Raw genomic sequence first — 67,683 nt, forward strand, 5'->3', positions numbered from 1 at the left:
TAGGGTAGGCATACTAAGAGCCAAATGGCTTACTGAACTAGAAGATAAAGAGGATTTAGGAATCCTAACTAGGTTTAAAGAATGATATATAAAGGGCTATTATAATGTAGTAATAAGAAGATACTTCCTTACAGACAAGCCGTATATACTTTAGCAGCTATACTAAAAGTGGTATAGGTAAAGGTATAATAATAAGTAGGAAGATTTCTATATATAGTTAGATAAAAGAGTTATTTAGAACTACCTAATTATAGAAAAGGCTATAACGCATATTAAAGGAGCCTTAATTATAACATTAAAGGATTTAGAGGAATAATTAGAGGATTAGAGAAGTAAGAGACGTATCTTAGTACCTATAAATAAAGTTATAGCGTTTAGATTAATACGATAAAGGTTTAAACTTAAAGATAAAAACGAGTTAAGAGTTAATCCAAAGCACCCGGTATACTATACGTTATTATAGATCGCGTATATGGACGATATATACGAGATATATAAGAATCTAAAGGAAAATAATCGGAAATACCCTATAAGGATGTACTGGATAATAAATAAGTAATAGTATAGAAATACTAAATATATGCATAGATAGCATCTAGCAGAGGTTTAAAAGGAAGGAAATTTAATACTTTAGCTAGGAAGATTCCTTATAGAAGAATACTTAGACGGACAATAGTAGTGGGAATACCTAAAAAATACGTATCTATGGTATATTGAAGATAAGAAGCGAACTAGGTATTAGCTAAAAAGTAAGCCAAGTATAATAGGATTAAGTAGCTAATAGTTAGGAAAAGTAGAGGCTTATAGGACTAGAGGAAGCTAGTAGTAAAGCCTTAGACCCTTAAAGGAATTTAAGAACGGCACTTAAATTTATAAGTTAAATGGTAAGATTAGTAGTTTAAAGCGCTAATAGATAATGGAGTAATAAAAAACTATATTTTACTAGCAGTAGTTAAGAGAATAGGACTACCTTATAGATAGAAAGAGGAGCCTTACCTATTAGTAATAATTTTAGGAGATCTAATAGCCTATAAAGGAGGTATTATTAATCTTAAAATAGGACCTATTTAGATAACTATTAAAGGAAGACGAATTAAGATGTCTTTTAATATCCTATTATTAGGAATGGATAAGGCAGTATTAAGGATGCCTTAGTTATAGAAATATAATCTAAGGATTAATTAAATTATAGGTTAGGTTAATATTAAAGATACTTAACGCCGTAAGATACAATAATAAGCTAAGTTGGTATAGTACTAAGTTGGAGTAATATATAAAGAGATACTATAAGTATAGTAAGAAGCTATAGTTACTAGAAAGTAAGAAGCTGTTAGAGTATATAGCTTAGGACTATAAGATAGAATTAAAACTAGGAATAAGTCTAAGGTTTTTTCCAATCTATAAGCTTACTAAAGAAGAAGGTAGAGTACTAAAAGAGTTTATCTAGGAAAACCTATAAAAAGGATATATTAGACCATTGTAGTTATTAGTAGGATATCTAGTACTATTCGTACTAAAGAAGAATAGTAAACTAAGGCTATGTATTAACTATAGATAGTTAAATAGCATTATTAGAAAGGATAGGTATCCTTTACCCTTAATTAGCGAAATCTAAGATAGAATAGGTAATACGCAAATCTTTACAAAGATAGATCTAAGATAGGCGTACTATTAGATTAGAATTAAGGAAGGTAATAAATAAAAGGCAGTCTTTAGGTTAAAAAAAGGACTATATAAACTATTAGTTATATAATTTAGGCTTATAAATGCACTAGTAACATTTTAGAAGCGTATTAATAATATATTAAGAGAACACTTAGATAAATTTGTTATGGTATACCTTAATATTATTATTATCTACTTAATAATTAAGGAAGAATACGGGGAATATATTAAATAGGTTTTAAAGAGACTATAAGAAGAATAGATGCTAGTAGCAATTAAGAAATGCGAGTTCTTTACTAGGAAGACTAATTTTGTTAGATTTATTATTAAATTAGGCCAACTTAATATAGATCTAAAGAAGATTAAGGCTATAGCGAATTAGTAAGAACTAGAGAACGTTATATAGTTAAAATTATTTTTAGGGTTTTATAATTACTATAGAAGGTTTATAGCGTAGTGGTTAAAAGATATTAAGCTATTTACGCAATTAATAAAGAAAGAAAAACTATGGGTATAGGGAGAGGAATAGAAGGAACTCTTTAAGAAAGTTAAGGAGTTGTTTACCTAGGAGCCAGTTTTTAAGATTTATTAACTAGGTTTAGAGACGGTTATAGAAATAGATATATTAGACTATATACTAGGGGTATGCTTTATATAGAGATATTAAAATTAATAGCACCCAATGGCATACTATAGTAGGAAGATAACACCACTAGAGTTAAACTATAATATCTATAATAAGGAGTTGCTAGGTATAGTTACAGTATTAAAGAAATAGAGAGCATTCTTATAAGGTACGGAAAAACTATTTATAGTTAAGATAGATTATAAGAACCTAATAGGATTCCTAATAATAAAGGAACTTAACTAAAGATAGGTTAGATAGGCAAAGATGCTTATAGAATACTATTTTAAGATTTAGTATACTAAAGGTATAGACAATACGCGAGCAGATACTCTAAGTTAAAAAGCTAAACTATAGAACGATGAAAAGCTATTAGGGGCTTTACTACGAAAAGATATAGACGGATTAATTAGGTATAACTATCTAAAAATTATAGCAACCTAAGAAGAGTTAGATAGAGTCTACGAGACACCAAAAAGCTTTTAGGTATAGAGAATTCTAGAAGTATAGCTAGAAGATCTATAAACGGATATATATAAGAATTGAGAAGTAAAGTATATCCTAAGAAGTATAGCAGAGTAGTTTATAGAGGACTTCTATAAGGGATTAACTTAGGGATATAATAGAGCTATAGGCTTAGTGTTAAGACTTTAGGAGGAGTATATTATTAACGGAATCTAGGGCTTAGCGTAAAAAGTTATAAAGAAATATCTAGATTGCTAAAGAAATAAACTAATAAGGTATAAGCTATATAGAGGGCTATAACCTATTAAAATACCAGAGAGACTATAGGAGGTTATATTATAGGACTTTATTATTAAGTTGCTAAAATTAAGAGATCCTATTACCGGATAAGATTATAATGTAATCTTAGTAATAGTGGATAAGCTTATAAAGTAGGGATACTTTATAGTATATACGGAAGAAATCTTAGCGGAAGATATCGCTAGAATTTATATTAAAGAAGTATTTATAAGATATAGAGTACTAAGCAAGATTATATTAGATAGGGATTTAAGATTCATAGTAGTATTTTAGGAGGTATTTTTAGCGGAGTAAGGAGTTAGAGTAGTAACTTCTACCGCATATTATCTATAGACAGACGGTTAAATAGAAAGATTAAATTAGACGCTAGAGTAGTATTTAAGGCACTATATTAATTACGTATAGAACAATTAGGTATCGCTATTACTAGTTATATAGTTTGTATATAATATAATACCTTAAGAAGAAATAGGCATATTACTATTTAAGGTAAATTATAGATATAAGCTAAGGATATTATTATTACTATAGTAAGTAAAGAGAATAAGTAGTATAGCTAAAGAAAGGATAAAGACGTTGATAAATCTTTATATAAACCTTATAAAATTAGTAAAGAAAGTATAAGAGAGAATAAAAAAGTACTATAATGCTAAGAGATCTAAGGGACTAGATCTTAAGGAGGGAGATAAAGTATAGCTACTATATAAAAATTTTAAGAGTTGACGACTAAGTAAAAAGTTAAACTATATTAGACTAGGACCTTTTAAAATTACATAAAGGATTTTACTAGTTACGTTTAAGTTAAACCTACTAGCTAGAATAAAGATCTACCCTATATAGCACATTATAATACTAAAGCTAGTATATGGGAATGTTAAGCCACTAGTTTATAAAGTAGACACGTATAGAGGATAGGAAGAAGACAAATAGTAAGTTTTAAGGATTATTGGTTATAAGGACATTAACGATAAAATATGGTATAAGGTTAAGTAAATAGGCTACACTAAAACTACCTAGGAGCTACTAGAAAATTTAAAGAATGCTATAGGAAAGGTATAGGAGTATTAGAAGAGATTAGGTTAGGCAGTATTAAAAAAAAAGAATTACTAAAAAATAAGTTACCTAAGGGGGACCTAGGAAGAGTAGTTGCTAAACTACTTAAATTTATTTCCTTCTTTATTAGAAAAAAATCCGTTTTTTTATTACTAAGTTTCTATAAACCTTGTTTTATAAGTTTCTACTTTTTAAATTAAACCTTTTTATAGATTTTTTTAAGACGAATTAACTAAGCGAATGTAGTGAGACGGGAATTAAGGGCTCTTTGCTAAGCTTTAGCAGCCTTATATTCCGTATTATAAAAACGGCATAGTTCCGCCAGAGTAATAGATAGTTTATTATTTAGCTATATAGCAGCAGATTAAACACAAGACCCTAAGATAAATTAATTAGGGAACTAGATAACTATTAAAAGTAATAAATTATATATATTTAGTATTAGAGATGGAGCAAATGTTATAAGATAAACGAATATTCGCTTTAGTGTACTCTAAGTAAGAGGACGGTTGTTATAAAGATGGGTTTACTAACGCAATATAAACTAACCCCTCTTTTAAATAGCGAGAATATAGAGACGGTATAATCTTACCAAGGGATAATATCGCAGTGATAGTGCGAATACGACAAACGGTTAAAGAAGAAGAAATTGCTTTAGGTATAATGAGCAATAATATTAACTAAATTAATTAGACGGATATTATACCTCTAGTAAATAACTTAGAGATATTTTAAATCTTTAAGGACGAAGATAAAGAGGAGGGAGATAGTATTACGGACGCTTTAAGTACAATGTTATAACTACTAGGAGAGGAGTTAAAAGAAGCTAGTTGGTTAATTTAAGCACGGTCTAGGATGGAGCCGGTAGAGCTATATGATAAGGAATAGTAACTAAGGTCACGTAGGGTGATCTATATAATCTATAGGATCTATATAATCCGCAATAGATTAAATAGAGCACACGTATATTATATATAAGAAGGATTTTATAGGAGTACGGTTGTGTATTTAAGGACCCTTAGTCCCTACCTAGATAGTTTCCTCCTTGTAGTGATTCTTAGAATACAATTAGAGTTAATCTATTAGGCAACCACTCTACTAGTTATTATTACTTGTTAACTTTAACTTGCTTTACCTATACACCTAGCCTAATAACAAGCCTATCGTAGTTCTTGCTATAAGGTTCCGTTATAGTAAGGACAGAATATATATAGAAGATAAGACTTTTACTAAAGCCTATACGGGTAATAAGAAGAGTATCGCCTTTTTTAAATATAAGCTGACGTAGAGTACGCACCTGCTTATTACGTGGCTTAAAGTCTTTAAGCTATAGATAGGTTTAAAGAAGAATTCGCTAAAGGTAAAGGTTAACAACTTTATACTAGAATGGTATATTCTCTATACGCCTTACCTACTAAATAACTAATAGTAACTCTTCTATACTTAGTTTCCGAATTAACTGGAGAGTCTCTAAAATAGAACTATAATTGGCTAACGTTTATAATATAGGCGGCTCTACTACCCTACCCTAAGCTCTATACTACTAACCCTAATAGTCTGTATTCTAACTGCCTATTTTCTTCTTCTTTAATTTAGACCCGAACCTCGCTATCTAATTGGCCTAGGAGTTTATAGGAGTTTGTAGGAGTTTGTAGGAGTGTCTAATAGAGTATATCTAGCCAAGAACGCGTTACTAATGTTATATTAGTATAGTAAAGTCAGATAAGCTATTTGTAATAGGGTATAAAAGGTACCTTAGGAAGTTTAAGGGTGAATAGAGGTGTAATAGTGGAGTACGGTTGCCGTATTAATGGGGGTGGTTAAGTAAATACGGGTTTAAAAACGCGTCTTTAAACTTTAAAGCTGTACTTCGCCCCCTAATATGTTAGTTAGCTAGTTTAATTAATTAGAATATATTAGTAGGAGAGGTTATAATGTAAATATATCGCGAACTGTAGTAATAGCTGCTAAATTGGCCCTAGTATAGCTATTTAAATTTGACACGCGTTGGAGATGGTATATAAGTTACACTAAATACGCGCCTATAATCTCTTAGACGCTTTGTAGAGGAATTTGGGGGGGTGTAGGGGGGCTAGGGGTAGCGCGAGATTCTATTAGCTTAGGAGTTTGTAAGAGTTAGTCTAAACCGCTAATTAGCTTAGGAGTTTGTACAAGTTTGTAGAGTGGGGCTGTAGCTTTAGAGTGGGGCTATGTAGCGCCACAAATTCTTCGGAGAAGCGGCTGAGGCCACCTAAGATAAGGCGGAGTAAAAACTGGCCGAAATTAGCACGTGCGTCAACACCAAAAATCTACTGTTTATTGACCCGAGGTACGAGTGGTCTATATTTTCGGATTAGGTGTCCTGGAATTTAAACTCCCGCCAAGCTAGCTTCTAATTAGTTAGAAAGCCAGCTTCTTATTAATTAGAAAAAAAGTTGCGGGTAGTAAGTTATAGCAGAATCTATGTGACGAATATTAAAATATTATAAACATCAAAATATCTTAGTATTACACCTTCCTTTTTATTAATATCTCTATTAATACCACTATATATATTATATATATGGCAGATCCTACTATAATTAAGTGTAGTAAGTGCTATATCTATAAGCCCCACCTTAACTTTATTAAAGACGGCCCTTTAAAGAAGATTTTAAAGCTGTGCTAGTTATATTAGTTAAAGGCGCGTCTTTTCTATATATTACTTCTACTTCTACTTACTTTTCTAGGCCTCTAAATATAGTTTAAATAAGCGGAGAGCTCTTATAGAGTTAGGTTCTACTACTAAGAATTGTCCTATAAGGCGCTAGTAAACTACTCTACCTAAAAACGATACTAAGAATACCTTCCTGCCTCGCGGCCAGAACAGTTAAGATACCCCTAAAATGGCTTAATAACGGAAGATAATTAGGGTAATATAACGGGAGTACCGTATTCTTAATCGGCGGGGTAAAGCTTATTCGCCTACTCCTCCGCTATATACTATAGATAAAGCTCTATATAGTAGAATAGGCACTTTAGATGGCCTAAATGCGTCCTTACTAGAACTAGCTTCTATACCTACTCTACCTCTAATACCTACTTTACTACTAATACCACCTTCCTTACGGCAAGCTCCCTTATAGTAAGCTCTAACTACGGCCACACTACTACCTATTTTAGCTATTAATTAAAAGCGAATTAAGAAGTTTAGGAGTATACTATAGGCTAAATATATAAAGACGTGCAGTTGTTATAAAGAGCGGTAGTTCTAAATAGGCCTAGCTATAAAGGGTAACAATATAGGTATATATAAAGCCTATATTAAGGACGCCGATAGCCTTAAAGATCTAACCCTTTCTCCCCTATTTAGTAAAAGTAACGGGCTTAATCTAGGGCCTATTCCTGGCTTCCTACCTATACTTACTGCGGTAAAGGAGCTTCTAATTACGCGTGTATACGTTTATCTATAAGTCGTGCGTGTACGCGGCTAGTAATATTGCTATACTAGCCACGTCTGCTACTTTGGCTAGAATATACTAAAGACTTAGAGGTAGCTACTACGGCTACCTTCTAAACTTAATATACTGGTTATAAGGCCTACAGTAGTAGAGGGTAGTAAATACCTAAGTTAGTAGTTTACCAAACGGTATACTATAAGGCACTCTACTATAGTATAATAGCTTTACTTTCTAAAGGTTAATCATCCTAATTATTGTAACGTTAAAATATATAGCACTTAGCTTACCAGCTTACCTAAAAATAGCTCTATATTAGATTAGCTACCTTATATTAATAAGTCGGATTCTAATTCTAGTAGCCTAATAGCTTACCCTACTACTCCTATATAATATCCTCCTGCTATTAATCCTTTACCTACTAAGCTTAGCAGTAATATACTAAACGGCGAATTTAATAATAATATACTAGATACTTTAGTTCCTAATCTAGTGCCTAACCTTAATAAATTAGAGCTTTTAGGTCGCAAGGTTTAACACTAATAAGACCTATAAGCGGGCCTAGAGGTTCCTACTATATAATAGACACCTCTCTCTAAGCGATTAGCTAGTTTTATTATATATAGCGCCTTTCCTACTCTATTTCCTTATAGTAAAGCCGATTTTAATATACCATAAAGCCGTATAGTTACCCTAGCTGTATATACTAAGCATATGCTTAAGTATTAAGACGGTTAATTTGGCCGCCACCCCTTATTTCGCTACTATGTATTTAATCGGATTATAAGAAAATAAGCCCTTAATACTACCCGCTTCCTTTACAGCTAATTAAATAAAAATAGTCTATCTTTAGATAAGCTTAGTAATCTTATAAATGGCAATAAGGGTGGCTAGTTACTAAATAAGATTATACGGTATATACGGAACCTTAAGGGCACTAGACCTTACTAGAGGCAGAAGAGAAATAAGCTTATAGCTTATACTAAGAATATTAAGAACAGGTCTCTATTCTTTATACTTAGCGCTACTAATCTATATTAGTATAATCTATACTCTTATATGCCTCTATTTAACGAATATAAGGCTACTAATAAGGCTTAACGCTACCGGATTACTTCTTAAAATCTTAATAATAATCCGCATATTGCTGCTTACTAGCTATATCGCCGCTTTAATCTGTTTAGGAAGCACGTGCTTATAGGTCTATTTAATAGCACTAACTTTTGGTTCTAATATAAGTGGCAGGTATAAGGTAGCGGCTATATATATAGCTTCTTATATAGTTTAATAGCCCTAAGGCTAGATCTATTAGCTAGTAAATTAAAGGCGGCTTTTACTAAGTACTGGGCTACTTTTATATCTATAATAAATCCTAATTAATATAGGCCTCCCAATCTCTAATATCCTTCTACTCTTAGCTATAAAGAACAGCTTAACAGCAGTAAGCTTCTTACTACCTACCTTAATCGATTTTAACGGCACCGCAATTACACTAAATCTTACTACTTAAGATTAAAGAAAGGCTCTACTAGAGCAAAGGAGTGCCGCTTCTATTTTCCACGCTCTCTTTATAATAAGGCCGCTGTATTAAAGGATTAAAATCCATATTACTAGACATTCTATCTATAGCGTAACAATAAGCTTCTTAATAGTTATAATACAGCCATAATATTAGCATGGATGGCGAATATTAATACGTTACCCGCTATAAGCGTATTAGTAATAGTTAACTATATAGGCAAATATTGCAGCAAGGAAGAGAAGAAGTTAACTTCCTACTAGGAGCTACTCTAATTAGTATAGCCGCACGCTAACAGCCTTTATGCCTTTAGTTCGGTAGTGGCAAGGTTTATAAATAAGCTTATTACCGAACGCGATTAGTTAGCGCAGAAGGTATACTATCTACTTCTCAATATTCCCCTTTATAAAGGCTCTAGAAATATAGTAACTTTAGATTACTGCTAGGAGGACAATTAAAGCGCTACGTATAAGCTTAATAGTGGGTAACTAAGAGGGTATAGACTATCTAACTATAAGAAATATAAGCGCCGCCCAGATGGGGTAGAGGACGTTACTTTCCTCAATTTTCTACTCCATTTTAATTACTCTACTTATAAGCGTTAACTAAGAGTAAGGCCTTAAGTTATATCGTACTTTCCGCGATATAAAGGCAATCCTTCCTATCTATAGTATCCTAAGTTCTGCCGTATAAAGCTTATTCTTTATTATCCGTAGAGGGAGTATAAGGAAGTGGCTACTTATACTAATAGATTTAGGGCCCCTAATTATATGGCTTCCTATTAGGCTTGCGTTAACTCTTATTAGCACCCACCTAACTACTTCTATAATTAGAAACTAGAGGAAGGTTATAAAACTACTAATAATATTAATAAGTTTAAGGGCGATTTCGTAGATAACTTAGAGCTATACTAGTCCTTTAAGGCCCTATATGCCCGCGTTTAAAATACTAATAAAGTTAAAATTAAGGATCCTAACAGGCTTAATAATAAAGAGCTTAATTATAACTATAACTAGAGTATATATTAGGGTACGTACTCACAGCTTAATAAGAGGACTTATTAGTAGGAAGTATAACTATAGCCTCTACTATAGAGCCGCCTATCCTAAACAGTAACTCCGTCCTCCTTATAACTAGGCTAGCGTTATATCTATAATATTATAGTTAATTACTATAGGCAGATCTAAGTGGGCCTTGGCCTCTTTCTACTACGGATTAATATTAATAAAGAGGCAGGAACTGGCAAATCACATCTTATTACTATCCTCTCTACTACGCTCTATAATATAGTAAGGGCTAATAGCAAGCCAATACTATTAGCTTAAGCGGCCCCTACTAGGGTAGCTACCTTTAATATTAACGGCAGAACTATATATAATCTATTAAGGTTACTAGTAAATCGCCCGTTTAAGGACTTGCCTACTACTAGTCTTACGCCTCTATAATAGGCTTTTAAGGATATTTACTATCTCGTCCTTAACGAGAAATCTATAATCGGGCAAGTATATCTAGCTTAGATCAATCGCCGCCTCCATTAAATCTACCCTATATATAACAATAACTACTTTAAAGGCTTAAACATCTTACTAGTAGGCGATTTCTATTAGCTTCCCCCTATAAATTAGGCGGCCTTATATAGTAATCTACCCGCTAGGCCGTTAAAGCTTACTAGCTACGGAAAAGAAGCCTATAAGGTAATTAACCAAACTACTATTCTAGATTAAGTTATGCGGTAGGGCGGTAATAACGCTAAAAGCTCTACATTTAGGACTGCCCTTATAGAGCTACGTAGTAATTCTATAAGTAAATTAACCTAGAAGCTTCTTTTAACTAGGTATAAGTAGGGCCTATCCACTAATAAGGTTGCGGGCTTTAATAACGCAATTCGGCTATATAGCACACGCGCTGCTATAGGTAAGTATAACACTACTTAGCTTCGCAACCTTTTACAGCCAGTAGTAGCTATTAAGTTAGTTAATACTAGTATAGGTATACGGAAAGTCACTCCTAATTAGTGCGATACTATAGAGAATCTAGCCCTATATATTGGCGTGAAAGTAATACTAATATAGAATATCTAGATTAAACTAGGCTTAGTAAATAGTACTACTAGTATAGTTAAAGATGTCGTATAGAAGGGACACGCGGATATTAAAAAGGATCAGCCTCAGTTACTACTAATTATAGTAGATAGGTATAACGGACCTGCCCTATTCACTCGGCAGGATAGTAAGAAAGTTATCCCTATATTTTCCGTGCTTTATAAGTAGGAGGGTATAAGAGGCTCTTACTTACGGCGTTAATTTCTAATTACTCTGGCTTTTGCTCTTACTATATATAAAAGCTAGGGCCTAATACTTAATCGGGTGGTTCTAAATATTAAGGAAAAGGATAAAATAGCTGGGCTAACCTATATAGCAATCTTATGAGTTAAGAAGCTTTTAGGGCTTATATTTAAACGTAGGTTTAATATAAAACAATTTTAGTTATCTATAAGTAAGACTAAAGAGGTATAATAAGAAGATTTTGTATAGAGGCAGTAGCAACTACTTATAAACAACTTTTCCTAATTAGGAAATTATATATTAGCTCGGAGGTAAGCGGAGAATATAGTATTTATCTTAGTTTTTTAACTTTTAAATAGCTTAACCGCGAAATCCAATTTTCTAAATTTTAACCCCCTTATCCGTCCTACCTTCTTACCGCCTTTAAAGCTATTAGATATATATATAATGGTATATAGGGAGAATTAGTAGTACTACCAGATCAATATTACTGCTGTCTATAACGTTAATTAATTTTTAGAATTTTTTAATTTTTTTTAAAGGGCGGAAATGTCGCTTATATAAGAAGTTATATAACCTCTAAGAATACTTAGGACGGTATATTAGCAGCTATAACTTCTCTACACTATAGTTAAGATTTTATATATACTGCACCTAGAGCTATTTATAATAACTATTACCTATAAATCTACCAATTTATAAATCAAAAATTAGACGTAGTTAAAGCTATTAGTAGGGGTTATTAATCGCGCTCCCCATAACAAAATTTTAGATTTTAGTGATCTAAACTAATAAATTAAATTAAAAGTTTAGAATGTCTAAATAAGGTTCTGCTAAGACGCTAGCTAGACCCTAACCTAAACCCTTCCTAACCTGTTAAATTCTAAAAATAACAACCTCTACTAAATTAAAAATCAACCTTATCCTTAATAAGCCATCTAATTGGATTTAATAGTTCTTTATTATCTAAGATATAGCTAAAACTAATAAGGTATAGCAGTATATTAACCTATTTAAGAAGAAAGATAATCTTCTAAAGCTAGAACTACTAAGTCGGCCTATACTAAGGGACATACTACCTATGGCTATATTAATAGCAAAGCTAAACCCAAACTAGCTTACTACCTATAATTAGCTCTACGCCAAATATAAGGACGATCTACGCGTACACTAGAAGTAAAAATAGGCTATAAACAATATTAACAACTATATCATTTGCACTATATCAGTAGCCTACCTTTTACTTATTAATAGCCTTAGTAGTCGGTTACATTAAATATTTAAGGCATCTCTACTACTATAGTAGCTACTATAGTAATAGAGACACCCTATATTTTAGTAAGTAATTAAGCCCATCTTATACAAGAATCTTATACTATTAGTACTTACCAAATCACATGCTTATAGGGCCTCCTCCCGTCTATAAATACTCCCTCTTCTATACCTTTCTCTCTTTTTCTTTCTTCTTCCTTATAAGAGCTAGAGGTGCTCTAATACCCCTCCCTAGTCCCTGCTAAGGGATTTATTGGTTAATATAGTAATATAGACAGTATTAGACGATAAGACAGGTAAAAGAGGAGATAGGAAGGATAGAGGGGTGTCCGGTAGGTATTAGTCGAGTAATATTAATGTCTATATTATAGCTGCCTAATCTCCTATACTTATAGGCCTCCTCCTATCTATAAATACTCCCTCCTCTATACCTTCCTTTCTTCTTTTCTTCTTCCTTATAAGAGCTAGAGGTGCTCTAATACCCCTTCCTAGTCCCTACTAAGGGATCTATTAGTTAACGTAGTGATATAGATAGCATTTAATAAGGAGACGGGTAAGAGAGGAGATAGAAAGGATAGAGGGGCGTCCAGTAGGTGTTAGTTGAGTAATATTAATATCTATATTATGGCTGCCTAATCTCCTATTCGTAGGCCTCCTCCCGTCTATAAATACTCCCTTCTCTATACCTTCCTCTTTTCTTTTCTTCTTCCTTATAAGAGCTAGAGGTACTCTAATACTCCTCCCTAGTCCCCACTAAGGGATTTATTAGTTAATGTGGTAATATAGATAGCATCTAATAAGGAGATAGGTAAGAGAGGAGACAGGAGGGACGGAGGGGCGTCTGGTAGGTATTAGTTGAGTAACGTTAATATCTATATTATGGCTGCCTAATCTCCCATTTATAGGCCTCCTCCCGTCTATAAATACTCCCTCCTCTATACCTTCCTCTCTTCTTCTTTCTTCTTCCTTATAAGAGCTAGAGGCGCTCTAATACCTCTCCCTAGTCTCTATTAAGGGATCTATTAGTTAATATAGCGATATAGATAGTATTAGATAAGGAGACAGGAAGGATAGAGGAACCTCCGGTAGGTGTCAGTCGAGTAACATTAACGGCAGTTTTCGTTACCTAAAAATTGCGTTATATGACGACATTTAGGAACGCAAATATGTACCCCCGTCCTATACTTACACCACTACTAAATATTCTAGATTTTATACTCGGAGCTGTTTATAATAGGCATTCCTAAAAGATCTGCTAGTTTAAAGCTCTATAATTAAACATTATTAACGTTTTATATAGGGGTCGTTAATTAAGCTCCCGGGACACAATTTTTAAAGTTTAACACTATATTAATATTACGACCTTCTTATAGTAGCTAAGCCACCCCTAATCTCCTCTCCCTCCTCCCCCCTCCTATTACTTGGCGCCGAGCTATTATATCGTCGCTAAGCTATTACGTTATTATACGTCTAAACTAGGTAGGCAATAACGTGGTTACTTAATTATATTAGACGTCTCTATATATAGTTATATCTCTTCCTATATACGTATTTAATCGAGTTAGGGTAGTAGACTTACTTTAATTCCAGCTATATAGCGATTTAGTTATTAGGCATTAAAAATATTTAGTATATAAAGCTTTAAATTATAATTATAATCTACTATATTAGATCCTACGTAAATAGCTCTATATTAAAGCTCTATAGTCTAAATATATACTAAATTCGTGACTAATATAATCCTTAAGCCTAGCTTAAGTAGGGCGCCTTAGTTACTACAGTAGATCCTTACCTAGTAGTAACTAAGGCGCCTTAATCTTACTACTACTTCTAAATTAAATAAAAGCTCTATATAGGGGGGTCCTAGGGGGTCTCCCCCTAGAAAACCTTATCTCTATATATATTAATTAAAGTCTATATAATAAAGCTCTAAAATTAATTAGCTTATTACTTATAAACTCAGGTCAAAATTTATATTAGGGGATTAACGTTCCGCATATTATGTAAATAAACCAACCTATTTATTAATTCAAGAGCTTAAATGGCCCGTATTCGATCCCGCAAGACTTATATACGTTATTTTATACCTCCTCCGGATCTTACATGTATAGAAGGCCAAATTAAGACCCTATAGCGGTGTAGATGTAAGGGATATTATTGCGGACACCTCGGGTTGCCCTCAGGACAACCCCCGGACGCCCCTCGGATGGTCGCCGGTCACGTGCTGGAGGCACATGCTTGTAGTATATAGTCTCCACGATCTCAGAGGCTTTACCTCCTTAAGGATTCGTCTCTCTTACCAATCTATCCTGTTCCACAATCGTGCCTTATAGCCCCCTGTCTACAAAGCCCCCTCACAGTAGAGTACTCTACGTAAAGCTTTACTCTTAAGAGCTCGGCATCCTAATCCCTTAGTCTCTTATTTATAAAGTTACTAGTGTTATAGGGCGTATTTAAAGCCAAATCCTCTCTTTAGAAGAGATATAAACGCGCCATAATTAAAAGGATAAGGGTCTAAATCTATAAGGAAAGAAGAGGTTAATTACATGGTTAGAAACAGCCGCAATTGCTAGCTATCTTAATAATGATTTAATTCCCCTTGATAACAAAGGAAAGCCTTAGTTAGATATTATATAAGAAGCTAGCGCTCCGTAATAGGGCTCACTCTTTATTAAGATAAAGACTTTACTTATAACTTAAGAGTAATATATTCCTAGATAAAGAACTATAGCCTCTTAACCACTATGGGGCTAGGAAATTCTCCTAATTTCTTAATTATTAAGTCTTAAGCTTAAGGGTTAAAGAGGAAGTTCTATTTAAGGCGTTATACGACAGAGATAGCTACGCTAGCTCGATTTATATGTATATTTAAGGAGGAGCTAGACGAAAAGAAGGTTTAGAAGTAGTATAAGTGGTATATAAAGCGGTTTCATAAATGTAGACAATTAGACGGTTAAATGACGAGGTATTAGATCTAATATATGTGGTGTTCTGACTCTTGATTTTTGGGGGTTGCGCACGTGCCAAATGGGCCGGTTTTATCGTACCCGAAGAGGACATAGCCCGCCCAGGTATCCCTTGACACGGCAGGGTCCTTTGCCAAGGTCGCTTATATTCGCGACTAGATTCAATTGGGTATTTATATTAACCTAGCTTTTCCAATTGGCCGATTCTTATCGATAACCTAAGGACCAAAATTGCCGTGTCAAGGGACAATAGATCCGTCCAGCTATCTGGTTCTGGTTCGTATTGTGTATAGAGTAAGGCGTTAGTGTTGATATCATAGACGTAGTGAGTCTGTAGATATATTCTGCCGTTAAATTATTCAGGGTAGTCAGCGAGCGATAAGCCAAACTTCTTAATTAGGAAGGTGCAAATACTTCAGTTAGCGATCTCTGTGCTTTAGTTAATCGTTATTAAATTTTTATTCTATCCAATGTTCGAATTTCATTAGATAAAGCGTAATTATAATACTCTTGCTAACTTTTGGCCTACAATAAATACGATTTAAAGCTTGATTTAGTAAGAGTAAAGTTATCATTTCAAATTATAGTAACATTTAAGTTATATTTTAGACGACTAGTATCTCCCGGTGGGGTGGTGACAAGGAAGAAACGTTCTCTCTCGAACAATTTAGTATGCGGAACTCCACGTCGAGGAGTTGTCACAGCACGTCCCAAAGACAGAGCTAGGCATGCCTTGATCAGTCATTAACGAGACAGCTTGGTTCGGAGTTAGTGTCGTGACTCAGGTAGCTTCCATTTTCACTAATACCCTTAGGTTAAAATGGCTAAAGCCGCCCAGAGAAGAGTCTTAAATACTGGCAGGTTGTAATGGGTAAATCCCTGAGATATCCTATAGAGCCCTTAATGCTGAAAAACTCAGACAAGCACATCAGGACCCTCGAAAATCATGACATGGGCTAAACCACTGTTAACAGGTGTTCTACCTCCACAGCAGGAAATACAGCAATATTTCGACTTACCACAACCCTTCCTCTCCTCTCTCTCATCTCCGCTACCTTTCTCCGATCTTGCTCGAACTTCCTCCTCAACTCTCCTTCTCTCTCCTTCCTCTTCTCCCTGACCTGAAACCTATAAAAATCTTCCTTGGCGCCCCTCTTCTTTTTCCTCTCTTCCAGTTTCTCCTTCGCTGCTTCCGCCTCCTCAAGTCTAGCCGGCCCAGTCCGGCCCCCACGGACCACAGTTATGAAGCCATCTTCATCGGGGACAGCGCGCTGGCGGGCCCGCAGTCGGTTCCGCGCAGTTTCAGCACGGGTGAACGCAGAGAGGTAGGCATTTATTGATTTCTGGAGGATTGGCTTGGGAGGGAATGCTAGGGTGTGATGGGTCTGATATCCTGTACAACATAATTTCCTAGTCAGCAATCTCAAAATAGCTACCCAAACCTCATTATTTTCCACTGCTTTAGATATGGCGCAACACTACTCTGCGCTCCAAAATAGCTAGTATAATAGTGTGGCTGAAAAACACTCACTTTTCTCACCCAACCGTTGCCGACATTCCCAAAGAATCTCCGTTGGTTTTTTCACCACCCTCTCAATCTCTCTCATAGCCCCTTTCGCACTCGCACGATCTACGAATACGACTACCGCCGAGCTCCCGCTGCTCCTGATCTCTTCTTCCCACGTCTGTGGTAACCTAGTCTCCTCATCCTCAATCACACCCTCCGCCGCCACCTCGTCTCTCTTCCTCTTCTTGCTTTTCGGGGCCCGCGCTATTGCACCATCCTCCTCCTTGCCCTGGCCCAACTGCTGATTCCTGGTCTGGTAGGAATGTATCGAGCTTTCGAAGTCGACACGCTCAACTCGTCCACCGCTAAGCTGCTTCGTAAATAAGCTCCTAATTTCCTCTTCGGATGCATCGATCGGTATATTTGCTATAAATAGACTCCGTTCGCTGTCTGGATCTGGAAGTTTAGGAACGTGTGGGCGGATGTAGATATAATGTTTCGACTGAGTTGGGAAGGCAGGCAGTGCAGGGATGGTGAGGGGGAGGATAGTGTAATCGGCGACCTTGTGGGGCACGGGAGCCGGCCGGGTTTTAAGTTTTGAAGCCATCGCGAGAACGGTATGTTGCTGTAGATATCGTAGGAGTCGAAGAATCTGGTAGAAATTTAGGCGCGGGCGGTGGCAGAACTCTCTGAGTGTTGAGACGCGGCGGCTTGAGACCGGACATATTTAACCGATTATACGTATTTCAAGAATTCACATATCAACAGTTCGTGTTGAACAACTGTGCGAAAGTCGGGTTTCTGAAGATTCTAAATCCAAACACACATAATATCTACTCCAGAATGGAACCAATAGTTAAACGAATAGTCATGCAAGCGTACTAGAAATAAACCCGCTTTTTAACATGGATGAATAACAATAAACGTGATATCATAAACAAGAGAGTACTAAAATACTCGCTTCCTAAATAATAGTCGCCAATCCCTCCCATGAAACACCATACCAAACGCAGCTTTCAGCGTATATTGCTAAAAATCGTAAGACCGTGAATGTAGAAAAGGTCGTAGGGTACAAAGATGTTTTGAGAATTCGACTTCCATAGTACTAATTGAATCCGCCAGGTATACGCTTGGTGGGTGATTCAGGCATTGAATGGTACCCATCATTCTCTTCTGACTTGACTGCCATTTCTTTGTCGGCAATCCGGTTGGCTTCGGTGTCAATTTTAAGATGGAACCTCTCGCTCAAGCCTTCTAGTCCTTCAGCCGACGATATGGAGTCTTGCGAACGTACTGAGGAGTGATCACCAGGAAGCGATGATGGAGAAGGCCGGTCGGAGGATGAGAAAGAGGTGCCTGTAGCCTGGTCCCGGCCCATGTACTCGTTTGAGGTATCGGCGTTAATAATCAAAGGCTTCTTCCTATCACGGATTGGATTGCGCGGTGGAAGCTTAGGTGGGGTGGGTTTTACGACGGTGACAAGGCGTGCACGGGAAATGAATTGAGGTGCGGTGGCTTGGTGAATTGTCTGCACCACAGGCTCTTCCGTAGCATCAACATCATCATCAACGTCTTCGGATGTAGAGGGTTTGTCTTTGATACTTTCAGTTATGTCATCTGTACTTTTATTCTCCGGGATCTCTGACATCCTGGCATTGCCGTTCGTCTCAAGTGATCTTGGTGTTTGAGATGTGGGAGAATCAAAATCCGTTTGTGTCGACATATCCGTAGTCTGAACGCCGCGATCCATTGTGCTCATCGTGCTAGTCCGCCAGCTGCTTCTCCGGCTAACACTTCTGCTGTCTGAGCCCATCTCTACACTTCTTCTAAAATGGCCGTATATCGGACTGCTAGGCTTTGGGTTGAACTCAAATTGCTCGCTCGTTGGGCGTTTGTGTGTGCCAGCCTCACGAATCTCGAACCCTTCCTTTTCCAAGGCGAGTACCCCAAAAGGATCCGGGTCTTCTACATCTGGAATCCCAAAGGTTTTTCCGTCTTCCTCTATCTCGAAGTCACCCGGGGTCGGTCCATCTACCAAGAACGATTGGTTTACGTCCTGGTCTCCTTGTGCAGCCTTGATAGTTTCCATCAAGGTTCTGATTTCGTAAGGTGGGTGCCGTACTTTCCCGGCAAGTATATCGGCAACGCCAATACGTTCATTGTAGAACCTCTCATTCTCGTCCGTCCGCTCGATGACGATTGAGCCGTCGATTTGAACACCAGCATAAAAACCCCGTGACTTGAGATATGTGAATACTGGTGCTTGTCTTTTGTGAACTTCCGTCTCTAGCACGCCACCAATGCCGACAGGTCCGGCGACTGCGCTGATCTCTCCGCCCAAAGTACAGCGAACTTTGGAAAACGCATCCAAGGCCTTCTGGGTGTTTATAACAACAACACAATCGTAGATGTCGACTCCGACAAGGAAACCTAAGCCAGCTGTATGCAGTAAAATTCCAGAAGGTGGCGACCAGGACCCGTCTTCTTTCCGCCCTACAAGGATGCCGCTACCGCCGGCGCCCGAAACCCAAAGGCCAGTGCGCATTGTTGTGAAGATCGCGAGACCTTTGGCATTTTTTATGACCTAGTTTTGCTGTCAGTTGCTGTACACCCCTATTTAAATCCGTAAAATGATAGAGACAAACCTCCGGAGGTATCTTCTTCAGTACTTTCTGTTTCTGCTTGGGTCCATCGGCGGTCTGGTGAACCTCTTCTTGGTAAAAGCCATCCTCTGGGCCAGCGTTAGCAGGCTCCGAGGCACTCGGAGGCGACAAACTTACTACAGAAGCTTCGTAGAATCCGCGCCGCCTTGTCGGATTCTTTATCCAGGGTTGTCGGCCAGAACGCCTCAGATCCAAGTTTGTTAGAGAGCTTGTTAACAGGCGCGCCGAGTTTGTCTGCCCATCCCCAAACCTTGTCGAAGCCCGCTTTCCCACCCGTCTTCGTCTTCTGCCATATAGCTTGCGTTGCCGGCATCGTCCGCTAGAGTTTAGCTGTGCGGGGAAGGTCGAAAGATTATGGAGAGAGGATTCGTTTTGAATCAAAACGAAGATTAGACATTAGAGAGAGTAGTCTTATTAACTCGTTCTCCTTAGTGTCGCGGAGACGGGTGGATGAGAAAAGAAATGCGAGATTCGGACTGCAAAAGCGCAGAGGCGCAGGGCTCTGGAAGACGGCGGCACAGTTTCTGTCGGACTACCAGGCTACCTACGTCAGCCCATGGTCAGTCAGCAGCTGAACGCTGCGTAGCTGTACCTTAATCAACTAATTAACAGACCCCTGGTCAATCCTGCAGGTACTCCAACCTCGACAATTAATTGTGATATGTATTAGATATGCATCTTGCCTCTCCATCGGGGTCGTCAGAGATACGGACTTTCGAGGAGTCCCCTGCTGATTCGCCTTGTTCTTAACGGCGCAAGCGACGACGGCGCTTTCCTGCATGGAAAGTTTGCATAAAGCAAAAAATCTAGGGGCTAGTTCCATGTTCTTCGGTGAATGGCAGGTATCTTGAGCAACCCCTGAGTCAAGGTGGAACAGGAGAAAGTAGAAGATGATTTAGGGTATGTAGAGGTATCTCATGCGACGCATTCGGAATAGGAGATTTGGAATGCGGAGAGAGAGAAGCATCCCTCAATCCAACTATTCCCACCATTCGAAAGCATCGAGGTCCGTGCTTGAATATCACGTGTAATCTGCTCCGTAGTAGACATGAGCCGGCACCGCTCCGAACGAAAATGCCCAATGTTTTCGGTCACCAGCTTCGCGTAGCTTTCATCGTGAGCATCCATGAGCGCGCCAGTGTCTTCAACGATCTCCACCAGCCCCATCCATCACATCAAGTGGGGCTTTACAACTATTAAATCCACTCTTAATTAATTACGCGATTCACTTCCCGCCTGATTGTCGCTTCTCCATTCTATCCTTCCGCCGCTAATAGGCATGCAACAATAAATTTCTCTACCTTCTCCACCACCTACACCAACTTATTACTACCCTCCAGCTATGGTTTACCGCGTCCCAGACTCCTCTACCCCTCCCTCCACACCAGATTCTCGCCGTGTGAGCAGGAATAATCCCTCAACAACTCCTGCGGGCCCTCCCCCTTCCAGATTCATTCCCTCATCCACCCCTGCTGGTCCGCCGCCGTCCTCTTTTTTCGGAAGCTCTCAGCTCCATACAAGCTATGGCATTTCTTCTAAGAAGCCATCCTTTCAACCATCTCACATAAATAGCTCACCACCCAAGCCATTACTGCCTTTTGGTAGTAGTCGTTTTGCGGCGCCGTTGTCTGCTCGCAGTGACCCATATGGCGGAACTTCCATCACTCGAGGGCGCACTGGATATCACGCACCAAGGAGCAGTCCACCACAAGCGACAGCGTTTGATGAGGATGAAGAACAATATAGTGATGAAGAGGAGGGCGAGGAGGAATACGAGGAAGAAGACGAGGATCGAATGGACGAGGATAAAGACTACGCAGACCAAGACCAAACTGGACAACAGTCTCACTTCTCGGCTTCCGTTGTGTCTCAAGGATATAGCCTAAGGGATCCAGGAATATTCGATTCTCCAAGAGGAACCAAGCGCTCTCGACAATGTGCGTCAGTACAGCCTACGACAGCATCGGATAATCCACAATCTGCGCTAGGGCAATCCAAGTATGATCTGCTTAAGCTGGCCAAAGGCTTGGTGTCTCCTCCGCAACATGTAAAACTACATGAACCAGATGGGCTAATATTAGAGACTGAACAACTGATGGGTAAACTGAACGAATCTGTCACCTCAGACAATCCCCTTAGGAAGAGCGAGGTCCTTGCTGAAGTCGCACAACAACTTGTTAACTTGTGGAGGTTATCTTCACGAACACAATTTAGCAGTAGCATGCGCGCAGTGGGACCTCCTGCCAGCGAGTCTCCCGTTACAAAAGCCAACTTCTTGGCTAGTTTACTTTTACAACTACATTACCCAAGTCAAGCCTCTCGATATGGACGACCGTCGGCATTCTCAACTTTTACTAACCGGCCCTACGAGGTCAAGCAAAATACGCCCATTCCCAAAGTTTTACTTGATTGGATGAACACATATCATACATCTTCCTCGGAAATCGGTTCGGTCTTGAGAGAGCAACGTGGGTATTCAGCTCATCCCGGGTTCTGGGATGCCGTCAAATATTCAGCATTCCGTGGTAACTTTCCCACTACGTTGAAGTTGCTCAAAGGAGCAAATTTCGAGGTTGCCGAGAGCGCTGCAACAGATAGTCTAGGGGATTATGGCTATGAAGGAATGCATTTAGCCAACATCAATACAGCAGCGCAAAGCGCCATTACCCTGATTCAATCATGTCCTGCTGTCCAATCTGGTGACTGGGATGTGAAGGGTAATGACTGGAGCATTTTCAGACGTCGAGCATCTGAGGCCATTTCAGATCTAAAAGATTTCGCAGAAGGAAAAAACTACGATCAAGCGAGTATTGTCCAGCCATTCCAGGCGGAGAACTTCGGCATATCCGCAGCAAAAAATAACTTGAAATTGAGTATGGCTAGCCGCAGAGCTGAAAGCAAAGTTGCTTGGTCTGTGTACCAAAACCTTGTCATTCTGTACAAGCAGCTGCAAGGAGAAGAAGAAGAGATTCTTGGAAATGCTCTCGACTGGGTTGAGGCTGTTTTAGGACTTGCGGTATGGTGGGATGGCGAGACGGAAGACATTCCTAAGGGAAGTCTCACCATGAGCCGCCGCTCTATATCACGATCACAAAGGGCTCGTCCTGTGGACTTGACTCCAACGTCAGCCTACCGCCAGAAGCTATCTTCCGCTCTTGCCACAGTCATTGATGGCGAGGAGCAGGATTTTAGCATCAACACCGCCAGCGCATTTGAAATTGGACTAGCATGCATATGTGAAGAAAATATCGAAGGAATCATCCAAATCCTCCAAGGCTGGTCTATTTTAATCACTTCTGCTGTGGTCGAAGTAGCGAGCGCAGGTAATTGGCTAGAAGAGACACGGAAGTCTAAAGACATCATGAAAGGCTTCGATAAGAGCGATCTAATGGTCTTGAGCTATGGGCAGCAAGAACACACTGGCTTTAATAAAGACGAGCTAATGATTCACTATGCGCATTTACTCTCGAGAAGAGAGATTATTCAGAGTCCTGAACTTAGGATTACTCGAGAAGGTTGGGAGCTTGCAGTACAAGTACTAGGTCGTCTCGACAACGTAGATAACGCAAACGACCTCATTGGGAAACTTCTCAACGGGCTAGGGTTAACATCTGCGGAGCGAGTTGACAAGATCCTTGCGCTCTGCAATAACCTGGGTTTCACAAGACACGCAAGTACTATTGCCGCAGTAAGCATCTTACTAACCATGCAGACGTAGAGTACATTTGCTCACATGTTCTTTAGAAATACGCCGATTATCTGTCCGAGACCACCACCAACTATGGAGATGCGCTAGTCTATTATGCACGAGCTCACCAACCGAAAAAGATTCGCGAAGTTCTTGATATTCTTGTCTCCCTCTGCCTGGTACAGTCAGTGTCGTATCCGCCTATATCTGAACTTGACGACCGCCTCAAACTCTTGATCACTTCTCCCAAGCAGACTCTCACTCAGCTCTCCCGCACAGATCTTGAAGCCGCCCAACTTCTATCAACCTACCTCAGCGGCTATGCCACCATCCGCAAATTTTATGACCTCCGTGACGAAGAGGTAAACGCAAAGCCTAGCCAGAAACCTAGTCTCAGACCAATGGCTCGTAAACGAGCAGCTGCATCCGCACTGATGGTCATCATATCCAGTGCAGCCTCCAGTATCCGTGGTGGCCTGTACGATCCCTCTATCCAGACTGTTGTACAAGTCGATGGCCTACTAGCATTACTCGGAGAAGCTCTGGTTTTTATTAATCGTAAGTCATTGTTCTGGATACTATCTCTTGTATTTTTAAGAGGCTAACATATGTTTTCCCCTCAACAGAGCCGAAACGAGTTTTCACTCTCTCTCACTTATACACCCTCCTTGCCGCAGTTGAAGACCTGCAAACCTCCCCTTCCCTCATTTACGCTCAATGTGAAGAATGCTTCACCTCGACTCTTGCGGCGGCCTACGGTGCTGATGCTCCCTCTCCACGTACTATGCTCAAGAAATCTACTTCAAACCTTACTACAGCTTCGAGCCAGTTTTCCCTAGTTGGAAGCTCGATGCTAGGATCCGGATCTGGAGGCGAAGGCCAGTCTACGGAAAACAGTGCCATTTTGATTAGGGGCGGAAATGTTGGCGATGTGAAGAGAGCGTGGGATTGGAGGAAAGGCTTCGTGAAGGACGCGAGGGGTTTGGATGTGTTGAGAGTTTTGAGGTTGGGAATTGCAGAGGAAATTGGAAGGGCTTGGGTCGAAGGAGAGCAGTAGATGTAGCATTTCAGGCTTTGGGCATTGGCACTTATACCATGGACACGAGAATTATGCGGCTTTTGCGGGGTTTGGGATGTAGTATCTGGCGAAGTTAAGCCAAAAAAGTAATGCAGCCATTGAATTGTCGCCTACTACTTGATTCAAGTCATCGAGGATTTGAGGGACTTGCAATGAGGATTAATGACTGGGTTAGTGTTAGTAAAAGCATTCATTTAGGGGTCTCACTAAGTGAAAGGAAGTATCCTAAATTCAGTGGTGGTCTACGCATCGGGGTAATTCTGTAAAAAGTTGCCGCGCGTTCTTCTATATCCATTGCGTCAGCTTCAACATAAAAATTCTACTAAAAGGCAGCCTGGGTGGCATTTACTGGAGCCTGACAGGTCATGTGACCCCACATATAAGGTCTGTTCAATCCACCACTACCGCTTAGAAAGGGCTTCACGATACCTCTACTAATTCTTGGCCGAAATTCCCTGTCTTTTATTCTCAAACCCCTTTAGAGACTGCAAATTAAAACCTTCCCATTTCTTGGTGGTCAATTCATCCTATCTCACTCTTAATTTATCAGCATTACATCTACGAGTCTATGATATTCCTTCAATTGCAATGATACCAACAGAATCGGTCAATTCCAATACGCCATTACAACAGTCGACGAACACATGTCCTTTGGGCATCAATTTTCCTCCTGGGTATGACAATTCATTTCATAAAAACTTTTTGTCAATCGGTAGTCCGTGCGCCGATGAGTAAGTAAAGAATGAGGACTCTGTCTATTCAAACTATGAAGAAAAGAAACTATTTATACATGAGGTAGGTGTCGGAAATAGGAAAAGGGGGGGTATGTAACTGAAACGGAGGTAGTAGTACAACCTGAATAGGAACAAGGATAGGGTAATAGGCTAAATCCAACCTGAATCGACACTTTTGCAGGCAACGGATCTAACATAACTATCGAACAAGTGCCTGCTATGGCACAATCATTTCAGTGGTAGTTGGTAAAGGCGAGATAAAGAGAGTTTCGTCTCTATAAGGGACTTCTGAGCTACCATTCTTCCTATTTCCAGGCAGCACTAAATAATCGATTTGCAGAAGGCTTATATGGCGTTGTGCATCTTCCGGAGGGTGACATTGAGGTCTTCCAATAATTTTACTACTGACTCTACACCCGCAAGCTCTTTGATTTACATGCAGGAAGAGCCTGCGTCAGCAAAACCGACACTACGAATATTGAATGGATGTTCATCTGCAAGATCTTCGTCTTCGGAGACGCTCGCGGAATCCCAGGACTCAAGAATGCTGCAGTTGACTTGATTATCGCAAAGTTCATTCAAACGTGGGCTTTTCCCATCGAAATAGTTCGCTTCGTTTTCGACAACACTCAGGAGTCCTCCCCCTTGCGAAAGCTGTTGGTTGACATGGCTTTGGAAAGCGGGGACCATGATCAAATGAGGCAATATAGGGGCTACTTCACGAAAGACTTTCTGGTCGACATGGTGGTAACCATGCAAAAATCAAATCGTGTTGCCAGTGTGACTTCGAAGGAGCAATGGGCTGCATGGAACCTATGCATCTACCACGATCACACCAATGGATTGCTAGATCTGTGAAAGAGGACAGTCATCTGTGTCAACCTATAATAAGAGACGGAATCAGCTAGTTTATTTTCAACACAACCTTTCTAACTTTCCTCTGCCTCTTGATATCAAACATCTTCGAAAAGTGTGGTCCTCTAAAAACTTAGTCGGCACCCTAGTGTATAAAACCTTGCAGATACAATAACACTCAGACATGTAAGTGGATAGAGCCAGAACTCTATGGTTAATGCCTATGCACAACATACGGAGTCTATGAAATTCAAGTGATATTATTACATCTGTGCTGCTCAGCCCACGACCAGAACTTATCCTTTCTCCATCCACTCCGCCACGTCCTCTGTAAATTCGTTTCATTCTTGCCTGAAACATCTTTTGGCATTCTGCGGCTACCAAGCCTAAAGCTAGTACTAAGGTGGCATTTCGTCTCGCCGTTCTCGTTGAAATTGGGCGTTGGCGTAGAGGAGTATGACCACTGCATGCACTGATCTTGCGTTTCACAAGCTTTCGCGCAAGCATCTGCTGATGCCTCTGGACCTAAAGGGGCAGGCGCCTCCTTAGGAGGTGCAGGCTTTCCCGAAAGAGGCGCAGGCTTCTCTGAAGGAGGCGCAGGCTTCACCTCCGACCTCCGATGCCTTGGGCTCTTGGGCGGATCACGGTCTTTGAAGAGGATGTTGTACTGGACGTTCGTGAAATCATTGGACAGATTGTCCCAATTGTCACGAGGCGCCGATAAGTCCTCATTCTGGATGAACTGCTTCCAGAGCTCCTCGAAGAGCAGTGGCGTGTTGATATGACGGAAGTCCTCTCTTTCGCGTTCGAATCTCCAGATGGCGCTGTGCTCTTCTGGCAGCACGTGGTGCAGAGCCACAACTGCCTTACACCAGACGTCCGGGCCGTACGGTACAGTCGTGGGTTTGAACCCGCTCAATAAAGGCCATACGCCCGTTATGTTGAGTCCAAGTTCTTCGTACAAAGCAGCCGCAAGAACGTAATCGCCAAACCACATGTCTGCAATATCTGCATCCCATCTCCCCGCTGCGCCTCTGTTGTTCACAGCGAACCAGCGCAGCGCAGCTCCTGAAAGAACGATTCCGCTACCGCCGTGCGCAAACGGATAGGTATCGCCATCATTATAGTGGGGATTCCTGACAGGGCTGCCAAAGTAGTAGGGCTTTTTGGGATCAAATTGGCCCAGCCAACCATAAAGATTCGACCGCATGAGATACGTGTCCGTCTCAATAAACACATACCAATCTCTCTCCGGCCTCAACTCCCAAGCCAACTCCAGCATATGCAGAAATTTGTATTTATCGAGCGCCCATGCCGCATTGTGGCCTTTCGTTCGCCAGTTAGGGTTGGGGTCCTTCTCGTCTTTCAAGAGCCGCATGTCCAAACCAAGCCGTGCGTACTCTTGTTGTTTACGGTAGATGTCGAAGTCAGAATTATTCACCATTAGATCGGGGTCGAAGCGCGAGAGGACATCGTGTAGGTGGAAGCCGCCGATATCTTGTTCGAGGTCGGAGAAGAGAAGAAGATTGCCAAAATCTCTGGGGTTTGTGAGAAGGAGTTGGGAGGGAAGTTTGTCGTAGGCTTCGGTAGCACCGGTTCTGATAGCTACGATTACGTTATCTGGATCCGCTGGGCGGTTCTGGTTGATATTTGAATCGTCATAGCCGGTGCGAGTTTCCTGATTCTTTGGTAGGGACTGTGTGGGAAGTTCTCGGGGGAAACTCTTGACCCATAAGAAGCCATAAATGATGACAATAGCCGCGAGGAGACGAGGCAAAGTCCAAAGAAAACGAGGGACAGAAAGAAGCAACATTAGAGTAGGTAGTTAGTATAACATATTTTAAAGAGTAGGCAATAGACACCAAGTATTCTCTCATATGAGTCCTTGGGGTGGGTGTTCAGCTCGCTCTATCGATAGGCGCAGGGCGTTCCCCCCTGGAGCTTCAGGGGATCTCCCCCTTCGGGATAGCGTTGTTCCCGCCGAAGTACTAAAACGCCACACGTTCTCTCCTGACCGATGGATGTGTTGGAACAGCACCAGGGGTGTTGCGGTTGCATTATATTTCTATATGCCATAGTTCTGTAGAAAAGTGAAATCCAGCAGCCTCTAAACCTCTATGCCAGTAACGGTCATCTTCGGTGCCGGCGGCATCGGCACCGGCAACTTCGCCTCCACATGGGACACTCCTAGCAAAGCTTCCTCTTTACTATCCTCGCTCACTAAGCTAGGAATCAGTCAACTAGACTCCGCGGCCTCATACCCACCGGGAAGCCCGTGGGATACAGAAACGCTCCTCGGTCAAGCTCGGTCGGTAGAGAAAGGTTTTGTAATAGACACCAAGATACTATTCTCATCTAGTGTCGAGGAGAGGCGGGTGAACTTGTCTGAAAAAAGCATTGATTCAAGTATAGAAAGGAGCTTGGAGCTGTTAGGGACAGAAAAGGTGAGCAGGAATACATAAACATCCACTGTAGTGCTCGGAAAGCGTAGTTCTTTCTCTTTAAGTTCATATTCTCTACGCCCATGCTCCGAACCCCGAAACGCCCATAGAAGAGACCGCGGCCGCGTTCCACAAACACTATCTTGCTGGAAAGTTTGAAAAGGTGGTTGGATATCCCAATCTATTTCTCTTCCCGCAATATCTAATATATAAGAGCATATCAGCTAGGCATCTGCAACTTTAATGCTGAGCAGATGCGCGACCTCCTTTCAGTCTGCTCCGCAAAAGGCTACGCCAAACCCTCCATCTACCAAGGCCAATACAATGCGCTATTCCGGTCCTGCGAGAAACACCTCTTTCCTTTGCTCCGTGAGCATAACATCAAGTTCTACGCTTACAGCCCCCTTGCCGGTGGATTTCTGACAGGAAAGCTGACACCCCCTGAAATGGCATCTTCAGCAGCGTTCCCAGCAGCAGAGTCTAATCCTTCGGTCACTGATTCTCTCAGCTCCCGTAACCGCTATACTGGTCCTAACGCAGCTCCGTTTTGGAACAACGTCTTCAATCGCCTGCCCGTGCACCGCGCTTTGAAGCACCTCTCGGAGACGCTCCAGTCGCTACCCGAGGCTAAGGGTATGAGTTTGGCCGAAGTGAGTCTCCGCTGGCTTGTGTATCATTCGGCGCTGGGAAATGAGGATGGTGTCATTCTTGGAGCATCAAGGGCAGAGCAGGTGGTGGAAAGTGTGAGATGTTGCCGAGCGGGTCCGTTGAGTGAGGATATAAGGAAGGCGGTAGAAGGGTTGTGGGAAGATTCTAGGAAAGATAGGTTTGGTGAAAGAGTAAACTTGTGATTTGACCAAAGATATTACCTACATCCTGTCGTCCGATTAGTTTTAGCTGAGATTAGCGCACCTTACAAATTAGTACGCTCTTTACAGATAAAGTCTCCTTATTTTCGTAAAACAGCAACCTTCTCAGATAATTTTGGTTTGATCTTCCTACCCAACTGAGGATGCGAGCGTGTAAGACTAATCACGTAGTCATGCAGGGAAGAGTGAATTGCAATAGATAAATGTAAATGTATTGTGAAGGCATACAACTGTTTGTTGAAAGTAGGAGTGTGAGATGTCATAGCTACTTGTAAGAGAAAGAGGGCATGTTAGTTTGTGCGGCCCGAGCAATTTTGACCTACACGCCTTCCTCAGTCCAACATCCATTTCACTCTGACCTACGTGGATCGGGGCAATTTCTCCAAACCACAACACCTTCTTTCTATTTCACCTCTCTAATTCATGCTGACTGCACCCTTGCCTTGCAAACCTGCTTGGACCTCTTCGTAGCTGCATTTGACAGCTCCTTGTATGCGTGACCAAGCTGACAGCAACATTTCATAACCTAGCAGTCTTGCTACCAGCAACCATCTTCCAACCATTGCTACGATACTCGTCAGCGATTCAAGATCAGACCTCTCTTCGCAGCCTAGTTGTACTGAATTAATCTTAAACCCACTTAGCCTGTTGTGCCCTTTCGCGATTGATAATATGACAACCCCGGTGAAACCATTTGTCATGCCACCAATCAGGGCGTGTTCTCATCCAACGTCATTCCCACTAAACGCGAGTAAGCAGCTTAGTCTAGCCATATCATCATGAGTGGCTCCTAACAAACTAAGCACTTACTATGACTATCTCATTTCCATTGCCGTCGGCAAGAACAGAAGCTGTTCCGCATTCGCAAAGGCTTGCTCGGGTATCATTCCTCTTACCTCAGGGAAGCATTGAATGGGAATTTCGAGGGAAGTCATATGGAAGCTGTCTAGCTACCTCTGGATGAAGCACTCTGTACCTAGATTTACGCCCATAGACTCCATGATCCGCTATCATCACCCGTCAAACCTTCCATTGCTAGGAGCCTCAAAAGCCATGAAATACCTCTTAGCGCTCGATTTCTCTGCAAGATATATGTATTTAGATACGTTCGAGGAATTCCCGGGCTCAAAAACGAAGCAATCGATTTGCTTACTACAAGAATGGCTTTGACCTGGGTTGGGAATCTGGGGCTCACCCAATACATTTACGAGAACACACCTAAGTCATCTATATTACGAAAATTGCACGTGGATACTTTTGTTCTAACGATGCCTTTTGATACTTTAAAGGATCAGAAGGTACATTTGAACTTAGACTTCATCCCCGACGTTATGACAAGCCTGGAAGCCCCCGATGAGAAGCAGAGACTCATCTGTAGAGAAGAATATGCAAAGCTTGATAGATGCTTATATCACAAGCACTCGGGGCCAGGGGACAAGCCTGGAGAAACCACGCCATCTCCTTGAACTTAACGCTCCAATCCCATGCGACATTGTAATATGAGAGTAGGATAATCTACATTTTCTCTCAACACAACTCTCAGCTATCAAAATCTGGCTGTGTCTGTATTTCTAGTAAGTTTAATTGTCTTAGACATCCAAAATGCATTTATTGCAAACCTTCACTTGTTAGGGGGAATGGATTATGTAGTTAATCATAAAGCAACAACTTTTTTATACGTATTGGCTCTGCCTTCTAGCCTTAGGAGAATCATTTGTCCTCCATGACCGACCCTTCTGTCCAGCTTTCATCATGCTAAACGTGTATAATCTATTGCGGGTGATAGCACGGCATCCGATACGCACCGTAAAAGACATCCGTAGCGACCGACATGTGGTCGAATACAACGTTTAACCTAAATATCACCACGTATCAGCCTCTTGAAGCACAGCTAGTCGTATGTTACGTACGTGAGGCACTCCCTCTCCCCACCGCTCGGAAACTTGGCCGAATAATTATGCCAACAAAACGGATGCAATCTACAAAGCCTGGGCAGCTCAGTGTGCTTAAACGTATGGCTCTTAAGCGCAGTGAGCAAACCCTCAGCGTACAGTTGCTTGCAAACGAAGATGACAGACGCGGCGCTCTGGGCCGTGTTTTCCAATGCTTCCTCAAGAATCTGCAAGCGCAACTCAACGGGCAGAGTTAGCAGACGCGATGATTGGGTATGAATATAGTCGAATTCTGCGGGTACGGGCGCGCAGTAGAAGAACCGGGGAGTCGCAGATTTATCGAAATCTGCGAAGTTGTAGCTGCTGCTGATGGCTTTGTGGGTATTAGTGGTGGTGATCCGCTTCCCCACTATCCGGGTTTTCCACTCTTCTATCGGCGCGAGATTGTATGTGGCCCTTACGACGCAGTGTCGACTGTTGTTGCTTGCTGGGTCGGGAGCAACGGGGATCAGGTCCATGCTTGTCTTGAAGGAAATTCAACTAAGTAACTGAGAAAATATGACAGAATATTTTTTTGACCGCGTATCCTTAAAGCCATATTCGGACTGAGCATGTATTTACTTCCGTATGTGCGATAATTTGTTCGGGTGAGGCGGGAGTGAGGCGGACAACTATCCTGTAGGATTTTCCATAACGAACGTTGCACCTGCATCTTCGGTAAATGCTTGTCAATCCCGCGACTGAATACTAGCCGGTTCTATGCGGTCTCCTTCGGGAAGCTTAGCGCTAATTAAATGACTTACTCTCAAGATCTATGATTCCGTATCAGGTCTATAATCCTGTGATAGAGTCTTTCCGATACTTACCCGCAGGGTTTCTGAAACTTGCGTGGTGCGCCTGGCGCGCTTGATGCTGACTAGATGATGCTGGAAGAGGAAGTGGATGTGCAGCAGCTTGCTGTCACTGGCCACATGCGATTGGAAAAAAAGAGGCTGTGAGAAATACCAAGTCTTTCTCGTAAGGAAATAACCAGGAAATGGTTAGAGTGTACTCACATCAAGGTCTAGGCATCAATATCTACGCTTTCTTCAGCCAGCAAGAGAGAGTCGAAAAAAATGAGGCTGGATCTTCACACGCTAGTCCAAAACTAGTTTGTAAACCTGTGATATGAAGGCACCCTCAGCTCCTGTATTTCCTGCCTGCAGATAGCAATGCGAATAGCAATAGATCTGCGGGTCCACCCTAGTGTCTTACTCTAACGAACCGTGCGCGTCTTCGTCATAAAAGCTAAACTACAGCAACCGGTTAAGCACGTCAATCTTTGATGTACTCTCCTGAAGGGCATTCTCACACGAAATTCAAATTCAAATTCAAAAGCATCTGCGGATCTTCTCTCATCTTACCGCAATTGACCTAGATACAAACAGCAACTCAGTAGAAGTAAACTATCGCTCAATAAAGCTCAGGAAGACTTAACCCATGGAGAGTTGACGAATGAGAGAAATTGATAAGGACAAACCACTAAGCTGAGCTGATGGAATTCAAATAATCACAAAGATATATTTTATTCTGCATACTTTCATCCCGATGCCTGGTTCCCCCTAACCCAAAACCTAGGCGCCAAACCCGACACCAAACCACACCACTCCTAGCCCTAGTCATACATCAAACGCCCCCCATGCCCTAAGAATACCAAATGCGAAGTCGGCAACCTCCATCACTTCCAAAGCGACGTGGCAAGCTTGATTGTATCCAAATAGCCGAGCTATGTACCTCTCACACAGCGGCACGAAGAAGCCCCAAAGTCTAATAGTGTACATTGGCCAACTCAATCAAAAAGCTGCACGACTGCATATCCCACGAACTGTTGTTTTTAATCAGCTTCATCGCTTCTTATCGCCTTGACTATTACTAATTCCGCCAACTGTAATACAAACTCAACCCCTCCGCCTCCTCACACGATGCACATCCTGTCCTTTTCTATTATGCTTCTTGCTCCGCTCCCCAGGCAGCTTTATAGGCACGTTCTTCCATTCATCCATGAGAATCTCAACCATGTACTCATCGACATGCCTCCTTTCTTCCTCAGTACCCGTTTCCGATCGTCCACGAGACCGTAACCCATCGATGGCCTTCGGGGTCGCGCTAGTGCTAGCCTCATTGAAGTCCGCATCGTCAACATGGACTTCCTCGACGATCTCCTTCTGCGCGACCTTGGCGGCCGTCGCATCCTCCATGTCTTCAACGGACTGGAGCACATCGCCCAGTCCTGTGGCGTCGCCCAGCACACGGTCCATAGCCACGCTGGCCTCGTCGGCGGGCGTCTCGTCGTCGAAGGCATCGCGCCAGCTAACTTTGTTGAAGTAGTCGGTCGTAAAATCGCCCTCCTGGATAATGACGTCATCGAGGAGGCGCTTCTGATTTGATTTGCGGAGGATGTTGGCTTCGATGGTGTATTCTGAGACGAACTTATAGATGTGCACATCGCGGGTTTGGCCGATACGGTGACAGCGGTCTTGGCATTGCTTGTCCATCGCAGGGTTCCAGTCGAGGTCGTAGAAGATGACAGTGTCAGCACCTGTGAGGTTGATTCCGAGGCCGCCAGAGCGGGAGGAGAGGATGAAGCAGAGAATACGGTTATCGGTGTTGAAGCGGTCGGTGAGGATCTGTCGCTGCTCGACCTTGGTAGCGCCGTCGAGACGTAGGTAGCGGTGGCCATGGATATTGAGAAACTGTTCGAGGATGTCGAGAACTTTGGTCATTTGGGTAAAGATGAGGGCGCGGTGGCCGCCAGCTTGGAGGTCACGGAGAAGGATGGCGAGGCGTTGGAGTTTGCCGCAGTCATACTGCAAAAGTCGTTTATCTGGGAAGGCAATAGAGAGGCGGATGCGGGCTTCGTGGAAAGGATCTTTTTTCATCGGTACTGGAGATCGGCGTATTAGTTCGACGCCTGGCTCCGATAGCACGAGAGGACCCATGTCATTAGCGACAACTGCAGGTGTCACACAGCCGAATTTTTGAATAATAGGTTCTAACGAAAGAGAACGTTCCTCTAACGTTGGGACAATATCGAGAAGTAGTGTTGATGTGTTGAGATACCAGTTCGCTGCGTCAACGTTTCTCTTCGGTACGCGGGTCCCCAACTTATCCTGGAGATTGAGATTGAGGCGCTTAATCAAGCCTTTGCCGTAGGCGGGCACAAACTCCGTTCGTTGGCGGGTCAAACGGAGGCAATTCTTAAGGTGATCAAGGATTGAGATGTTCTCCTTTTCTGCCATGTATGAAAGCACAGAATTAATGGAGGAACCGTCCAATTTAGGATCTGCATTGATCCGACGAGTATGCTGCTCAATGAGGTCTTCGAGTGGACGTAATGCCCGTATTTGTCGAGTACGATTGGCATGAAGCATCGATGTATTTTCTCTTCGTACTGGTAATAAGTTTAGGAAATCCAGATTGACCGTTTTGTTCTGAATGCCTTCAAGGAATCGCCTGCGAACCAGGAGGTCTTTGATCTCAAAATCCGCAACAACAGATTTATGCATTGCAAACGAAGTTACAATCTGCCTGGTCTCGAAGAGGTCTGGGTGGTTGCAGACTTTGCGAAGAGACATCAAGCAGTTAATGATTGACATGTAGTTGCCGGATGCTAATGTTTGCTTCGTATCTGCACGTCCCATAAAGCCATCGTAGAGCTGTCTCTGTCTTTTTGATAGTCGGCAATAGACCACGTGCTCATATTTCCCAGGCATCTGCTTCTCCACATCCGCTTTCATTCTTCGGAGTAAGTACGGCCGTAAAACCTCGTGGAGCTTCTTGACAATCTTCTGTCCCTCGGCATCTAGCACTTGCTTGCCTTGTTCAAGGATTTGATTTGTTGGCTTCTTCAAAGCCATACTGAAGTCTTCTAAGCCTGCAATGCGCCCCTCTCCAGCGAATCCAGCTGGCATTAAAAAGTATAGTAATGACCACAGCTCATCAATATTGTTCTGTAGAGGTGTTCCGGTGAGAAGGAGACGTCGCTGAGTTCTGAAATTCAGTAGGGTCTGCCATCTTTGAGTCTTGAAGTTTTTAATGTTGTGGGCTTCGTCAAGAATGAGATAATGCCAGGCACGTCGTTTAAATGCGGATGCATCTTGGAGGATAAGTTGGTAGGATGTAATGCAAACGTTATAGAGATCGTCATTAAGCCACCCCTTGCGCTTTCTTTGTCGCTCAACGATATCTCCATAGTACGTCAAGATCTTGAATCCAGGGCACCACTTCTTGAATTCCATTTCCCAATTCAGCATCACACTGGTAGGAACAACAACGAGATGCGGGCCCCACACGCCCTGATGTACGGCAAGGTGAGCAAGAAGTGCAATGGTCTGAATTGTCTTCCCAAGTCCCATCTCATCAGCTAAGATGCCATTGGTTTCTCCTTCGTAAAGGTTGGCAAGCCAGTCCAAACCATCATGCTGGTATTCTCGGAGCTTCCCTCGCAGCAAAGATGGTATTTCAGTTCTAGGGGTTGAAGTTTCGCGGGACCGGCTGATTTGTGCTTGCTTATCCTTGACTGACTCAATTCCTTGTTTTCCTTCTTCCCCATTGAGCTTGGAAGGAGTTGAAGCAATTTCGCTCTCATCAATTTGATAAGAAATGCCATTAGGGAGTTTCGTGGGACGAGTATCAACTTCAGGATCGATAAGTTCATGGCCATCTATCGTCTGTTCTGAAGAAGTCCGGCGCTGGTCCAGTTTTGACTCTTCTCCATCTTTAATTACGACGCTGGGGGTTTGGGCTTCTTCGGTATCTGTTGACGGATCATTATTGGCAGCGGCTTTCAATCTCCTAATCTCTGCTTTAGAAAGAAGTCCCCATGTGTCATACGCATCCTCGTCACTTTCACCCTCTGCTCCTGGACTGGAGCCTTCACCAGAATTATCTTCGCTACTGGGCCATTCCTCGCTGCTAGAATCTGAACCCGAATTGCGCTCTGATTCATCTGAATCCAGGAGCATTGCATCAACCTCCTCAAGCTCGACAGTTGCGGGATCGATAAGGTCAACTACATGACTACTTTTAGGCGTGCTGTCTTTAGAATGTATCCCGTTCACGAGTTTGTCTTGGTGAGCATCCTGTAATCTAGCTGGGCTAGGGGAATTTGGGGCATCACTCTTGTTTTGGCCTTCAACTTTCTTTGGTTCAGGGGTATGATCTACAACAAGATCCATTTCTGAAGCATCGTCTTCATCGTAATCCAGAATATCCTGATCTACGTCCCGTTCCAGTATAGAGAGTTGATTCTCCCTATCATCGTCTTCAGAATCATGGTAAGCCGTGGCCATGTCAGAAGCTTCACCTTCGTCTTCGTCTTCCGACACATCTGCATCTTCGTCTGAGTCGGAGATGTCAGGAAGTTGGCCGTACTTTGCAAGCAGCTGTTCTTGAGTGAGGTTCGCATCTTCGTCATTGGCAGTGTCCTCCTCGCTGTCAGATTCATCTGATGAAAGATTTTCGTCATCGCTGTTCGTATCCGAGTTACCACTTTGATCATCTCCGGTCTCTTCATCATCATCGTCGTCGTCGTCCTCGCTAACAAATGAAGAGGAAGTCTCTATCCTTCCTCGACCAAGTATTAGATGTGAGTGATCCAACATGGTATCCATAGCCTTTTTCCCAAGACGATCCTGCTCTTCTTCCCACTTAGCAAGTCTAGCCTTGTCGACCTCGCCTTTGACGAGATTCCATTGCTGTTGCACATCTCTGACTAGTTGCTTGTATCGTAGTATTGCATAGTCCTTCTCCTCCTGTTCTAATTCCTCCTTAGTTTTCCGCTTATATTTTTCTTTCCACTTCTCTAGGGCCTCGTAAGCCATGCGCTTCGCTAGCCTTTTGTGGTTCTCATGCTCTGCTTTGAGCAGTTTACGGAAATTAAGGGCATGCGCTACGACATGCGCGTAATGCCCATACATCGGGGGCAGTTCTTCGTCCGGTTCAGGTAAGAAAATCCCGGAGCGGTCTTGACTTAGTACCCCCCCAGGCTGGGCGGCTTCGAATATTCTCCGGCGAACCTCGGCCTCTTTTCGTGCCGCCTTTAGTGTGATTTTCTGGCCCTCCTCCCCAGTTAAAGGATCATCATGTTTTAACCACTCTTCGAAGGATTCGAATTTTTTTGAGGGGGGAATATGTTTGGGGTGTCGGACGGGTAATTCTGGACGGCGCAGGATAAGTTTAACTCGGGGAGCCCGACCAGATGGAGGGATCCCATTTTGAGAGTCATCCTTTTGGCCGTTTGGTGTCACGAATTCCGGCGAATTATGTATTGCTTCACTGGCCCGTGTTGACCTCCGCTTTCTGCCTGTATTATCAGGTGTCGACGGCCGTTCAACCCGGGACCTTGAACGAACCCCACTACCATTTTGTAATTCTTTGTTTGTTGCTGTAGGTGAAGATGACAGGACATCTGAGGGATTTCGTTTACGGTAGGAATGTTGCTGGGGGGTGGACTTGAGTGAGGTCGTAGAGGGTGTCTTTCGTAGAGAAGAGGGAGCTTTCGATTTGTGCGCCAGTGCAGGAGACGAAACGGCTCGAGTCCCATTGTGCTTGAGACCGTTCTTCGCAATGCCGTTGCTCTGTGTTGCCTTATCTGCCGCACGACGCGTTTTTCGCCTATCAGGTTCAGGCGTCAGTTCTGCTGGAATGTTGTTTGTCCTCATCGACTTCCTCTTCCCGTCGACGATGACAGACGTGGGCCCATCAACAGCAACCTTCTTCCAAGGCGGCGATGTGACGCGCGATGTGGATCGCTGTCTGGTGAGGTCGTCTAGTTTACGCTTCTTATTGAGCCGCTCTGCACCGCCACCATCGCCGGCAATTTTTGTCTCTTCTTCAATAGTCTCGGATGTACCATTTGCATGTAAGCTGAAGTTGCCGTTGACTTCAGCCACGTCGGTGTGATGGTCAGCGTGGCCGTTGGGAGCGTCGAGATGTTGGGCGTCGGTGTTGTCGTGTTTGACAATCGGAACATTCGCGCTCATCGCCAACAGGGAGTGGAGGTAGTGAGCTTGATTGCTTCAGACCACCTCTCCGATCGCGAATCCTTCATGAAAAATACCAAATGGGATGCCGATTGATAGAGGGATGTCTGAAGTTGCCTAAAATGAGCTCGAACATTAGCTCAGCCGCTTGTGGCAAAAGTTATGGTTGTTTCTGTCTGCCGCAACCTTGGAGAGTCTTTTTAGGGTGATCCGTGTTCGAAGTCTCCGCGCTCTTGCCGAAAGAAGGGCATGTCGCTAGCGCCTGGGCACTTCCGCCGCCTCATTCGCTTCATTCACTGTGTTGATACCCACGCTGCCTGGTAACGACGCAAGGTGAGTGATCCTGTCAATTGAACACGTATACGCCTACTGACTATTTGTCACTTCGCTACAGATGCTCTCCAGGCGTATTGCAGCGGCTCGACCGCTCACCCGGGCTCTGATCCCTTCATCGCGGACCACCCTCACTCAAATTCGTACCCTCACCCAGGCCGATGTCGAAGACCCGAACATGGTCAGACTCCCTATATGCCTACTCTTTGACTTAATCTATCTAATCGAGTTCTTCTAGAACGGCGGCTACGTCCAGCCCCCACCGCAAAAGCGCCAATTCCGCGACCCCTACGGCGATTGGTGGGACAAGCAAGAGCGACGCAACTACGGCGAACCTGTTCACGAAGACAACGATATCCTCGGCATCTTCTCGCCCGAAGAATACACGCATTTCAAGCCAGGCTGGGGTGCTGTGCTGATGGGGACTTTTGTAGCCTCCGTGCTTGGATTAATGGCCGTTACTAGGGTGTATTATCCAGACAAGATCAGTGTACCGAAGACGTATCCGGATGGGTTGGAGAAGGAGTTGGGAGGCCCCCTGGCTGTTCCGGTAAGTCTCTTTCCAATGCAGCTAGAGCAGGTGGTGAGTACTAACTTTGAATAGGCTCGGAGGGACGAGGGCGATGTTTGAGGGGAGCGGCAACCACGAGAAATACTGTATATACTGATTGCGAAATTTTAAATGGCATGGCAGCTCTTGAGATAATTCGAGCACATGCATTTATAAAGCGAGGATCCCAAAGATAGACGAAATCAGAGCCACAACATCAACAGATATCGTCTAACTTTCGAAATATTCATTCGACCACCTATTATCATTCGGTTTTCTACCTCGGCTACCTACTAACAGCATACTTTTACTCCTAATCCATGGCCCATATTTATAGAACAAATAGGGCACCGGTACTAATAGTAAACTTATCGCTCCTAGAATTGTGAGCGTCCAATGCACGCTCATGTAACGGATTAGGGTTACAGACGCAAGTGCGCTAGCTGAGTATGATTCGTATGAATTAATTATGTACTGGCAGGTATCAACGGTGAGTAAATGTTGGGAGTATGTAAGAATGAACGATTAAAAATCCAATGTGATACGGGGAAATGAATACACAGTATACCAAAGCCGAACAGGACGGAGGCGAGTATTGGGGACCAGATACTGGTCGGACGTTACCACATTATTCATCAGCACTACTGCTGGAGAAAGCCTCGAAGAAATAAGAAACTGAACAATAAGACTACTTACATAGCTCGTCCAACCCATCCAGAACTGATAGGAATAGCAAATGCACCACCTAGCATCGAAAACCACAGCCTAAACCAGGAGGCAATCTATCCCCTCCCTCCTCCTGTACCTTCTTCAAATCACGCTTCGCCCACTTATATATCAGCGGTACTAGCGCAGAAGCTCCAAACAACCCCACCACGATCCCCAAAAATAGAAGACCAGTGATCCCCTGCGACGTTCCGTGTATCATGCCAAAAATATAGTTGTACCCATCCAAGAAGGTAAAGAGTACAATATGAAGCTATCACCACGGATTTCGACATCACCAACGTACCGCTTATCTCCAGTAACGGCGCGCAGATGTCCGGCCTTCCATTTCAGCAGAATGGGCGGGTATGTCTCCGGTTGAATAACACAACCAGTCCAAGTACTAGCCCAGACATTATCAGCGTCGTCCATTCGGTCCGGCGCCAGCTTATAGCATTGCTTTGTGCGATGAAACCACCCATTACGGGTCCGAGAACTGATCCTGTGAATGCCGCGTTGGTAAAGACTAGGAAAGTGAAAACACGCCCCATAGAATTTCAGAGATCGGAGATCGAACCACCAGCGCAGGTGAGCGGTGTTGAGCCGAAGAAGCCAGCGGGGAAGCGGAAGGTGAGTTGGGCGCCGATGTTGGGAGCAGGCCCTGAGGTCATGATGAAAACCATATAAAGACTGAGCGTTGAGATGTAGACACTGTAAACGTTATCAAGACTTCTCAGTGATGGAATATAAGACTACGGAACAGAATCTCGGCTAGAGCGGACTTTGCGCATTCCCTCGATACTCTGGACCTGCGCGTCACAGCGTGCCAGCTCTGCTGAGATGATTGTCGCTGGGGGACGATTCGTGGGCTCTAAGTTCATCCTGCCCTTCCTGGTCTTCCTCTTTTCCTGTGTTCTCCCTTCTTTTTGTAGACAGCCCTCTCGTTCCTTGCGCGGCGCTGTCAGGCAGAGTAACTCTCGAGTTGTCGCCCTTCTCCAAGTCCACTGGATCGAGAGAGTCCGGCTGCTTTGATTGAGGTATCGTGAATGAGGCAGAAGGCGATCGGCCAAGGAATTCGCACTATCCTCTATTATTCCATCTCTTGTTGTAGCCTCAGCTTTTCCCCGTCTAGCGTTCCAGGCCTGGTGCTCTACATGTTGCCGGAATTTGCGGAACTGTATGAACGACCACATAGCTACAGCGCAAAAAGCCTAATGCGTAAAATGCACTGACGAGGGAAACAAGGCCAAAATTTCTGGAGACCCCGTGCAAAAGCTAGTAATGTTGAAAATGACTCTGTCCAAGACTCAACAAATGATGAGATGGAACCAAGGAAATAAACAAAGCGCAATACTCGTTGTATCGGCCATACCTACAGACGTATCCAGCCGCAGCTGCATTTCTAATATACCTAGATAGTCCATGTTGATTGTGATGTAGACGGTATGAAGTTAACGAATCTTGCATCCGCGGCCTTAGCGGCCGTTACAACCGTTTTAAGTGAAGCGTTAATGTTGCGATCGACGAAATGCCGCATAACAGTAGTTTATCGGGCCGTTTTTATCTCCCGTGGGAACTACTGCTTGCTGTTTCTTGATGTCTTTCTGATAAGCTTCATACACGAGCTTTGAGAGGATGTTGCAATAGGATAAAACCCTAAGCGATGGAGCAGTGAAGTTGAAGCTTTAAACCACTAATGGGGAGCACGTGCTCTTATTTTGTAATACCTTCCCAGGAATTCATAGTCAGAGACCATCTCTTACAGCAGTCTAGATTTACCTCTCTGCAATGCACGCAGGATTCCTAAAAAGGCCTTCCTCTAGAAGCCGAAGGATTGTGCAGGACCTTGATAGGACAATTGGAACCAGCCGTGAGAGTTTTAATTCTATAGGATGCTACTCAAATTCCATAGCGTAATGAATTCATCTTTCGAACGAGGATATGTCTTGCTGCACCACATCACCAACCTTCCTATCTTCTAACCCCGCCAAAAGCCCTATTTCCGCCATCCGTCCATGCAAAGTGATAGGTAGCTACCAAAAGGGTCATTTAATACCCACCACCATACTCTCTCCTCTCCCCATACTCACCACCACCTCCATAGCCGCCCCCATAGCCGCCCCCTCTCCTCTCCCCATACTCATCGTCACCTCCAAACCCACCCGGCATCTCTTCTTCCTCGCGACGGCCTCCATAGCCTCTGCTCTCGCCATACCCGCCTCCCCCACCGTAGGATTCGCGTTCCTCACCATACCCACCACCAGGCCGTTGCTGCTCGTACCCGCTACCATAGGACTGCTGTTGTTGTCCATACGAATCTTCGCCGTACGACTGCTCACCATAAGCAGATGTTCCCCGGCTGGCCCCATAGCGCTGCTCTTCGCCATAGCTCTGCTGGTATCCGCCACCGGAGTGATGCTCTTTTTTTCCCGAATCATGCNTGTGCTCTCCAGAGCGGCGCCCATACTCCTTTTCCTCATCCGAGTCTTCCTCATACTCGCCATGATGCTTCTTGTGGTGCTTCTTCTCTTCTTTTTCGCGCGCCTTGCGCTCTTTCTTGCGGCGCTTCTCCTCGTCGTCTTCAGAGTCCTCTTCGCCGTACTTACTCCCGTGATGTCTGCGAATTGATTAGCTAGAAACACTTTCAGTGTGTGAAAGGAACTCACTTCTTTTCCTCAGAGTAGTACTCGCCCTGGCGATTAAAGCCTTCTCTGCGCTCTTCACTCTCCCACTGGCCACCAGGCTTCTCATAGCGTCGCTCCTCAGTCCGCTCGTACCCGGTGCCGCTGCTATGGCTGCTAGTCTGGACTTTCTGCTGGTATCCATAGCCAGTACTCCCGCTCTGCCCATATTGCTCATAGCGCGAGTACTCCTCGCTTCTGCCACCGCCAGGATGGGACGTTTGCTTATATTCCGCCTGTCCGTACTTCTCTTCCGCCCCATAGGCACCAGGGCGGTGTCCCGTCTCGGTGTAAGTAGTAGTATGAGAACCGTCCCTGTTGTATCCTTCGCCTTTGTAGAGCTTCGTTTCGGCCTCCTGCTCGCCGAACGCATTACCCAAAAGGTCAGCACCCACGCCACCAACGAGGCCACCAAGAATACCACCTAGAGCACCGCCACCGACCGCTTCGCTGGCGAGGCTGCCAACCTCATGGAAGGGTTGTTGTTGCTGTTGCCTGCTGCCATATCCACCGGATGATTGACCGCTAGCGAGTGCTTGCGAGACTCCTCCCAGAACGCCGCCTAGGGCACCGCCGCCCAGAACACCGCCAGCAGCGCTGGAGCCACCAAAATCGTTCGCCATGCCCAGCGGTTTGCCGCAGCCGTGGCCAGTGTCATGGACTCCTTCTTTATGGTTACGGCCTTGCTCCACCCCATTACGGCTAAGATTGTCTCTAAGGTCACCGCGTTCACGTTCACTCATCTCGCGCCACCACTTCTCGACAACGCTGAACATAAGGTGGCGGCTCTCTCTTGCGCCATCTTCGCCAAAGTCGCGGAGAGCAGGGTGATGGAAGACGCCAGTGACGATCCGCTGGATGGTTCGCTCTGGATCGGCGCGTTCGTTGTCCCAGCATTCAACGATCTGAGGAACGACCCATTTGAGAACTTGAGAGGCAACTTTGCCCGCTGGCTCGTTGAGAACGTTACTGAAGTGGTCTTTGGAAAGCATTGAATGCGTGGGGTCGCTAGAATTGTCATTACGGAAGACGATTAATTGCTTTTCACGAGAGCTGGCGATGACCTCGGAAGAACCGGTTGTTAACTCAGTCTTGACCTGACGGATTATGGGAAGAACGAAAGGTGCCAGAAGCGAGAAAACGAAAATGTTGACTTGGTCTTGGAGTTGCTCGATTAACTCAGGAAGGATGGGAATCCTCTCGATAAATTCGGTGATTGATTGCATAATCTCGTCATGCCATTCCATGATAGGAAATATTTGCTTGACAACCTCCTGCATTTGTTGTGTGAAAGCTTCAGGTTCCTTGGGACTGATGTGCATATTCTGCATTTGCGCAGCTTGGGCATTAGCTTGGAGCTCATCAGCTTTGGTAGCCTGGTCTTTGTCACCAAAGAGTCCATCGGGAAGCTGGTTCAGGAGGTCCTTGATAATGCTTGTATTCTCGCGGTTATCGTTGGCCGTCATTGTCCCTTCAAGCTCTTGCAATTCAGATTGAGTGGCCTTGTCCGAGAATTCGCCCATGACGGAGTGAAGGAAGTCCACGCCTCCAAATGTACCGGTTATAATGGGGTAGATGGGCCCGCGAGCCCCTTGGACATGGACCTGAGTATTGCGACCGNCATGGGGAAATACGTTGCGCTCGCCCATTTCGATCAATGCAAGCTCGACGTAATTGGAATGCGCGGAGTAATCTTGCGGTAACTTAGCCAACGATCCCAAAAGCTATTTGCAAATCAAAGTTACCTTCCAAGCAATGACACCCAGTCCCGAGTAATCTCAGAGCTTCGTATAAGTCTGCCTTATTCTGATTCCGGTTGTAGCTTCTACCAAGGTGGATGCATCGTCTGAACAGGTCACGAACAAGCCCCGCAGAGGTTGTAATACCCAAGTCCTCTGAAGCAATGTAGTTCTTTAAGCCAGTACGATTATCGATGCTAAGTTCACGTCTCTCATCGACAGGGCCTCGAAGGCGGCGATCATACTGACGTGCGTCAATGTTATCCGCGTAGTCCTTGGGATTGTCGATGTGCTCTTCCGGGCTGCGTTCATAAAGCGTAAGCGAAGTTCTTGTAATGAGGAATATGAGCCCTACCGATAGCATCCAAGCCTATCTCTGGTGACCTCAAATTCCTTGGTACCATATCCAAAGCTCAAGAAGCCCAGAATCCAGAGAAGGATTCGAATGGCCTCAGCGCTAACCATCTTAACTGTTCCGACCTGCGTTAAGCTAGCGTCAGCTCCCCGGCCATACGCGCATTATTTATATATAACTAAACTCACATCAACTGCCTGCGAGTAATCGCGCAGCCAATTCCCAAAGTAGACGCGTTTGACATCCATCTTGCTGAATTTCTTGTTGGTGGCGCGAGACATAAGAAGAGTAAGGAGCGTGTCCTCGATGTCTCCGTGACGCCAATTCATACCTTCGATTCTAGCTGTCCCTGCAATATTGCCTGCGCCAAAGGCGTGGCTAGGACGAGCCCAGAAGATGAGAAGGATGAGGCATGGGAGGAGAAGTGATGTGGGGGGCCGAAAGGACGGCATTTTAGTGCAAGCCAACAGGTATGCTCAAGTCTGCCTTGTAGAAATAAAGGTTAGGCTGAGTAAGTGTATAAGATACGGAGTGTTATCGCTGTAGGTGTAAGAGAACGTTGTTGGTATTCTCAGGTTCAAGCAGATGGAGGGGCTGATGGAGGGGCACGGGTTTAGCTTCAATAGTGCAAAAAGCCAAGAAGCCAAGAGTACAAATGACGAAAGCCAACGTCGCAGGATCTGCTAGTGTCACCTGCCTTGATGCGCAGTTAAGCAGTGATGGAGAGCGTGGTAGAGCTTGTCTTTGCTTGAATTTGCTTGTCAAAATGGCATCAGAGTTACAGTACCTCGTCAAAAGTGGCCACACCAAAAATGACACCCCCTGCCGAAATACTATGCAAAAGTAACGCAATTGATTCTAGAGCTTCAAAAATATCTGAAGCCACTTACAGATACATAATCTAGTAATCGCGATAATTTTTTAGTGTTTAAAATCTAGTGTGCCCCCTTAGCCTTAATTATAGCGTTATATCTCTCTTCTATACTATTAATTAAAGACTTAAAAAGGCAGGAGCTATCTCGTTTTAGTACAGCCACTGGTCCGCCTGGTGGTTAGCGTGTTTTATTAAATTTCCCTTAAACGGCAAAAATACCAATCCTTTCCCTCAAAAAGGCCGTGCAGACGTGACCGCACTAACCACCGGAGGTGATAGGATGCTGTAAATTACTAGGGCCTTAGATAGTTTCTTAATTTCCTCCTCTTTAGAGCCGCGCGTATATGTGATCTCTAGAAATCGTTTATCCCATGCGCTGTTGATAAAGGCGTCCAAATAGACGAGCCAACCAAAGGCATTAAATCAAATAGAGTCTTGGCAAAATGAGGTCGTAGGTTTAATCAATTAGTGAGGCTCCAAATTATTATAATAAATCTTAAATTTGTTATATTATTGTCTCTATCGTAATTAAATTAAGGTAAGGTGTTCCTGCCAGCAAGGTCCTTCTTTGCAAAGCGGTATATTGCATAGAGCACACCCGAATCGTATTCTTGGAGGACAACGTCATCTTACACACTCCTTACTATCGCGAGCTTTCTGTGTAGTGTTCACCGAAAGCTCTATAAGAGGCTTCCTTTGAATCCTTCCTTTATAGCTCCTCTGCCTGTAGTTATACAGGCTGCGCAGCTAGGCTTCTTAGGAAACAGTTAAACAGGACCTTACCCGTGCTCCTCTGCGGGTGCCTTATGTATATCCTTTTCCTCCATTATAGCAACGCGACCGGGGGGGTTGGTAAGACGTTTACCGTAGTTAAATAAGGCCTTAACGAGGTCCTCGCAGAAAGCTTTATAGGCGCTGTGCTTTGGCCAGCAGCCAGGGATAGATTTAGTAGAGAGTTTATAGCAATTAGCAACAGTTATATTAAGGAGGAAGTAGTAGAGAGGTTTCTAGGCCTTTAAATGCGTCCTTTGCGTGTTATAATAAGACCTTAATTAGTTGGCTTAGTTAACGCCGCCTATAAAGTGGTTATATATATTAATAAACTATAGTATTAAGAGCTCCTTTATAGCCTAGTCGCTAAAGATCTTCCGGATCTAGCGGGCGCCAGATGTAGTTATAGCTGGGCGTCGTTAAGTTTGTTAAACCTTAACTCTACCTAGCAATATATAACGTTAGAGCTCGCAGAACCTTATTTTTAGGAGGCAAACTTACCTGAATTAACTATACTTATAAAAAGTACCATATTAGCGTCTTTCTAAGCAAACTCTATAACAGAACCGTCTTTTAAAAGCCTTCCATATAATTTACCCTATTTAATTTGGCCCAAATACACTAGCTTAAGGTCTGCGAGTAACCAATTAATCTATTTAGAACCCTCCTTTTTTAACTACTTGGCAGGTGTACTAGAGTTATTCTCCTATTCCTCTACTACCTCACATCTTGTCTTAGTTGTTCGTACTATTCCTATAGCCCTAATTCCTTCCTTATAAAGCTAGTTAAGTAGCTTAATACTTATAAAAAGGTTATCTAGCCAGACGATATATTTATACTTATTAAAATATCGTTTACCGTTAAGCTCCTATAGGAGAAGATCTAACACTACTGCCTGCGTCTTCGAAAATCCCTTTTCCTTTGCCTAATATTTGTCTAAATTAATAGGGCCCTTCTTGTCGCCCTTTGTATGCTAGAGCCAGTCTAGAATATAGCCCTGATTGGCTATAACCTATATCTTGAAGCCTTCTGGTATAGGTTTAGTTGGAATATTAATAGTTTTAAAAGCTTGGCTAGTAAACCGAGCAATCGTCTTGTTAACAGCGAGGTGAGTTCTAGGCTTCCAATATTGCCGGAAGCGGTTGCGTAAGGTGTTACTAAGTGTCGCAATCTTATAGAAAGGGGACTCCTTTGTCTTATTATTAGGGCGCTTGGGTAGCGATATATAAAGCTTTAAATCAATCTACTGCCAATAGTCCTTACTAATATGTTCCCTAACAGCAAAATGATTAACTCCTCTTCTATAGGTTTTCGTCCAATATTCTTTAATGTCTAATTCTGGTAATAACCCTATATAAATTGTTACTGCCAAGTATATAAGAAGCTCCTTTGCAGTAGTTAGCTTTTATTTACAAGGTCTCCAAACTTTCCTACTTTTATCCTTATATTCTTAGTAGGGATGAAGCCTTATATACTTGTTTATATAAGCTACTAGCTCTTTAAATAAGTCGTCCGTCTATATAAGCTTAAATAAGGTAAGAGGATCGGTCAGATCTATATAGGGTAGTAGATTTGGAGCTCTATTAGTATAAGGATTAATAGGTAAGGGGTCGAATTTAGGCAGTGGCCAGGGCTCTGGCGGTAGGATTTTAGCCCGCTTATTCTTTAGAACAATATATTAATTAGGTTGCACAAGATCTATATCATTAGAAGTACGTTTGCGACCTATTGTAGTAATATAATTGAGGTAGGAAGCTATATAGATCCTATACTAGAGATATTTATTAATGTTTTAGTATTTATGCATAGGCCACATTTATTAGACGCCTTAACAGCGCATAGGATAGAGCCTTTCTTTAAGTTATACCTAGGCGTACTTAATAGCTAATTAATTATATCTATAACATTCTCTTTATACTACTTAGCTATAAGCTTCGATTTATATATTAGAGCGTTATCTACATAAATTAGAAATTAAGCTAGTAGATTCGAGGTATCTAGTCCTCTAAAACTTAAACGTAATATTAAGTAGAGTACTACCCCTTAGGCGACTCCTTATCTATAGGAGGCTAGTAAGGCTTCTAACTGGAACGTATAATTATCTAATCGACTGTATCAAATAAGAGTTATAGGTGGTTCAAATGTAGGACGCACGTTGCGTATTCAAAAGGATAATTGATTTCTAACCTCTTTTATTTAGAAACCAATCCCTAGTTCTTCTCTAGAGGAGAACCAGCTTCTTTTATAGTCCTTTTAAGACACTAATAAAAACTCTCGCTCCTTATCTATCTAACTATGTCTTTTTTAGGACATTAGCGAAACCTTCTATTGACCGTAATAGGTACTGTTAGATATTAGCTTTAGATTTGTCTTGACCTAGTTTTAATCTAGTTTCATTAATTCTCTAAGGACCCCTATAGGGGGTACTACCTCATATATATATAGTCTTTTTCCTTTATAGTTTAAATAGATAGAGTCCTTAATCTTACCTTATAATTAGTGCACGGACTACTAATTAATAGTTATAAGCCTAGGTGACTTGCTATATTACACCTATTAATTTAATTAACCTTATCCCTTATTAAATACTTTATTTATCCTTACAAGCACCTTTTAATATAACTTCTTAAGCTACTTAAGCTATTACCACAACGGTAATATTATCGAACTAAGCTAATTAGGACGAATAGATTAACCTTATTAGGCTTTAAGCTCGAACAGAAGACGTATAGAAATACGTTAACCCCTTAACTAAACAGAATTAGTTGCCCCATTTACTTAAACTAGTCTTTCCTAGGCCTTAAGATATAAAGATAGGAACGACCTCATATATAGCTCTCTTTAAGGACAAGAAGGACGAGCTTTAAATTCTCCATAAGAGGTATAAGATAGTAAAGAAAGAATATAAGAAGTAAAAGATAGCTTTAACCTCCCTATAAAGCTATATTACTAGTATAGTAGCTAAGAACCTTAACACCTATATACTGGGTATTAACTCGGTATACAACACCCTAGTAGCTCTTAAGGAGAGGGTTGCCCCTACTAATATAATATATAAGCTGTACCTATCTACTTAATATACTAAGGTTAAAAAGGGCCCAAAGAACTAGAACTTTAAGGCCTAGCTATAGCAGTAGGAGAAGATATATAACAACTATAAAAAGATTAAATTGCTAGATATAAACGGCAACTAAGTAATTAGAGACTTTCTACTAGCTATAAAGCCAGCATTACCAAACTAGGCTTTAACGTAGAGGGTTAAATTTAACAAATATAACTAGGCTAGTAACTAGATAATATCTATAGATTAACTAGTTAAAATATATCGGAACTATTAACAAATAGAGACTGCCTAAAAGAGAAGGGATTAACTTAGCGCTAATATAGTGGGCTTTTAGGGCGAGTTAATTAACGGATCTTATAAAGATAAGGCTTCTAAGGACAAGGCTCCTAAGGATAAGGTCCCTACTACACTATCTAAGACATTAAAGAAGAAAGATACCCTAACGTGTTACTGTAGAGATGTTCACTAGTTTCCGGATTATCCTTATATTAACGAATTAGTTTAATTAAAGGATTAGAAATTTAATAAAGCTATAACTATAAAAGTTAAGGAAAGGATTATAAGCGTATTAAATTAGACTAAGTTAAAGATTAAGAAGATAAGGAAGGAGGCTTTAGGCAAAGAAGCTCTATAAAAGGAAGCCGTACGGAACCTAGACGGAAGTCAAAAGGAAGATAACCATAGTATCTTCGCCATATACTAAGTAGGCGCCTATAACACAGGTTCTAACTACAAGCTACGCGATAGCGTTATTCTTAACAACAGAACTATAATATATATCATTAATAATCAATTAAGATTCGTCGACAAGCTCTAACTAAGCAATAACTTTATATACGCCGGAACAGGCCTAGATCTAATTAAGGGTATAGGGATAGCAGCAGTCACGATCTAGACGCTAGCAGGCCCTAAGAGGATCCTACTAGCTAATATAGTATATATACTAGCGTTCTATATAAATTTAGCCTATTTAGATAGGTTTAACAATAAGAATATATAGTAGGACAATAAAAAAAACCTACTATATTATAAAGACGATTATAAAACATTCGCCTATTATAGGCGATATTATAACCAAAATATACTTAAATATAATGAGCCAAAAGCCTTATTTGCAATCTAATTACAAGACCCCCTTCCTAATCAAGAAGTAGCAGGAAGGCTCTAGTATAAAAGACTAAGTCATGCAGGACCCAACGCAATTAAGCATCTACCTTAGGAGGTAGGTAGTGCGAAGCTTTAAGGACTAGCGACAATTAAATATAAATCCTATACTATTAGCAAGGCTTATAAAATTATATTAAGAAGAGCACCTACCAATAAGGTAACGAGGCCCTTTTACTAAGTGCATATCGACTTATTCTAGGAGATTGTGGCATATAATAGTCATAAATAGACAATACATTTCTATAACGAATTTCTATAAATAAACGAGGTGGAGACCTTTGCCTAAAAGTCGTTATTAACGTAAGTAATTATACGATATTTAAACAGGGTAAAGCGTCAATATAATTAGAAGATTGTAGTCATCCAAGTCGATAGCGAGACCTCCCTTAGTGGCGACTTTTATAGTTGGATAAACTAAGAAGGAATTACGGTGGAGTAATTGGCTCCATATATAAAGTCTTAAAATAGTTCTACTAAACATTCTAGGGGGGTAATTATTATTAAGTCTTGTTATATATAAATTAAAGCTTAATTACTAGAAGAGCTCTAGCTAGAGATTGTTAGAGCTATAGCGTATTTAATTAATTAGACACTAAACACCTAGCTTAACTAGATAACACCTTTTAAGAAGCTTTAGTTAGCACTAGGGCTCTTACTATTAAAGCTAAATATAGCTTATCTACGTATATACGGCTATAGAGCTTACCCGCTTAAATATAACCTCCTATATACTTAAAAGCTTAAGCTAAGAGCTTATATTAGATACCTAATTAGGTACTAATTAATAAATATCTTTAGGGTCTATATACCTAGCGAAAAAAAGGTAATTTAAATAAGAGACGTAACATTTAATAAGCAGTTACTCTATAATAACAGTTAGCTAAATCTCGCAAATCTGCTCCAAAAACGCGCTAATTAAATTTTAGAGGTAATTAATATATCGCATATTAATAGGACGCTTTAGGAAGAGCTTAATAAAACATTAAATAAGGACGACGAGACTTTAGATAAAATTTAAGTAGAAAACAGTAGAAATTAATAGGTAGATTTTAGTAGAAATTAAGACTAAGTAACCGATTAAGATAATAATATAGCAAGCTTATAAACCTTAAAGGACAATTTCCTATCTACCCTTCCTACCCCAAACAAGACGCTAAAACCTTAGTTAATTCCTACTAAAGAATCCTTAAGCTCCTTAGCTCCCTCCACTTATTAACAACTATATTACGAATACATACCTATAGAGGATAACTTAAAGGATAAAGACGGCGCAGCTATTAAGGAAGACAATATTATAAAAGGTAAATAATTAAGGAGGCTACCTAAACAATATATAGCTCATTTAACTTACCTTAAGGAGGTAAATAGCTTTAAAGCGCTTTAGGTAGCCTTCTATATAGGCCTAAAATATTATAGGAAAATCCATTATAATAAGCTACTACCTCCGCCTAAGAACTAGAAGGAGCTTATAAGACACTAGTATAGGGAAGATTTCTTTACTATTACTATAAAAGAGTATACTAACCTAAAGGGTTATAGAATATTTAAGGTTATAGATAAAACTCTATTAGTTAAAACAATACCTACTACCTAGAGATTTACCTATAAAATGGACACTAATAGATATCTAATAAAGTTTAAGGCACGACTCTATATAAAAGGCGATCTATAAGAGTTAATATATAAGGACACCTATACAGCAACTCTAGCAGCTAAGGTCTTTAGGGCTCTTATAGTAGTCATTACAGCATTTAATTTAGACGTTTAGTAGGGCAATACTATTAACGCGTTTATAAACAGCTTAATTAACGAAATAGTCTATATTAAGTGTCCAGATAGATTTACTATTAAGGGCAAATATTTACTATTACGCAGAGCTCTCTACGGACTTTAATAATCGCCATGTCTCTAGTATAACGACTTAAGTTAGGAACTAACCAAATTAGGGTTAAAGCCTATTAGCGAAGAGCTATGTCTCTACTATAACGATTAGCTAATCGTGTTCTTCTATATAGACGATATCTGTGCTATAAGCACTAAGGGGAACCAGTTAGAGCTTCTAAGCTTTAAAACTGCGCTTATAAAAAAATATAAAATAAAGGACCTAGGTAAACTGTCCTAGTTCCTAAAAATTTAAGTCTTAAGAGATAAAAGTTAGAGGAAGCTATAGCTCTATTAAGACTCCTATATTAAGAAGATTGCTAATAACTTTTATTTAACTAATACGCGCTTAGTTAGTACACCTATAAGTACTAATAGGCTCCTACTAAACCTAGAGGAAGCTTTAAATTAAGACACCTATATCTACTAGAGGATAATTAGATTACTCCTCTACGCGACCTATATTACAAAACCTAATACAGCTTAAGCTTTAAGCAAGCTGTCAGAATTTCTACAAAATCCCTTACCCCTCCACAACGCCGCAGCTCGTCAAGCAATCACCTACCTCTATTAGATAAGGACTCTCGCGATTAAATACTTAGGACATAGTATAGAAAGTTAAGTCTTCACGGGAGCAAGTGACGCAGCGTTTAGAGACGACTTAATAAGTAGACGTAGTACGGAAGGATATCTATTTACCCTATTTAGGGGACTAATTAACTAGCGCTCTACTAAGCAGACATTAGTAATAAAGTTAAGCACTAAGGCAGAGCTTATAGCTCTATTATATATAGGCACGGAATTAATCTAGTAGAGTTGCTTCTTTAAAGAAATTGGATTAACCTTAGATAATAGGCAGATAATTAACTACAATAATCTATAGACGATTTAACTGCTTATAAAAGACGGACNAGAGCTATCTACNAAGCTCNNANANNTNNANATANACCACNACTNGTTACGTTAAGAGGTACGTGACAATCGAATTAAGATTAATTGGACGCCTACTATAGCAATGGTAGCAGACGGACTAACTAAAGCTCTGCTAAGGCAGAAGCATAAGATATTTATTTATTAATTAAACCTAGTTAATATTAAGGAGAGGATCTAAATTAATAAAGGTAAATTTAACTTAACACTATGCCAAGACTTATAATATAGCTTTGACCTGCAGGACAGCTCAAAGCTGGGGGGGTATATTGACCGTGACGGGTACTGTCAGACATCAGCTTTAGATTTGTCTCGACCTGGTTTCAATCTAGTTTCACCGATTCTCTAGGGACCCCTGTGGGGGGTACTACCTCATGTATATATAGTCTTTTTCCTTCATAGTTTGAATAGACAGAGTCCTCAATCTTACCTTACAATCGGTGCACGGACTACCGATTGACACCTTCATCTATCTGACCGTGTCAACTGATATACCTTTTTGGGGGGGGGGGGGAGCCCGTTATATTATCCCTTTCTATAACCACTAAATCGGACCTCCTAAGAACTCTAGAAAAGCTTACCTATACTATAACCGTATTGCCCTTATCCTTTTTATAAGTATCGATCTTATCTTTATCCTATTTTTGTAGCAGTATATAAAAGACGTAGGATCGTCGTCTATTAAAACTTCTCTTAACCGAACACTCGTCACTCCATATAATATTAGTCCACCTTAATCCAGCCTATACCGAATCTTTTATAAGTAAGGGGTGCTTCTTAGCTAGTTATTTTCTTATATAGTATTTACGTAATATTCGATATAACGTGCTCTTACGGGAAGGCCTAGCTTAAAGCTAAGCTCCCTATATGTGATCCTGGGCTTTATACGAACTATACTTAAAATCTTACGTTCGTCTCGGATCGTACGTTTGGGGGGACGTCCAATTCAAGGAGCAGATTTGCCCTGAGCGTTGAGGTGCTTTAGACAAAGTTTCTTGCACGGCCGATTCTGGCAGGCTAAACTCAGTCGCAATTTAGGGGGCTGTAACTCTTGCTCTAGTAAATTCTACAACTACTCCTCTTTCGTAACGAGTCAATTCCCGCTAATTAGAGCTAACGCACAACGTGGCACGGTTGAAAAGTAGGGATAAAAGGTAGGTGGGGACGGTAAAAAAATTTGGTGTGGGAAGCACGGACACCTTTGACGGGGGACTGTATCAAACAACGTCTGAGCAGCAGGCCTGACATCAAACAACAGCTGACAGCCCACAGCTCGGACCCTGGAGCTAATTCTCCCACCACAAAGCACGTGAATACGCGATTCGGCTTCGACGCAAATACCTGGCCCCTAGATCCCAAATCACAACAACTGTACTTCAACTTTACTTTGCGATCCGCATTAGTAGAAGGCACCCCTTTATTGCATGTGTCTTGGACGAATGAGAGTTACGCTGGGGGCCTTGGTGACGTCTTATTCTGCTTATTTATAACCGTTTTCGTGAGAAGGCCTTTTAGTATGAGTCTGACTAGTAATCATGCAGACGCTTCCCAAGGCTTTGCTGCAAGGGCCATATTTTGTTGATTCAACTAGGCCTTAGGTGTGGCGAGCTGTCCCCGTGCTCAGCTCGTCTACGTCTCTTTGGCTGGTTTTGGTGATTAGAATCGAGTCATTCAAGTTTCCACACCTTCCCTTTCTTTCACTTACTTTTGTGCGTGAATACAATGCCAGCAAAGCCTCAAAATTACAACGCGTGTCATCTAAAGGATTGCGGCGTTACATGGGCGCATTCACCCCTCATTACATCACTGATCTGCCGATCGGAAGATGAAGCCCGAAAATCCACATCGCCTTGGGATAAAGTGCCAACCGTTGAGAAGCAAGGAAGTGTGTTTCAAAGGCGGCCAATCATGATCTCTGAAGCTAGAAGAAAGACACCTAGATCGGCAAAGCCTGGGATGCCGAGATGATTAGCAAGGGATCCAATAACTAAGGGGAGGGGCGGCAATCGAACGCAGACGTTCTACGGTATCTGATGTGGGGTGACTCGGAGACGGCAAGGCTGGAGGTTGAACACTTGTTACACCCCTCTAAGTGGAAACGGTTGCGGTTATCCCTAACCCGTCGAAATTGGTCCTTACGGTATCGATAAGAGCCCACCAATCAAACTGGTTGAACCAGGCCGCCGTTCTCAGAAATACGAAGCCTGACTTCGTTGAGAACAATGTTCCGCACAGACCACTTACACTAAAGACCTTGACGGGTTAAGGGATAGCTACTTCCGTTGGTCAAACGCTCACCACTTTTTGCACTTCCTCAAAATAAGCATGGTACATTCGTGAAAGGCTGCTTCGAAGGCAACTCCTGCTGTACTACGCCTCCATGTACCGTAACGTGATTTCTCAACGCATCTGTGCAACTTCGCGAGAATGCCAAGACAGTGAAATGCCTGCCCGCATCAGCGCCGTTGCACAACAACTGGCGAAGAACTGGGTGGCACCTGTGAGTCGTCTGACCGAGCCAGCCCCATCCCATCTCTATCCCATGCTGGCATTACAAGTACACCTCTCCTGCTTGCTCCCGTCGCGCCTCGCTTCTTTCAGGGCTGCAGCTGACATATTTTCTTGCCGTTTTCGTGTCGCCCAAACTTCGACCGCCTAGGATGTTGCATGAAACTTCGTCCGAATGCATTTGAAAAGATCGGTTTGGTGACTTGGGTAGGGAGGGTTGGATATCATACGAGGAATGTCCAGAAACTTGGATAAACAAACTCGTCTTCGAAGATCCGCCTGACTTGCTCAAGGACGAATTTTTCAACCTTGCCAACATTTTTAAGAACTTGCTTTCCGTTTTCTTTTTGTCCAATCTCGCTCTCGACTTTGATTTGTTCGAGAAGGCCGCCAACTCTAGGACGGCGAATACCTTGTTGTCCAGGAGCTCGAGATGCTGTTGGGGGAGAGTCCAGATTGAACTCTCCACCAATTAGGGCGTCTGCGTCTTCTGGGGACAGAAAGCAGAAGTGCGCCCGCTTCTTTATATAAGCTAGGATAGCAACCCCATCAAAAGTGAGCCCTGTGATATTGAGCTTAAGAGGAATGCCAACGAAGCTAGGCATAGGATAATCGAGTAGAATCTCGGCAGTAAGCGACATCTTGATATCCCCTAAATACTTCACGTGAGATACGACTTGGATGTCTTCAACGCTCTTCTCACGCATGCGGGGAGGAGGCGATGGAGACGGGGTCCTGTCGCTCTCTTTTTGCAGCGCGGACTCGTCCATGTCGGTTTTCGAACTCCGTCGAGGATCTTCGTGTTGGTGTTGAGACGGAGGACGAGACCCCGGATCAGCGGTTGAAGGTGGCGGTGTGAGAGAGCTGGTAGAGGTAGCATTATGACGAGGTATGTCAAGTGATCGCAAATGAGCAGCAAAATGGCTATGATCAGGCCAACTTTGAAACTGTGCCCCAGCTACAGCAGCAAGTGGAGTGGCAGCACCTGAGATGCCAGCTCCAAGAGGTAGGTGGAAATAGTTCATATTAGACGTCCCACCAGGAATGCCTGGCGTAGCGGCTCTGGACGATAAGGGACTTCCAAGCTGCTCACCAGGGGCTAAAGTTGAACGCAAACCTGGCACTCTCGTATCAACGTATGGGGGTGGGCGTGGATGAGGCGGAGAGCTCGACTCATTTGAAGCCCTAGTCTCATGGTACCTCTGTCGACGCTCTTTGAGGGATTTTGGGGTGCTATGAGGAGGGATCCCAACCTCGCCGGCAGCATCGTGTGTTTCATCCTCACAATCGCTCCTGTAGTCTTCATCTTCCTCGTAGAAGTCTGGGAGTGGGTCACATATATCCTTTAGCTCAATCTCCGGGGGAACGCTGCCGAAATCGAACGAATGCACCTTCACAGAGCGGATGAATCTTGGCAGAGTGACCTGCTGGAACCGATCATGGATAAATGCTCGAATCGCTTCTGCACGAGCGACACCATCAGGCCCGCCAGTGAGAGTGTGCCAATTGATATCGATGGACATGATGACGATGGACGTGTGAGGTTGAGCAGCGCCCGTTTTTGGCGTGAGCCGAGGCCAACCCCAAACTAGCGAAGGCTAGAAGAACTGTAGTAGTGGTGAAAAGCAAAAAACCTTGACTTGCTTAATACGAAAACCCCCACCTAGCCGCCCAAGTGATAATGCAGTCTGAGAAACTGCATCACACATAGCCAGCAGGGAACCAGATCCTTCCTAATGCACGAGAGCTCGCGGCGAGGGTCTCCTCGTCCCGGTGCTGGGTGCGTGCAGCGGACAGGACGGCCGAAGGATGGGCTGAGAGCCGCAATATGATATCAGGCTCAACTCATCCAGCAGCAAGTACCTGGCTAGGTTCAACGTATCGGCAAGGCGATAATCACTGCCAGTCTCTAAAAGCTAGTCTCTGTCACAGGCGATTGCGTGATGGCAAGGAGCCCCTGGATGGCGGCAAGCAAGCGATTAAGTGCAGCTGCGCGGCTAAGCCTCCATGGCAGTCGATGTCTGACGCATGAGAGAACTAATGATTGCTCATCGCAAAATGTGGCCGTAGTGACATGCGAGCGACATGCGAGCGACATGCGAGCGGCATGCGAACGGCATGCGAGCGGCATGCTCCAGACGCGAGCAGCAGATGGGCTAGCCGAGCACGGGAAGCCCCAGACGGGCAAGTCGTTGGTCGGAATGGGTGATGTGGAGTGATCGACGATCTTTGCATCTGCCGCTGATTGATGGTTCGAAGACGCGAAAAGTTAAGGAATGACGTTTCGCTATCAGACCATAGTTGTCCGTGGTCACCCCATGGCCGTCCATGGCCGTCCATGGCCGTCCTTGGTCGCCCATAACAGTACGTCTATAGCAGGCCCACTATCGGCCTAATAAATTGCTATATGAAGATCCTGCCCTGCCGCCTGCCATGTATTGCGGTTCCCGGAGCTTTACCTGAAACCCCCCTGCCATGCGTTTTACCAGCGGGACGTGCGTGCCGCAGCCTGACGGTTTGGCGGTTATATCATAACGGCGAATGTATAATTGCAATCTCTGTGCCACAACGATCGGGGAATAAAGCATGTGCTAAGGCATGTACATGCTATCGCTCAATACTTCTTTACCAGGTAGACTCGACGTTTGGACTGTGCCGCCATGCTGCACAAATGTCAACGTATCTATCCACGCCACGCCTATCACAGCCCGCCCTTGGGCACCACCTTTTCCCCCTCTCATATACCTCGTATGCACTTCCTTGACTCCGTGGTCCAGTGATGGCACTGCAATGTTGGCTAGAATACGGGCAATATCGCGAGCAATATTGACGCAACCACTGCCCGCCAAGAGCCATGCTTGTTGAAGCTTGCGACAGCTGTCAGCAGCCATTCAAATCTCGGCGGGTGAGCCGGCGCGATTGGCGAGAGCCGGCGCAGCACCTCCCGTCTTTTCACTGGTCAATGGTTAGGCGGATTAAACGCGCTTCATTTGCTTTTTCTCAACGGCTTTGTACAACCTGGGAAAGTGGCACGTCTCTCTCAACACAGGCACGCCCAGTCCAAGAACAAAGTTATGACAGCTGTCTCGGATCTCGTGTTTTTTAATTCGATTGATTCCTGCACATCGTCACAATCTGATTTCCTGGCCTTGGCAGCACGGGGAAGATTACGTTGGTAAAAAAAAATTATAGCCGCATGTGGAAAAGCACAACGCCTTTTTGGCCCTCGTCCGGCGCGACACAACTCACAGTCCGTGTGGAAAAAAAAATTGCGCTGAGTAATACAAGATATGAAATCCAATGCAACACCGTCCTTTTTTTTTTCGCAACGCCGGACTCACGATAGTCCAGGTGGACCCTAATGCCCTTCCAACGCCTGCACTTTTGTTTCCGTGACGCCATGAAATGCTCCCGCAGTGCTGGAGGGAGAACCCGTAAGACCAGCTCGGCTCCGGAACTAAGAAACTGTGTGATAAAGTAAGACCAGGAACGACCTGCGTTCTGTTTTTGACACCAGTTTGCGTGCCACCGGCCGTCATGAGGTGCCGTCCGGATAATTTCTTCGGTGGCACACTGAGAAAGGAATTGTCAGACGATGTAACCCCACTCTAGCTGTTTGGCGGGAGAAGTACCTGTCAGTGATCGCAACGTTCACATTTTTCCTCACTTTGGAGGATTGCACCTTCCACATTTCTCCTCATGTTTGACGATCTTAGTATTCGGCACTGCGCAGGCCGAGCCTCTCGAAGCCAAGCCTCTCGAAGTCGAGCCTCTCCAAGTCGCGCATGGTGCTGTCCCCCCGTCCTCCTCATGATTGCAGCTGTACCGGTGTATCACTTTGGTACACATGTCTGCTGTGTTTGGCTGAGGCGGGGTATTGCGTTTGACTAGGTTTTATTATAGTCGAAGGAAGTGAGCGTTAAAGTTAGAGTTGAAGTTAGAGTTGAAGTTGAAGCTGGGGCTAGAGTTGGAACTGGAATTGAAGCTGCACAGCGGGGAGAAATCGGCCTGCGGCACAGCAATTGGTGGAATGGCGGCGGAGTATTTTAACACGTTGGAGGTGCTGGCGGGGAGCAAGTCTAAATTGAATGGTTAAGGGCGTGAGCGGCGTGGTGGACCGTAGAGCAACAAGTGTGGAAGGGATTGGCACAGAATTGAAAACGGCGTAGATGGGTCAAGTGCGAGTTTTATAGAGCCATAGTTGCGAGCCCGAAATGACGGTGCTTTGGCAAAATATTAGATTACTACCGTTGCCGTTTACAACATCGAGTGCGACAAGAGGCAAGGACATCTCAGTGACAAGGAACACCGGGCCAGGGTCATCCTATTGAAAGTCGAAGGGCAGCGAGGTTGGTGATTAGAACGGCATGAGAGGCCAATGATTCGGCCGGGAGCTGCTAGCGGCAGCCTGAAGTACCCAGGCGAGTGACCATGCTGCTGCAAAGTTCGCGCGGTACTTACATGCCAATCCCCTCCTGCCTCGGACCTCAAAGCAGCGCATTGCGTGGCCCTTTGCATCCAAGGCCCAAACGCCCCCCGAAACCGCCAACGACGATGGGATCGTGGGATCTTGGGTATTCCTGGCCTCGCTTGTCGAAGCGCAACGCTGCTGACTTTATATGACGGTAATAAAATACCAGGCATACCAGGCGAACACTAACCCAGGTACATTAGCCCGGTCGAAGCTACCTCCCCACTTCCTCCACGCTTTGCTGTACTATGAGCAGATCCTGTGTGGCTGCTCGCCCGCCAGACCTGTCACGGAGTCTCCAGGAACATCAGCCCTGTAGGGGCTGGCCGTAGCGGCGTTATTTCCCCAAGTGCGAGAGACTATTGCTATGGATTGCGTTGTTTAGGCCATGAATTCTTCTGCAGCGGATCCACGGTCTTGGGCATGGACGCTTCAAGCATCAAGCAGCCTCCCATTCTATTGCGCGGACGTCCCAGCCCGTGTCAAATTCTAATCCGTACTGCTGTCCGTTGTCCTCCGGCACAGCCTTGAACCGCGACGGGGCCGCTCACGGGCGTCTTCGGTCTGATTTGTACGAGTATCTAGCTCGCCGTAGCGTTTTTGCAGGACGGGGCGCCCTTGCAAGTTCCAGAGACTTCTCTGCATCTGCACATGGCATCCTGGTCCTTATTGAGAAGTTTCCTGTAGAAAAGTGTCGCTGCGTCGCATCTTGCAACAACGCAGCAGAGGCCGTGAAAGGGGTGGGTCAAGGGACGGGATGAGTGGAACAGCAGAGCTGCCCTTACCTGCCACCAAGAACGGCCATTCACATACGGGAGGCGGTGGTGGGGTTGTGACCTTGAATCTCCCATCAGCCAGCAGGCCTTTGAAAGCTGCCAGCTGCCGTGATGAGCTGCCCGAGAGAGCCTGTGACCGTGGTCGGTCGATCGGGCAGCGCGTGTCTATGCTCTCCTACAGTAATTAGAGCCGCTCGAGTCAGAGCCGAATTACGCAATGTCGATCAACGTCTTCTGGCAGCTGCCCTGGGCCATGCCAAGGCAAGTTGCGAGGCGGCGAGGCAGTCAATGAGGGCGTTTTCACGAGGGTCGGCCATGGAGATCGGATAGAACTGTACATGCGTACCTACATGCCTACAAGAAGTGGCCTTGCTTAAGCGCTGTTGTGTCACATTAAAAACGGCCTGCAAGGATAAGAAGATGGCTTGCGTCTTCGGCCCGACGCAGATCGTGACACTTATCGACCACCGAGTAGCCTAAAGCGACCCTCAGGGCAAGAAGATAAAGGGGGCAGCAGCAGGGAGTCACGGAGGAGACACCAGCACGCTCATCAGTGACCGAAAATGGCGCTTCGAGTAGTCGGCAATCAGCTTCGTCCATCTGACTATCACGGGCCTCTGCGCACCTCCTCTCAGCTCATCCGGATTTCTCTCCTTGGTCACGCCACTCGGCCCTCAGCTACCCGCTTCACTACCCACTCGCCCAACTCTCAGCCTCACCCACTCTATGGCTCCTATGGGGATGATCTCCTCTAAAAGCCCACCAGAGTCACAATTTACATCACAATTACAGCCCATCACCATTGCTCCTAAGCCTCGGTGGGGCTTTTCCGAGCACGCCCGGCGCCGGTTACGTTCGGTTACTGGGGCTCACGCCACAAATATTCGGCTGGAGCTGCTGAATAGCTGGTGGTTAACAGTGTCCGCTCACGATGGGGTTCATGGGGTTCCTCTTCCACCCGAAATGCGGGGGAGACAAGAGGCGGAGAGATCGCTGGCTCAGGTTGCGTTTGAGAGAAGCGCGAAAACATTAAAAATCACAGCTCCAAACAAGTTTCCGTCCACAGCTCAACCACGGCAGCGCCGTTGAGAGCCCGCGTTTCTACGCTTTCTAATAACAACAGATAATCGACTAACACAGCGCTATCGTTTGGTCCCTTTGACCCTCTGACCGCCATCCTGCGGGCTTGTGGGGTTGCGTTCGGCCCTATCGACCAGCCTTCGCAACACTTGAGGTAGAAGCCAACCATTTTGAGATGGTGAGGGTAGAGCATAGAAATCTTCCAGATTTTCCTCGTCTCCCGCTTTATGGGTGAAAGGATGGACCAAGTCCTTATAGCGAACTCACGTCACGCGTAAACGTGAAATAGTTGGATCTTCTAGGCACCTAGATATCCTTTTCTAGTACTATAAGTGTTTTGCAATGGTTCCAACTGTTGGCTCATCTTATCTTTTCTTCTCTTCTCAATCCCGCGTCGAATGTAGACTCGCCGCCATGTTGGTCACGCGGCATTACGCCAGTTGGTAATCGCAGCGCCTTGCAGCGTTAGGTGTGTCCGCAAAAGCAATCAGCAGCTCTGTCGAATCGCACTGGCGGCGATCCACGTGTGGTACCGCCGAATCCTCTCATTCGCAATACTTATCTTTTGTTTATATATAAAACTTGATATTCCTTTCGTAGTCAATCTCATTCCCACAACCCAGCAATTTTCACAGCCGTTTCTTCCTTTTACTCCGCACCCCTCAAGTCAACAATGGCTTCCGAAACGCCCAACACTTCCGTTGACACTCCCAGCAAGGCCATGAGCCCAGCCACCAGCACCATTAACGCCTCTGGCTCAAAAAATGAGAATGGCTTCACATTCCTCGTCCTTGCTCCCGTATCCTCTGCCTCCTATCCGATGCACCCACCAGTCCAGTCTCCGAAGGTTGAGGCTACACCAGCTATCGACCCCGCTGAAAAGTGGTTCATCCCGGCAGAGATTTCGTCCTCACCGATCGACCGATCAGAAAAGACAGCTGAAGTCGAGTATATGCCTCGCAAAGCTAGGCGGTCGAGCAGTGTCAGCAGCTCTGAGTCCTTCGGCCGTCCGCGCTTCCTCAAACTCGGGCCGGTTTACTTTGGCGGTGAACCGGGAATTCCGGACTTCACGCTCTTGGAGTAAAGACACCATTTGACCTAGGGATCGGCAGTAAAACAAGGAGAAACGGCGGTCTAGAGTTTGTCTGGTTGGGTGTCCTCTTCCATCGTTAGATTAATGGCTTCGTTTTGATGATTTATGATGTACCGTTGCATACTCTTTACCTTCACTATTTATTCTCGCGAGAGGATGAATTGTTTTATTGAATCATTGTCATGATAGCAGGGCAAATTTGCTAGTGGTCGACTCTGTTTATATCCTGCCACTAAACTGCAATCAAATTGTTCCTGTATTCAAATTTAAAGTCCGAAACAAAACGCAAACCATCAGTCAAGCTTACGCAAAACGTTTAACATTACAATTCCCCATATAAACCCCCACTTTTTCGTCCAAAGCTTTAATGCGCATATCTATTCAGCCATATCCCTCCCTCGCATCGGAGTGAGATCGATCGACGTGCAGCGCAGTGCGCAGTGCAGTGCAACGCTAAAAAATTCTGCAGAAATCGATGGTGTGGCATTGTGCATGTTTTAATAGTTGGCTTTTCGGCAGCCTTGGCCGCTGCGCCAAGCTTCAAATCCGGCATATCGACGCCTCTAATCAGTCGCCATGAACGCTTTCCAAAAAGAAATGCAAAAGGTCTTTGGGCAGCTTCGCACAGAAACAGGCTTTCCGGCGGCAGGCTCCGGGGCCGCAAAGCTTAGTGTTTTGCTACGGATGTGAGCCGACGGCTACGCTTGCACTTAGCTTGGTTGGGTGGGTGGCCCTGGCATTATGTAAAAGGTATCTTTGCGGGGCTGAAGATGATGTGGTGGTGAATGCATCTGAAGTGCCTCCGAGGAAACGTTATTGGTTGACGGTCGAACGATAGACAGGGGAGGATTGATCTATTCCCGTCGAGATTCCACCCCATGTGCGGCACCAATAGCTGTAATGCGTACGATACGAGTACAAAAATGTTTATCGAGACCTCACTGGTTGGTACTTTAGGTACAGAGAGCTTGCCAGGCCGCACTTCTGTAAGTCAGATAGCTGTGCCCCTCTGACGAATCGCGGATCAGCCATACAGCCACTGTGCCATACAGCGGACTAAGGTATGCTGACTGCTCTTCACCTTTCCCCCTGTATCTGCTAGGCTAACCCTCTTCGTAGCATCACGTGCAACCCTGTCGTTAACTTCCGCCATCCCTCCCAGCAGACTCTCAGATGTGTTGATAACGTGGAGGCGAAATCATTCCAGCGAGCGCATCGTCATCAGCTACGAAGATCTCTCTTATTGGAGCCTCTCAAAAGATTTCCACTCTTTGAAAAATTGGAATTAAGGAAATGCATTTCAAATCGATCTACGACATCGGGGCTTTGAGAATGGAAAGGTTGATTTCCATGGCATCACTAGCGCGTCTCGGTAAACGGATTGATATCAGCTATTCAAGTGACGTTCAAAAACAACGTTCAAAGAGACTACAGACAAGGAGAATGGCGACGATCGTAGACTCTCAGGACGTAGTGTCCGTCGCAGCGCGGCCGTGGTACCAAATGCGGCTCAGGACTATGCAGCAGTTGAAACCCACGTGAACGCATTTACGTCCCGGACATCACCGCCACGTCTGTCCTCACACATCCTTATATTCGTTCTATAGCTCAATTTTGGCCCAATTCCGGGTACTGATCCTTCTCTTCAATCCTTCGAACAAATGCAAATAGCATCACAAATCCTATCAAGCGGGATTGGAAAAGCACAACAAGCCATGGTTGGGGAAAAAGGCGCCAAGGTCGTCCAGCTTTCCAATGTCACCAAAGATGTGCACAACAAGAATGCGCGCATCACGTCGTATTTTGGTGTGAAGCAATCCAACACGGATGATTGGCTGAAGATAGTCAATGAAGACAAGACAGGCTCTATGCTATTGGAGGATCTCTTCGCTAGGGAAAAGGTATGTGGCAAACGTGTTGTCCGAAGTGCATATTTGAACATAGTTAGGTAACATGACGTGTAGGTCCATCGCTTCGATCATGAACGTATTCCAGAGTGTGTCGTCCATGCCCGCGGAACCGGAGCCTTCGGGAAGTTTACACTCTTCGAAAGTGCTGCAGACGTTACATCCGCCGGCGTCCTTACTGGCACTTGGAGAGAAACCTTAGTGTTCCTCCGATTCTTAACCGTGCTCGGAAGTTGTGACAGTACTGACACTATCTAAGATGTTCGTGGATTTACTGTCAAGTTCTACCCTCAAGAGGGCAATTGGGATACCGTTGGCGGCGACATACCAATTTTCTTCATTCAGGACGCTATTAAGTTTCCTGATGTCATCCATGCAGGAAAGCCAGAGCCCCATAATGAGGTTCCTCAAGCTCAGACAGCTCACAATAACTTTTGGGACTCTAGTTCATGCTAAGATATCCGGTCTGACAGTAACCAATGCCTTGAATGTCCTACCGATGCCGCATGGCATCCGGAAGCAACCCACATGTTCATGTGGACGCAGTCCGATCACGCTATTCCCCGCTCGTGTCGTATGATGCAGGGGTATATTCAACGATAATAATTAGTTTGATCATATAGCATCGTTCGTACTAATAATGAGCGTAGGTTTCGGTGTTAACACATTTACCTTAACTAATTCGAAGGGAGAGCGTCACTTCGTGAAGTTCATCTTCAAGCCTGAACTCGGTGTCCACTCTTTCGTTTGGGATGTCAGTTTTGGGGACCCCACAGCGTATGCTTTTGGTAGGGCTGGGGTCTCTAAAATTACATATTGTATTGTCATAAGCTCTGCTTACTAAAATACGCGTATCAATTCAAAATTACTACCACTATATAAAATATATAGGATTTTAGATATAGTAGTAGTTCTTTGATTAACGTCTGATACGGATCCTATCTTGGCCCACGCAGACTACTCCGTCACAGGGGGGAAAACTTGTAATTTACATGAAGAAAACCCTGCAGTTGGGGGAGGAAAAACCCTATAAGCAGCCTCAGTAGGATGAAAAACCCCAATTTGCCATGTTTGCATGTAGCAGCGGCCCTACGGGCCTACTGCACGTCCTCCTCTTTAGATGTTTTAAACTCCTTGGGAACCACTGCTTCCTTCTCTAGCTTATTAAAGCTAGGGTTCACTACGTCCCAGCTAGGCCTTGCTAATCGATTACTGTGTCTTATTATCTCTTTGTGTCCCATATCTTGCCCATCCCCTATATGCTATCTCTTATGTAAACCACTGCCATATACGCCTTGCCTCCCCCCCCCTAGAGCCATTGAAGGCGTAAGGGGGATTCATCCGTTCTAACCACCGTAATACTAATAAGCGAGCGGGATATTATGTTGTATTTGGGTATCTTTTGTGCCTAGGCCCTAGCTAGGCCCTCTCTAAGGGTCACCACTCCGTTAAAAGGAGATAGGGAAAACCATGGGTCGCAATCCAAGCTGCTAGGTAGTATTTGGTAGTTGAAAACGGCAAGTAACCGCATACTCCGCGGGCGACTGCCCTGGGGGTTAGGAGGGGCCGTATATTTGCTCGTTCGTTCGTTCGCTCGTACGCTCGTTCGTCCGTTAATATAAGGTTATTAATGCTTTCCATTAGGGGCTAGGGGATGCTTTTAAAAGCTGTTCATCCACGTTAGATTACATAGGTGCTTGGTAGGAGAACTAGTGGCTATATTGTGAAGGGGTACCGTCAGTAGTGGTTTTCGAGATCTCACCATCCCATGTGAAAACCTTTTACTACGCCCCACGACGCACACAACCACCAGGTCCTACTTGCACGCGCTATGCAACGTCTCTGCGTTGGCTCTGGGTCTGAACTTCGAAGGCCCAGGTTCGTAGCCGTCACCACGTACAGGTGCAGAATCCGTTTTCGACGGCCAGGATTTTAGATATAGACTTGGCGTTGCAAACTTTTGGTAATCGATTAAATTAATACATAGGGGTTAAATATATCCAATATTAATTGGCTACCTTACTAACGCGCCTGTTAGCCTCTATATACTTATGCTTAACAATTAAGTTCTCCTATTTAAGGCGGTCTTCCTTACATAGCTAGTTCTAATAGAATGGTTTGTGATACTTGCCCCTGTGTCGATTAAACACCCGCTAGTTAATATAGATGGCCGTCTGTATATCCACCCGTTTAGGATTGGTAGAGGCCATTGTTCGGGAGTATATAAGCTTCGCTATACTATATAAGCGCTTAGAGGACACCGAATTGGGCTGTGTAAAATATAGACGGCGGCTAAATTAGCCAGATTAGGTGCAGTAACTCTTATAGAGGACTAAAACAAGTTTGGCTTGTTTGTATACTGCTAGCAGTAATTAGCAGAAGTAAATTCATCCTCCTTATCCCTTGCAACGTTGATTTGGGTCCTATTCTTATCGATAAGGTCTAGCTAATTAGATCGTTAG

General features: G+C 43.6%; 16 protein-coding genes across 16 annotated transcripts; 7 read left to right on the forward strand and 9 right to left on the reverse strand.

Moving 5' to 3' along the window:
• Positions 1-16,194: 16,194 nt before the first annotated feature.
• K441DRAFT_668651 (meiotic recombination protein DMC1) lies at positions 16,195-17,765 on the reverse strand. The gene is made up of 3 exons (XM_067650028.1): positions 17,119-17,765; positions 16,607-16,980; positions 16,195-16,543 (listed from the first exon to the last, which is right to left on the reverse strand). Exons 1-3 carry the CDS (start codon positions 17,699-17,701, stop codon positions 16,532-16,534), a joined length of 969 nt encoding a protein of 322 aa, XP_067498293.1. The 5' UTR covers positions 17,702-17,765; the 3' UTR covers positions 16,195-16,531.
• Positions 17,766-18,199: 434 nt separating this feature from the next.
• Positions 18,200-20,070, reverse strand: K441DRAFT_587269 (DUF500-domain-containing protein; the record flags this gene model as incomplete). The annotated part of the gene is made up of 3 exons (XM_067644667.1): positions 18,200-19,678; positions 19,740-19,825; positions 19,875-20,070. The coding sequence occupies 3 exons, from the start codon at positions 20,068-20,070 to the stop codon at positions 18,200-18,202; spliced, it is 1,761 nt and encodes a 586-aa protein (XP_067498294.1).
• Positions 20,071-21,069: 999 nt separating this feature from the next.
• On the forward strand, positions 21,070-24,778 carry K441DRAFT_620725 (uncharacterized protein). The gene is made up of 3 exons (XM_067645941.1): positions 21,070-23,445; positions 23,502-24,003; positions 24,072-24,778. Exons 1-3 carry the CDS (start codon positions 21,100-21,102, stop codon positions 24,500-24,502), a joined length of 3,279 nt encoding a protein of 1,092 aa, XP_067498295.1. The 5' UTR covers positions 21,070-21,099; the 3' UTR covers positions 24,503-24,778.
• A 965-nt stretch (positions 24,779-25,743) lies between these two features.
• On the forward strand, positions 25,744-26,154 carry K441DRAFT_737776 (uncharacterized protein; the record flags this gene model as incomplete). The annotated part of the gene is made up of 1 exon (XM_067654329.1): positions 25,744-26,154. One exon carries the CDS (start codon positions 25,744-25,746, stop codon positions 26,113-26,115), a length of 372 nt encoding a protein of 123 aa, XP_067498296.1. The 3' UTR covers positions 26,116-26,154.
• On the reverse strand, positions 26,120-28,019 carry K441DRAFT_668655 (glycosyltransferase family 31 protein). The gene has a single exon (XM_067650029.1). It carries the CDS (start codon positions 27,923-27,925, stop codon positions 26,363-26,365), a length of 1,563 nt encoding a protein of 520 aa, XP_067498297.1. The 5' UTR covers positions 27,926-28,019; the 3' UTR covers positions 26,120-26,362.
• Positions 28,020-28,229: 210 nt separating this feature from the next.
• K441DRAFT_620734 (putative aldo/keto reductase) lies at positions 28,230-29,404 on the forward strand (the record flags this gene model as incomplete). Its single annotated transcript, XM_067645942.1, is given in 5 exon segments — positions 28,230-28,556; positions 28,599-28,602; positions 28,619-28,716; positions 28,778-29,016; positions 29,062-29,404. 5 exon segments carry the CDS (start codon positions 28,230-28,232, stop codon positions 29,402-29,404), a joined length of 1,011 nt encoding a protein of 336 aa, XP_067498298.1.
• Positions 29,405-31,068: 1,664 nt separating this feature from the next.
• Positions 31,069-32,005, reverse strand: K441DRAFT_304284 (uncharacterized protein). The gene is made up of 2 exons (XM_067641060.1): positions 31,333-32,005; positions 31,069-31,277 (listed from the first exon to the last, which is right to left on the reverse strand). Exons 1-2 carry the CDS (start codon positions 31,830-31,832, stop codon positions 31,193-31,195), a joined length of 585 nt encoding a protein of 194 aa, XP_067498299.1. The 5' UTR covers positions 31,833-32,005; the 3' UTR covers positions 31,069-31,192.
• A 1,197-nt stretch (positions 32,006-33,202) lies between these two features.
• Positions 33,203-38,539, reverse strand: K441DRAFT_668659 (uncharacterized protein). The gene has a single exon (XM_067650030.1). The coding sequence runs from the start codon at positions 38,334-38,336 to the stop codon at positions 33,252-33,254; it is 5,085 nt and encodes a 1,694-aa protein (XP_067498300.1). The 5' UTR covers positions 38,337-38,539; the 3' UTR covers positions 33,203-33,251.
• A 191-nt stretch (positions 38,540-38,730) lies between these two features.
• On the forward strand, positions 38,731-39,571 carry K441DRAFT_646181 (uncharacterized protein; the record flags this gene model as incomplete). The annotated part of the gene is made up of 3 exons (XM_067646812.1): positions 38,731-38,850; positions 38,908-39,219; positions 39,274-39,571. 3 exons carry the CDS (start codon positions 38,731-38,733, stop codon positions 39,298-39,300), a joined length of 459 nt encoding a protein of 152 aa, XP_067498301.1. The 3' UTR covers positions 39,301-39,571.
• A 316-nt stretch (positions 39,572-39,887) lies between these two features.
• On the reverse strand, positions 39,888-40,289 carry K441DRAFT_668661 (uncharacterized protein). Its single transcript, XM_067650031.1, has one exon. It carries the CDS (start codon positions 40,145-40,147, stop codon positions 39,965-39,967), a length of 183 nt encoding a protein of 60 aa, XP_067498302.1. The 5' UTR covers positions 40,148-40,289; the 3' UTR covers positions 39,888-39,964.
• Positions 40,290-41,788: 1,499 nt separating this feature from the next.
• Positions 41,789-45,275, reverse strand: K441DRAFT_700337 (Het-C-domain-containing protein). The gene is made up of 5 exons (XM_067653243.1): positions 44,888-45,275; positions 44,700-44,824; positions 44,351-44,646; positions 42,591-44,298; positions 41,789-42,541 (listed from the first exon to the last, which is right to left on the reverse strand). Exons 1-5 carry the CDS (start codon positions 45,149-45,151, stop codon positions 41,974-41,976), a joined length of 2,961 nt encoding a protein of 986 aa, XP_067498303.1. The 5' UTR covers positions 45,152-45,275; the 3' UTR covers positions 41,789-41,973.
• Positions 45,276-55,754: 10,479 nt separating this feature from the next.
• On the reverse strand, positions 55,755-57,727 carry K441DRAFT_668666 (mitochondrial distribution and morphology protein 12). Its single transcript, XM_067650032.1, has one exon. The coding sequence runs from the start codon at positions 57,415-57,417 to the stop codon at positions 56,119-56,121; it is 1,299 nt and encodes a 432-aa protein (XP_067498304.1). The 5' UTR covers positions 57,418-57,727; the 3' UTR covers positions 55,755-56,118.
• Positions 57,728-57,773: 46 nt separating this feature from the next.
• K441DRAFT_304359 (uncharacterized protein) lies at positions 57,774-58,176 on the forward strand. The gene has a single exon (XM_067641061.1). The coding sequence runs from the start codon at positions 57,838-57,840 to the stop codon at positions 58,111-58,113; it is 276 nt and encodes a 91-aa protein (XP_067498305.1). The 5' UTR covers positions 57,774-57,837; the 3' UTR covers positions 58,114-58,176.
• A 186-nt stretch (positions 58,177-58,362) lies between these two features.
• Positions 58,363-59,100, reverse strand: K441DRAFT_668668 (uncharacterized protein). Its single transcript, XM_067650033.1, has 2 exons — positions 59,066-59,100; positions 58,363-59,012 (listed from the first exon to the last, which is right to left on the reverse strand). Exon 2 carries the CDS (start codon positions 58,783-58,785, stop codon positions 58,486-58,488), a length of 300 nt encoding a protein of 99 aa, XP_067498306.1. The 5' UTR covers positions 58,786-59,012; positions 59,066-59,100; the 3' UTR covers positions 58,363-58,485.
• A 3,462-nt stretch (positions 59,101-62,562) lies between these two features.
• K441DRAFT_304414 (uncharacterized protein) lies at positions 62,563-63,492 on the forward strand. Its single transcript, XM_067641062.1, has one exon. The coding sequence runs from the start codon at positions 62,895-62,897 to the stop codon at positions 63,303-63,305; it is 411 nt and encodes a 136-aa protein (XP_067498307.1). The 5' UTR covers positions 62,563-62,894; the 3' UTR covers positions 63,306-63,492.
• A 1,537-nt stretch (positions 63,493-65,029) lies between these two features.
• K441DRAFT_681632 (heme-dependent catalase) lies at positions 65,030-65,479 on the forward strand (the record flags this gene model as incomplete). Its single annotated transcript, XM_067651490.1, has 2 exons — positions 65,030-65,215; positions 65,279-65,479. 2 exons carry the CDS (start codon positions 65,030-65,032, stop codon positions 65,477-65,479), a joined length of 387 nt encoding a protein of 128 aa, XP_067498308.1.
• Between the last annotated feature and the right edge of the window lie 2,204 nt (positions 65,480-67,683).

The sequence above is a fragment of the Cenococcum geophilum genome (assembly GCF_001692895.1).
Source record: "Cenococcum geophilum 1.58 unplaced genomic scaffold K441scaffold_64, whole genome shotgun sequence".
NCBI classification, from domain to species: Eukaryota; Fungi; Ascomycota; class Dothideomycetes; order Gloniales; family Gloniaceae; genus Cenococcum; species Cenococcum geophilum.

What these genes read in the sequence shown, in the direction of transcription:
- K441DRAFT_668651 (XM_067650028.1), bottom strand. Translation starts at nt 17,701, where the DNA reads ATGGCTTCAAAACTTAAAACCCGGCCGGCTCCCGTGCCCCACAAGGTC. An exon ending in GCAACGGTTGGGTGAGAAAA is followed by an intron (nt 16,981 to 17,118) that starts GTGAGTGTTTTT and finishes TATGTTGTACAG; the next exon opens with GATATCAGACCCATCACACC.
- K441DRAFT_620725 (XM_067645941.1), top strand. Translation starts at nt 21,100, where the DNA reads ATGGTTTACCGCGTCCCAGACTCCTCTACCCCTCCCTCCACACCAGAT. An exon ending in ACGCAAGTACTATTGCCGCA is followed by an intron (nt 23,446 to 23,501) that starts GTAAGCATCTTA and finishes CATGTTCTTTAG; the next exon opens with AAATACGCCGATTATCTGTC. An exon ending in AGCTCTGGTTTTTATTAATC is followed by an intron (nt 24,004 to 24,071) that starts GTAAGTCATTGT and finishes TCCCCTCAACAG; the next exon opens with AGCCGAAACGAGTTTTCACT.
- K441DRAFT_668655 (XM_067650029.1), bottom strand. Translation starts at nt 27,925, where the DNA reads ATGTTGCTTCTTTCTGTCCCTCGTTTTCTTTGGACTTTGCCTCGTCTC.
- K441DRAFT_304284 (XM_067641060.1), bottom strand. Translation starts at nt 31,832, where the DNA reads ATGGACCTGATCCCCGTTGCTCCCGACCCAGCAAGCAACAACAGTCGA. An exon ending in GGGGAGAGGGAGTGCCTCAC is followed by an intron (nt 31,278 to 31,332) that starts GTACGTAACATA and finishes GGTGATATTTAG; the next exon opens with GTTAAACGTTGTATTCGACC.
- K441DRAFT_668659 (XM_067650030.1), bottom strand. Translation starts at nt 38,336, where the DNA reads ATGAGCGCGAATGTTCCGATTGTCAAACACGACAACACCGACGCCCAA.
- K441DRAFT_668661 (XM_067650031.1), bottom strand. Translation starts at nt 40,147, where the DNA reads ATGATACACGGAACGTCGCAGGGGATCACTGGTCTTCTATTTTTGGGG.
- K441DRAFT_668666 (XM_067650032.1), bottom strand. Translation starts at nt 57,417, where the DNA reads ATGTCCATCGATATCAATTGGCACACTCTCACTGGCGGGCCTGATGGT.
- K441DRAFT_304359 (XM_067641061.1), top strand. Translation starts at nt 57,838, where the DNA reads ATGGCAAGGAGCCCCTGGATGGCGGCAAGCAAGCGATTAAGTGCAGCT.
- K441DRAFT_668668 (XM_067650033.1), bottom strand. Translation starts at nt 58,785, where the DNA reads ATGGCTGCTGACAGCTGTCGCAAGCTTCAACAAGCATGGCTCTTGGCG.
- K441DRAFT_304414 (XM_067641062.1), top strand. Translation starts at nt 62,895, where the DNA reads ATGGCTTCCGAAACGCCCAACACTTCCGTTGACACTCCCAGCAAGGCC.